Source organism: Sceloporus occidentalis, unplaced genomic scaffold, assembly GCF_023333645.1.
Source record: "Sceloporus occidentalis isolate IW3139 unplaced genomic scaffold, rSceOcc1.0.p SCAF_210, whole genome shotgun sequence".
Taxonomy (NCBI): Eukaryota; Metazoa; Chordata; class Lepidosauria; order Squamata; family Phrynosomatidae; genus Sceloporus; species Sceloporus occidentalis.
The window spans coordinates 576041-648129 of NW_028317190.1; the positions used below are offsets into that span (position 1 = coordinate 576041).

The 72089-nt window shown below is 40.6% G+C and overlaps 1 protein-coding gene across 1 annotated transcript; it reads right to left on the reverse strand.

Moving 5' to 3' along the window:
* Positions 1-34461: 34461 nt before the first annotated feature.
* LOC149277545 (TALPID3 protein-like) lies at positions 34462-55289 on the reverse strand. The gene is made up of 21 exons (XM_089502748.1): positions 55284-55289; positions 53458-53684; positions 53275-53347; positions 51939-52211; positions 50903-51071; positions 50442-50633; positions 49083-49270; positions 48356-48463; positions 45024-45104; positions 44548-44729; positions 43135-43253; positions 41684-41859; positions 41247-41394; positions 40724-40943; positions 40317-40636; positions 39381-39451; positions 37339-37473; positions 37031-37208; positions 36551-36675; positions 35608-35695; positions 34462-34553 (listed from the first exon to the last, which is right to left on the reverse strand). The coding sequence occupies exons 1-21, from the start codon at positions 55287-55289 to the stop codon at positions 34462-34464; spliced, it is 3171 nt and encodes a 1056-aa protein (XP_089358874.1).
* Positions 55290-72089: the final 16800 nt, after the last annotated feature.

A 72089-nucleotide genomic window follows, 5' to 3' on the forward strand; every position in this document is an offset into this window, starting at 1 on the left:
ATGTTTATAATGGAATCTGTGGTATTTGGGTTACACGAAAAAAGCTTTAAAAATCAACTTCTGTATTAAGTGAAAGGGCCATTTAATTTACTTTTTCATATTGAAATGCACAAAGCAACTACAAATTAGCTCCACTTTTTAATTAAAGTCCACATCCTTATATTGTATGCATGCACCTGGGGAAGCTCTGCATTTGCTGCGATTGAGGATCTTAAAATATAATAATTAAACCCAAACAGCCCTAAAAATGGTCCATGTGCATACAATGACATGTCAGGGGGTAACCTTGTCAATAAGGTCGGACTAGCGATGACGGGGCAGTCGTCTGATGATATAAGTGCAGCTGACGGCCGGAAAGGAGTGGAAGCGTGCTACGTATATTCTCACGCACCCAGTAGGCCTGATATGCCACATTGTCAGTTTGGACCTGCTTGTCACCCATATTCAAGTATGAGTGTCATCTGTGATAAGGCAGTGGAAAAAGAGTGAAAAATGAAGAAGTCATCTCCAGAATGTGACCTTTAAGGAAACCCCATTGACCTGATACACTTCTAGAACACAAGAAGAAGGCAGAACTGCACCCATTTATTGAGGTGAACCCCTATTTCCAGTTGGTTGGCTTATTCTACAGGCTGAGCAGCCATGCATGGAGCTCCATTATTATTTCTAGAGCTCTGAAGCACAATTTGTGCTACTCCAGCTTAGTAAATACACTCTACATTTTCTCAACATTCTTTCTATATTGAAGAAAACACTTTGTAGCTCCTGAATTATAAACACCCTATTACTTTTTTACTGTTCGCATTTTGCTCCAAAGCAAATCTCTCCCTTATCAAACTCTGTAAGCTCATCATTTCCTGGAGTTACTTGATTTTAGCCTTCATTCATATAATTTGGAGCGGTTACTGCTTGTTGGCCTCTCCGCAGTAAACCTTCTTTAATTGGTTTCAGCGATACATGATAAAACAGGATCAAATTAACAGGTAAATCTTGGTTCTGTATCCAGGTAATCAAAAAATACATAATACCCCCACAGTGGTTCCTCTTCAGATGGATATGGAGGATCATAGCCAGGTGTTTATATGTATACCAAATATCAAATAATTGCAAGATAAGGATAAAAGTCAAGGTGGGGTACAGGGTTAAAGGTCAAGGCTACCCTGCTCATTCAGAATAACAATCCCCTTTATCGACATTAATAGCTGCCAGGTAATGTTTTCCACACTAAACACAACCTCGGGCGCTTTGCACGGGTTCCACTTTCCTACCAAAAGCAAGGGGAAAAAAAGCCTTGAAATGTGAGATCTGCTTTTTCCTTCATTAATCACTTAAAATGAAAGACTGCAAAAATAATACGTCCCTTAACACTTACTCCAAGGTCTGTGTTTTTTTGGCCTCTACATAACTCTTGTCGGAAAATGACAAACGGCAACTAAAGTAGTTCACTCCAAGCGGAAACGGAGGCCCAAATCGAAAACCCAAAAAGCACAAAACGATTATGTTACTGCCTGAAGCTCACGTGGCTGGAAGTGGTTCCTGCGTCCCGCAGTTACATATAACCAATAAAAGTACTGAAATCTGTACTATTGGGGTCTAACGTCTCCATTCATTGCCAACATTATCAAGGTTCTCCAGCAAGGAGGGCTTCACTGACCCTGTGTAATGCATAACAAAAAGTGTAATGAGACCTTGAAGAATTTAAAAGGACAGTCTAATGTCGCCCACATGCCGTCTAAAGAAGAACGCATTCTAAAGTATTCTTTGTATATTTGCAACATCAAGAAAACCATTTTAAATAACAAATCCTTTGTGCTTTACTGAGGCGTACATATATGTATACAGATCCAAAAACGTGAAATTAGCAAGTTGGAAAAGATGACAATACCTGGGAACGTTCTTAATATGTTTACCAAATGACTCTAATACCAGTCTTCATGGACACCTTGGCTTGTCATTATTTAAAGATAAGCATTACTGAGTCACTTGAGTTCAAGCACGGATATTTACCATACCATATTGGTGGCAAATGCACTAATTGGGAGTCATCTATTATCCCAGCTAGGTAGAATAGGAAGGAGTCTGTGTGACCCCGAGAATCTGCGCCTTTACCCTGAGAAAAAAAAACCCTGAAAAACCCTAAGAACTCCAAGGTATTGCCATGACATGATAATCATTTTGGTTCATTGGTTTCCGGCATGTGCCACCACCTACCAGGTGCTAGATAGTTCTCATATTGTCAGGTGCCACGTTCACTCTAATCTTGGCATGGCAGAGCAGCACATTACTGGTAACGGGTATCGTACGGGTATCGTGCGTGTCCAGTGCCAACACCATTTCATCAGTGGCAAGAGGGTTACCTAAAGGCGACTCCTCCAACTCCTGGATACAGTGACTACAATTTGCATTATATTTCTACCCAATCTTTCAAATGTAAAACGCTTAAGTCATGGGGGCAGAAAGGCGCAAGTAACATTATTATTATGCGCATTTGTAATATAAACCCAGACGTGTCCTTAGATTCCAAGCTCTGCCTGGGGCTGACTAAGCTCAATCGGTGTAAAAAATGAAGTATTTGGTTGTAGAATTGTCTTTAGGTAATGCAGATCTGTCAAGCCCCACACACAGGTTACATAGACTAAGATTTGTAGTTCTCAACCCCCAAATCGGAGGCCATCCGAGCCTGAATGTTATCATTTTATTGTCAGCAGATAGTACTTCACACTTATGTATGCTGTGGTATTATCAGAATCTAAATTAAGCCAGTTTATCAGCTGCCTGATAAGTTAAACATACAGGGTCTACGTGACTACTTCTCTGTAAGATTGTATGTGTTCGGAGATTATAGCAAAAGCAACTTCTCTAATAAACGTTTTATTTCAAATGTCAAATCATATTTGACTTTTGCCCATGAAAAAGAAGTCCGTAAGGGCTTTATAAAACCTGCTCACTCAATGTTTACAAACACACAGAAGAAAGCCATGCGCTCAAACTCCCATCGCTCTTGGGCGGCAGCAACGGCTATAGTATTCATCAGCCCAAAATACATAGAACAAACACCAAAAAATAGTGTTGCCGCCCAAGAGTGATGGGAGTTTGAGCGCAGGGCTTTCTTCTGTGTGTTTGTATTTCAAGAAGTAGGCAGCCACTAGCTAAATCCAAAATAAAAACAATGACAAAATATTCATTTCAATTGCTTAACATATACATACATGTCTCCTTCTGAAGGGCAATATAGGGTACAAATCTGGGAAAATACATACATTATACATGCCATATATATATAGCAGTAGAAGCATTATTAAAAACTCATCTACAGACACCAGACAAGCCAGAAGGCTTGTTTTTCCCTCAGAAATCTCATGGTGCTGCCACAACCACAAGGGATTCTGGGTAGGCACATGCAAACAAGGTCAACAATGATCACCTTTTGCTTCTATATCCACTTTATACATGGACCCCTTGAAAGTAATTGCCCGCTGTACAGGACAGCCTTTAGACAAAACTCGGGAAGAGGTGCAGTAGCCAGATCACCGCTCATGGACTGCTCATCGTCCTTAATGGGACTCGTCAGCATGAGGTTGTCTGGTGTCTGTAGAAGAGTGCCTAATAATGCTTCTACTACCCCTTAATTTTAAGTGGAAGGGTTTTCCATCACCTTTAACCACCATAACTTATATAATGGTGTATATATATATATATATATATATATATATATATAAACTTTTCCAATGCCCATTGTACCTATGAGAAATAAAAACAAAACACCCCGAGGCATTTGGATGAAGCACGCTGTTTTAATTTAGACATTTGAATATAACAAAAATACATCATAAAATCAGACTGTACAAAATATAAGAAAAGGTGCTGTGATTGCACTTATCGTTTCAATGCATATATGGTTTACACAAGTTCAATTAGTAAATTTGCTATTTGCTCTGTCAAATTTTTTCTAAATTTCTTTTTCTTTTTAACCACGATTACGGGAAATATATATACAAGTTGTATATTAACAATATTCAGAACTGTCTATTTTAGTGTTTTATATGGACAAGATGACAATACAATGAAACAGTAAATGGTACTCCCTTTGTCTATGAGATACATCACCTGACCGGCTCTCTAAAAAAAAAAAAAATAGCTGTCTCATTTCGGAGTCTAAGGGTCATTAACAGACACCTAGCAATCAATAGATTTAGGCTTCCTTAACTATCACAGGGTGGTATAGGTTGTCAAAACAGTAAGGTAAGGCTGTAGAAACATTTGCTAAAGAGGAAAAGATAAGAATTGCTAACTGAAAAATATAGATGTGCCAGAAACACAATTTCTTAATCACAAGGTAGCACCACGAGCGAGGAACTCATGTAAATTAGGGTTTTTATTCTTCTTTTCAACAATGTTTTCACTTTGTATTAGCCAGATACAATGGATTGCAAGAGCATCTGTTAACATAAGGCAATCCCTTTGGTGAATACAAAAGAGAAATTAAAAAAAACATATCAAAACGTAACAAAATATTTTACAGTTGCAAACAATACAACCAATGAAAAACAAGACTATTAGAATTTAGGAATTTATTCTAGTATTAAACTGCTGTAGGTGATTCTATCAGAACGTGTCGGCTCCTGATGAATCTGACTCGGTGGCAGTTTTTATGTCCTCATTGTGGTCAGCTTCATTCATGGAGGGTACGGTTAAAGACATCTTCCTTGGAGCTTCTGCTGTGTCTAAAATAGATGATAAAGCTGGATCAAAATATGATCGTGACATTTGGAAGTCTCTAAAGAGACATTACAGGCCTGTATCCATACATGAGAAATTTCCTTTTCCCCCTACAGTGATCCTGGCAGATCATGGAAGATCCAGGTCACGACATTTCAAGTATTAGAGAGGTTCACCCAGGTTACACATATTTACAGAGAAGTGCATAGGTTTCATACCAGTCACCATAGTGTTTCCAAAAAGTACTTGTTTACCTCTAGAAAACACTTTCTAGAAAACAAGAATTAATATTTGCCCTGAAGGAGCAAAAGAATATACAGTACTATGATTTATGGTATGGTTTAAGAAATATTTGTTTTAAAAAGGGGACTAATATTACCATATGGAAGCCAAGGTCGGAGGCCACAAATCGCAGACCTAGCATATCAATTCCATGATATGCTTGGAGACGCTTTAAATATTAACCCTGTAATGGTCCATCACCAGATTCTATGTAGCGATTTTCTGAATGTGTTAAACACTTGAGGAACATGCATTCAAACAACAGCATGAAATGCTGGGAACAAAAGCCCTAATTAGGAGTCTAAGATATTATCAGATCGATATACATTATGAATGAGTTGGCTCTGGACTGCAGAATTTGCCCCTTCACCATGAGACCTGAGATCGGAGCAAAACCCTCCAAGACTTAAGGTCAGATAATCACCAAAATATTGAATGCTGGAACTTAATATGGCTGCTCCCATGATATAAAGTGGGTTTCTAACATATATATATACACATACATACATATATATATTATATACATACATACATACATATATATATCTATATCTGTTATTCGGTGTACCAAGATTTGGGAAAATCTATTTGAATAAATGTTTGTTGTAGCTTGCTGAAATCTGCCTCCTCCTCTCCTATCTGTCGTGTGACCTTCACTCTTTTATGTTGTAACAATGTTTTAAGAAGGGGTTTGCTTCAAAGCAATAAAAGATAAATGTGGTAATATGTCAACAATTCTAACAAATACGAGATTTCAGGAGGAAACCAAAGCAAATCATTGATTGGAAAATTAGGAGAACCTTATCACGGATGTGAAGACAAACAGATAAGCTCTACTAGCAAGGAGCTGACTTCCAATAATTAAAACAAAGTGCACACATTCTGGGAGGTGGTCATCTTGCCATCACTCTTTTATCTGGAGTATATCTTGGCAGTTCAACTAAATGACCACTTAGCTTTCCTATTCATTCATTCTTGATTATAATCAGCAGATAAAGCAGAATATAGATCTTTCACAGCCAGTAACCATATCTTTTTAGTGTTTATTGAGTAAAGATGTGTATTTTTACTATTTTTGAAGGAACAGACGTTACATAAATGCAGCGTTACACACTTCTGAAGTCGGAGGAAACCAATGACAAAAACTATTGACTTATTAGGTCTGCCAACCATTGACAACGGTGTCAGCAGCCATGGAGCCAGTATTCAGATATTCTCCAGGATAATTCATAAAGGTGGCTACTGGTCCAAATTTTCTACCAATTCCATTTAGTGTTATTCTTCTCCTATCTTCTAGAAACCTATCCGCTCATCTCAGATTCAGCGTTCCTAGTTCGTCAGTCTACCCTGGCAGCAGAATAGAATTCCTGAGTCTAGCACATGCTATAAGTTGAAGCTGGAACATGGCTGGCCAGGGTCGGCTGACCAGCGAGGCTTCCGGTACATCTCTCTGCCTTATGCAGGATGCTGATGGCCAAGACAGACCATCAGACAAAGGATCAGCCGAGGACCCATAAAGCTCAGAAAGCTGTTTCAATGACAGATCTGCATTCCCCACAGTTAAGAATAAGCACCATTTACCTAACAGAAGGAAGTGTTGACCTCTGATCGCTATTTAGGTGAGCAGCAGAACATATTAACCAGTGTAAGATACAAAAAAGTTTCAATAAAAAGTTTCATGTGTTTGAGGTTCGGTTCCATTAAAATAATACTGCTGCAAATCTGAAATATGTAGAAATCTGCTTCCAAGCACGACGCGAGAACCAGAACTAATTTGACTAGCGCCACATGCAAGCATTCCTATTAAAAATGTAATCCCCGATTTGGAGTTTATGGAGGAATTTTTGTCCTTTGTCAGTTAAGTGCTCAAATTACACAGAATTCTTTCGGAACTAAACAAGAAGTGATTTCTTTTTCGAGGTGATAATGACAGTTTGCAGAATAAGGTGTCCTTAAGGGTCTGGCAAGGATCACAGCCTGTGACTCGAATACCAGACAAAGTCTGGGGGGTGCAGCTCCCCCTTGCTTATTATCAGCTGGAAAAATAAAATAAAATGAGTAATTCATTTCATTTGCTCTGAAACTTTTTAAATGTACTGTACTTCCCGTTCTGTGCATTATGTGTATAATTTTAGCTGGTCTATGCACAGCAGAGGGTCTATTAAAATTAATACCTTCCCCACAGAATCATTTTATTACAGCTCTAACGATTACTTTTCTTTTAAAAGAACAATCCGACGCAGGGTTGCTTTAGCCACATGATGCCATGAATAATTTCATAGCCGTATATGGCAAGAACAAAATATAAAAGCATTCTTGCGCTCCCTGTAAGAATCGCTAATGCCGCTTCCTAATCATAGCTCGTGGAGCTAGAATTTCCCATCTCGGTTCTGACTGACTGTAATTGCAAATCTGTACTGCAAACGGTAAGACCGTATTTCAGGGCTCATCAGAATGGGGGTGACCTCCTCGATGTCAACCTAATCAGCTATCCGATGCTTTAAACTGTCGCAGTAAAGAAAAAATAAAAACACAGTTCTAACCTACCATCTACCCAACTCTACCTACATCTACAAAGGGAAAGATGGTAACCAATGCTAGTTTGACAATTGTTTTGGTTATTTAAGTACGATGAACACTGTTACCATTGTAGATACATGGGGCTCTGAAACGGACCACAGACGGAAAATCTCATCAACCTCAGACAAATAAAGGCTGGTTGTGTGCAACGCTGATCCTGCTAGATATTCCTGAAGAAAGTGATATTGCATTTATTTATAATAAGCCAGCAGATTTTGCAGTGCTGTTACAACACGGGACAGTGGAAATACTTTAAAAAATATATAAATAAAAATAAAACAAACTTTTTAAACTTTGAGGGATATTTGGAGAAGAGGAGCCACCCTCTTGTGAGCTTACAATCTAATGAATAATAATGTGATTAAATAGCAATGGAAACAGAGGGAAAATGAGCCAAACGCATTAACACATTTCTGGGTACATATTAAATATAATGCGATTGCGATCTGATGTCTGGAGGTAATGACAGCTTATTAAATATGCATCAGCCTCTAAGCCAAACCTGTAGACACACGGGTGCCGCTGTAACAATGAAATCGACTTAATACTTGCAGCTTTTGGAACATTTTGTCCGGTACATTGCGCGCTGTAGATCGTGCCCGGTGCACATATAAGGTATAATTAATCTAAAATAGTATATAGCGGCAGAGAATATCTGACAATCATAATATTGGTCATTTCTCTGTATTTCTGCTCGTGGGACTTCGTAATAGGCCATGTATGACATCCACTCACAATAAAATAAATAGGTGGCTTAATATTTAATCAGTGAATGTGATGTTTGCATCTTTTGAAAAGCACCATCAGGATTGTGTAGTTCATGGTGGGGCAGGTTTCAGAGCTGCACAGCGCTCCTGAGCTGGGAGTCCGGTTATATAAAGTTATATAACATATATACTTATACTTTATAATAATAGTACTACGTAATAAAGGGGGAAGCCAACGCTTAGCTCCTCAACGGGTTAGTAGAACTAAAACCCCCAAGACCCTCCCATATTAAAATGCGAGAAGTTGGCCACCGAAGGACAGACTGCCAGCTACTCGAGTCCAATGAGTTGACATTGCTTGCCTGTCTGCCCCAACCATTCTAAGCCTTTGACACATGCGCAGAGTAATACAATATGCACTCACATATGTGCCAAGTGATTAACCCTCTTGGACAAGTGTAATCCAACTGCACTCTGCAGACATTTTTTCCAACGCCTAATCAATTAATTTGTAGACTAATCTATTTATATGCAGGCAGACCAGCTGGAAAGCAAGCTGCTGCATATTTTATCCTGTATTTATACCATTTACTAAAACAAGGACCATTCTAACAGCCGACTGCATTCAATAAAAAACATCTTAGCTGGTGTCTGCCGTTTACCATAATATCGTTAGCGCGAAGCGTTTAGTCGCAAAATAAAGAGTTAAGTGGCAACAGAGACAAGCCTGTAAGGCAATAAATAAAAGGAAGGGGTTTTCGGGGCTCGTCTGTATTATTATTCACCAAGGCATCTTACGCAGTTATTTGGTCTGGGAGCCTTTGCGGTTTTGTTTCTTAGATTACTCCAATCTACAAAATGCGTAGGTACTAATTATCCATTGTTGACTTTTGTTTCTTTTTCTGGGCTATTATTATTGCTGCTGTTATAACAAATTTAAGTAGAATTTAGGAGCCAGACAGTTTTACGAGCAAGGGCTAAACCCATAGAATCAAACATAAAAAGTAAGAATTATGACTAACAGGTTTGTAAACTGATTAAAAAAAACTATACTGTTTAATAAATATAGTATGGTGTTTTCCTATACATTCTGCTTAGTAAAGTGTAACACATTGGCCGCTTACGTGTAAAATATCTGGCCCGTGAAAAACAGCTATATACAAAAGTACACTAAAACCGGGGCGACTTCTGTTTCCCTCCCTGTCTCTCAGTGACGTTTCCCCAGGAAGACGGTTCCATAGTGATGGCACCATGCTGGGTACAATCATCAGGTGGACTGTTAACTTACTTATAATAATTTTATAACCCCAAAGATCCCATATTAGTTTAGCGGAGAAACAACTGGAGCTTTTCGAAAATGAAAAAAAACTCAATTAAAATGAAAATCTCATTGAACATCGACAGATGAATAAAACAAAATATTACTGAAGAGGGAGGATGGCTCATTAATGGGATATTTACATGGTGTAAATCATTTAATTTTCAAACTCACATTAATTGTGCAGCCAATTGAAGAGCTTACAAAGTGGGAGGCTTGGCACATAAGCGGCCAGATGACCGTGGGCAGCAAGTGATCAGCTACAAAATAACAAAAAACTCTGCTTGTGTGTATGTATGTATATATACCGTATTGGCTCAAATATCTCGGGGGGGGGGCAGTGGCAGCATATCTCGGGGGGGGGAGACAGAGTGGCAGCAGGTCTATAAAAAAATTTTTTTTTAAAAAAGCACCAAACTTTTAGGGTGCGGCCTATACACGGGGACGGCCTATATCCGAGCCAATACGGTATATATATATATATTTTATGTGTGTGTGTTGATCAGCAGTATTTAAAAATGTAAGGCTTAGAAGCTCTTGAAATTCTACAACTCCCATTAATGTAAAGGCAGCTGAAATGAAAGCCAACAAATGCTGAAAGTCTAACTGCTGCCACCAGACTGGGCAATCCTAACCCAATAACTATGTATTGACAACCCAATAAAGAGATATGGATACACACAACTGTAATTAAAGGGACTGTTTGTTTATCAGCTACGCTTCAGAGTGGCTCAGAGATCAAGTGAACGAACACGAACCGGTGGGTACAAAGGATCTGGACGTGTTGATGCTAAGAGACAAGGTGATAGCGTCAGTAAGTGACTGGCAACCGGGATCATAACGCTTAAAGGAAAGCTAGAGCTTCTCTTACCAACTAATAGCACTCAGGAACATTTGTAGGACAACAAAGCAATCAAGGAACAATTATAAGACTTGGAGCCACAACTCCCAGAGGCTTATAACAGCACAGTAGTAAAGACTGTAACCTGCATTTCCAGTAACACAGTTCTAAGGGTTCCGCCTGGCTGCCATTAATCTCAACTGAAAGATACCCAAGGGCAAGTGATGTTGAAAGGCTTGGAGCAATACAATGGTAACCAGTGTCCGCTAAGGCTGATGTTAGGGCAGGTTTTTAGGACACACCTTGCATGGTGATAGGAAGAGTTAATAACACAAAACACAATGAATCGACAGTCCTCAAAACATAAACTGTCATCCGCCAAGACTTAATCCTTGGAGTGCCAGGGGTCCAGACACATGAATTCTTTCTATTGGGTTGGTTCGATCTTTACAATATAATATAGATATTATGAGGTTGACGCCTATATGCAAGTTAAGCTAGTCATAGTTTGAAGCAATTTGTCACATTACAGAAACAAAGGGGAAAATCCCATTAATGTACCTGTATATACCATCTACATTATAACAAAGAAGCCAGCCTCCCGTAGTAAATGTATACTGCATATACATTATAGTTGTAGCTACATAAAAGGTAGATTAACCATGGAAAAGTGAACACACAACAATGGGTTAAATTCCATAATTACACTAAAAGAAACACACTCTAGGAAAAAACATATTTACCCAAGTATGACACCCTTTATGCTTCTGTGTGCCCCACTTTTTTTTTTTAATACAAAACCAGCTTTTCTATTAAAATATAACCTCAATCACTAAGCAAATATATCTGAGTGAATGATCTTTCACTACACAGTATGGAAAAAGGTGCTAATAGAAATACATAGTGATAAATACATCATAGGAGATTTCATGGCAACCCGCATGCCAAGTTATAGTGTGATATAATCATTGTAATCTTAATTCATTCGTCAAAGAAAAAATCATAATTAAGTGTTTGACCTATACGCCATGTGGATACATATGTATGTAGCATGTCCTAGAACGTCCCAATACACAACTTAAAAATATAATTACAGTATATCCTTGCTGTTTGTATGTAAGCTATTGTGACTAAGGGCCATAGAACGCTGCGAGACATTCATAGCCTGCAAGAAACGAGGGGCATCAAACGGGTCGGACAGGGGCTCAAGAACTCTTGGAGAGTGTGCACCTCGTCGGGTCAGTATTCAAAATAACACACGGTTCTCTAAAACAACAAAACAGTACCAAAAACAGTAAAAACGCCCAGATCTTGCGCACATGACTACAGAACAGACCCGCTTACTGGAAAACGTTTAAGAGACATTTCATAGCCACATGTATAATGGCTGCTGTTAAGTGCTTGTGAACATTTGGGAAAGCAATAAATGAACGCTCCGCTAAAGTCTTGTGTGTTCTCCTCCTATAAACCCCAACCTGATTCAGGAATTTCATTTCCTAATAACCACCGAGTTCTTCATCTAGCCTATGATGTCATTGTTTCAACAGCTGGTTCTAGGTTTCTTGGATAAGAATATATTCGTCCTGTGGGTTTTCAATAACCTTTGTTTCGTTGCCAGGCGTTTGAAGTTCTGGGGCCAAAAAGCGGTCCTGCTAGCCTCTCCCAAACATGAGAAGTAATGTGTTTCGCAGGCTGCGCTATCTAGTATGCTCCAAACGGGTAAATGGAAAGCGCTGGGGTAATTCTACAGGCCTCGTCAACAGAAAAGGATAGAAATTAGATTAACATTTTCAACAGAGTACTGACTTCCTTGATAGTCACATAAAATTACATTTACATAAATTGAAAATAACCTCAGGCCGCTGTTAAGCTTAACAGGAGCAAGCATTATACGGGTCCATCAGTATCGAGGTAGCTGTAGCCGACGTCTCCTCATACATTTAATGGGCTGATCTTCTTGCCAAAATATAACCCCTAGAAAGGATTTACATAGAAATACAGAACCATTCCGCCCATCTAGTCTGCCCACTTTTCCTGATGTAAAGACTCAGACCTTAAACAGTCATTAATCAGCTTTATGCGTATCCAAAGCATGTTTAAATTCCTACGGTCTTAGCCTCTGCCACTTTTGATGGGCGGCTGTTCCATTTATCTACCACCCTCTCTCAGGTTCTCAAAAATACGTTGGAATACGCTTTGTTGCCTTTACTTGGGGTCTTTTCTTGGGGACGTTACCGCTGAGCAGATCTAGATTCTACATTTTCTTTCCCAGTCATGTAACAAACAGGCTTTGTAGAATGAAATGTATTGGATGGCCATCTCTCCCCTAAGAGGTTAGTGCGCTCAGCCAGCACAAGCCGTAGAACCTGCGTTGTGTTCCAGATATTGGCTGTAACATAGCCTTCTAGGTGTGTCAGACGCCAGGCTTGAATGGGCCGATAACAATTAACACCCGGCTTGTATTACATTCTCTTTTATATATCCCAAGGCAACTCCCAGGAATTAACCCACAAAAAAGATAAGAGGCAAGCAGGAGAGCACCTGCCCTTAAGTGCACTCCAGCCATCACACGCACTTTAATGCATATAATAGAAGAGGGGTACCGTTACTACATCATGCAGAACCCCCCCACAGCTATAGGAGAGGTGTTCGTACAAATATTTAGCCATGATAAACCTACCTCCAGACCGGTTATTTCCATTAATTCGAGTTCCTTCTTGCCGCTGCTACAATGAGTGCCAAGAATCATTGGTATACAGAGGAGGACAGATACAGCTACACAGCTGCAGCTTCTATTGTGGGCAGGTGTACCTTAATATGCATTATCCTTTGGTGGGGCTGTTAGGGGCAGTCAACTGCTCCTGATTACTTTACATTAAATGACTCTACCTATTTATAAAACGAATGAAGGTGAAGTAGGTGAATTCATAGAAGTTGTGACACTCACTGAGCTTAACTGGAATATACAGAAAGAAAAACACCTCAAACAGGCCTCCTATGTTCTACGACGCAGAGCTAATATTTGTGGTTATGCTGCAGGATGGAGGCAGATAGCACTCTGCAATTTCAATACTCTTAGTCACAGCTGATGGAAATGCATTCAACCTGAAGAAGAGACTTTTGAGGTCATGAAAGCAAATAACTGATGCTTTATCCAGTATAAAGCATCAGTTTGCTCCTTGCCTGATATGGTTATACACATTTTGCAGACTGAATATTCAACCGACTCAGACTCCTTTTCCCCTTAACGTATATCCAGTGACTACATAATGATGTTTGCGTAACTTAATAACAAAACAAATGAAAGTATAACACATGAGTCTATTTTGCAAACAGTGATAATGATTAGATACAAACACACAACAGGGGGACGAGCTTTTGGAAAAAGCATTCCCATGATCCTCTGCCAGTTGGCGACCATGACAGCTGGAAGGTGATATACATGTGATATACACACTTTAAAGTGCTTTCCAAATTGTGATTTTCAACAATCTCCCAGGCCAACAATATGCCGCAACTTTACAAGTGGATGAATGATTGTTCTCCAACCTTTGTAATGCTGTCCTCGTTTTACATCAGCTAAAAGTACAGTAATTCACACATGCATCATTGCTTCCATTTTAGCCCAGGCCTTGTGATAACTGCACGCTATTCCAATAAAGTATACTACATATCCCTCGCGTTAAATGGTATTGAATTAAGATTGTAGACATCATTAGAATCAGATCTCAGGTCATGAACGTAAATCCCATTTATATAATTGAAAATGTATATTTTTCCAGCACCAAGTACCCAATGGTATCTCATGGTGGACTGAGAAGAAGTAGTCGGGGGGGCACATTCAGAGACCCCCTGGCATGCCACAGCTGGAGATCTTTCTCTGCATTCCATACGGCACCTGCAGACTTAATTTCACTTTTTTCCCCCCATAAACCTCCGCAAAAGGGAAACACACGCTTTCATTTATTCTGAGTTGCGCTCTATGATTTTTAGTCCCGAAGCCTCAACTTTTTGTTTTTAACAAAAACCAGATGTAAGGCTCTCTTTGTAAAATGCACTCTGGGGTAAGGTGTTATGATTTATCACCATTCAGAAAAATAGAGAGAGGTGGGGGCGCACGGTCCTTTCTTCGTCAGAGTCTACACCAGGCCCGGAAATGTTATGAAGAATATATAGGTGTTAAAATAAATTACATATAAAACTTAATAAGGCATAATCGTAGTAAAAGGAGCTTTCGTTATAAAGCCTCAAGCACTACATTTATGAATAAGCCCTGATTTATTAAACACGAATAAGCCCAGTGATGCTTACGGCACTATACAGGAAGTCATTATTAGGTTTTATTCAATACATTTCTTGGCCGTTTTCCTCCCTGGTATCGATTGTGTTTGGCCAAAAAAGAAAAAAAAAATGTAAAAAAAGTAGCGTACGTCTATACCATGGAAGCAGCCATCAGAACTCTGCGAGATTTTATGCCCCAAATAAAGTTATCACTCGTGATGTTGCTGACTTGTGTTGAAGCCTTTAAAACCAAATTTGGTTATAAGAAATTTATTTAATGGGAAATACACAGCGTAGGGCAGGGGTGTCCAACCTGCGGCCCTCCAGCTGCTGCAGGACTACATCTCCCATAATGCTCTTTCAGCAAAGGGGCTGGCTGAGGAGTATGGGAGATGTAGTCCTGCAGCAGCTGGAGGGCCACAGGTAAGACACCCCTGGCCGTCCTGCAGCAGCTGGAGGGCCACAGGTTGGACACCCCTGGCCTACGGCTTTGGTCCAGCAGAGCAACATGGGGTAGGCCCCCTTAGGCACAGAGTAGGCTCTGCGTGAGGATGGCAGACGCGAGGGTGCTGCCCCAGATCAGATCTAGGCCCGAGCACAAGGTAAATACAGTCTATGAATTGTGAAGGGGACAGTCCCTTATAAAATGTATTATATCCCGCCTGGGGCCTATTACAGCGAGGATATGCCTGCCTGAATAGTAACGTCCTGCGTAGTTTTCTTTACAAAGCAATACTTAAGTCTGATGAGCACAAACAACAAACTAATTTACCTGATGAATAAAAAATGATGCTAGATCCTTATTAGTTCAGAGTGAGATGACGGCGAGGATGATGCTATCAATATCCAGTAATTACTGTGCCACTCAACACCATGTAAAGACTCTTTAAGAGTTAAACTCCATCCAGCCTCACCCTACAGGACCGATGTGTTTTTTCTTAGAAGAGGAACAATGCCAGACAGACATTGTTACCGTATTATCACTCCAAAAGCTGGAAATTAATTGGTTATTACATGAAACGTCTCGTCGAACTAATGAGATTCTTACCGGAGAGCTGCGAGTCGAGATACGCACCGGGTTCAACTAGCGTTCGGTCCAAATCCTCCTGGGCTTCTATAATAAATCAGCAAGCGATAATTGTATTAGGAAATGTTATGCGTTTCATTTTACAAGAACAGATAACCTAAAGAAGAAAAGAGCATTTCTTAAATATAATAATACCATATTTGCTCGATTATAAGACGACCCCCAAAATCTGAACATTAATTTATGAAAAAAAGAAAAAGCCTGAATATAAGACGACCCTATGGGAGAAAAGTTTTACCAGTAAACAGTGGCGACTCTAGAAAAAATATATAGGGGGGGCACACAAGATATCACATTCAAACTGGGGGGGCATTCATAATTTCCAAAAATAATGTGCTATGGAATTATACTTTTGTTATTGGGCTAAAATAATACTTGATCATTCAACATGGGAAGCCTGAAGCCACAATTGAGTGCAACTAATCCTTGAAATAAATATTATAACACAATAAATAACTTTTCCACTAAATTATTTCAGGGCCTTGAACGTTTTGTCCCCTGAAGTCACTACAACTTCAGGAGGGCATTTTATCTCTGGATAAATATAAATTAAATAATTCCTACTGTAACTTAAGTGCCAGGAACAGATGACCAAACACACACCAACACAGGCTCTGTCACACCGACAACCAGACACACACACCAGGACAGGCTCTGTCACACCAACACCCAGACACACACACCAGGACAGGCTCTGCCACACCGACACCCAGACACACACACCAGGACAGGCTCTGTCACACCAACACCCAGACACACACACCAGGACAGGCTCTGCCACACCGACAACCAAAAACACACACACACACACACACACACACACATCAGGACAGGCTCTGCCACACCCACATCCAAACACACACACACACCAGGACAGGCTCTGACACACTGACACCCAGACACACACACCAACACAGGCTCTGTCACACCAACACTCAGACACACACACCAACACAGGCTCTGTCACACCAACACTCAGACACACACATACCAGGACAGGCTCTGCGACACCGACAACCAAACATACACACACACACCAGGACAGGCTCTGCCACACAGACACCCACACACATCAGGACAGGCTCTGCCACACCCACATCCAAAAACACACACACACACCAGGACAGGCTCTGCCACACAGACACCCACACACATCAGGACAGGCTTTGCCACATCCAAACACACACACACACACCAGGACAGGCTCTGCCACACTGACAACTGAACACACACATCAGGGCAGGCTCTTCCACACCCACATCCAAACACACACACACACACAGACAGGCTCTGACACACTGACACCCAAACACACACCCTAGGACAGGCTCTGCCACACTGACAACTAAACACACACCAGGACAGGCTCTGCCACACCAACACCTATACACACACACACCCGAGGACAGGCTCTGCTACACTGATAACCAAAAACACACAAACAGCAGGACACAATCCACGTCACAGACGTCTGCATCAGGATGGATTTTTCACACTGCATTGTCGTTTATACCCCCCTTAGTGTTTTTGCCCCTGCTGCCCATATATATTAATATTAGCCCCAGTTGCCGATAGCAGGTATAGATCAACACATTAACACACAAACCAAGCTTTGCATGGATAGATCAACTGAAATTCACCTGTGATCTCAGCACTGAAGATATATATCAAATAAACAGAATCAGACATACAAATCCTGTATTTGCAGGTATACAATAATAATATATGAAACGTAGCATCGCAGGTATAGATCAAATAAATACATGGAAACAGCATTGCAGGTATTAATCAACTGAATAAGACATACAAACACTGTATTTGCAATATATATATACAATATATAGATATGGATCTACAGAATAACGCAAAAACCCAGCTTTGCAGGTAAAGATCAATTGGAATTCACATAAAAACACGGCATTAAAAGGTATATTTAAAACCCCCTAAATTACATTCATAGATCACAGGTTGCGCACCCCAAAGCCGGCCCTGCCGTCCACACAGCAATCACACTCCTATCATACCCAGGCAACCAGTAAATGCTGGTACCTAGGCATGATGGGACTGTGCTTGCTGTGATTGCTGTTAGCAATCACACTCCTATCATGCCAGGTCAGCCAGTACATGCTGGTACAGGGTGGCTGTAAGTGATGTGCAGACCCCATACTGCTGGCAGCATCAATACACAAGGGGGGCAGCTAGCTAGGTTTTAGCATGTACTGGCTGACTTGGCATGATAGGAGTGTGATTGCTAACAGCAATCAAAGTCCCATCATGCCTAGGTTCCAGCACTTACACATCCAACCAGTAAATGCTGAAACCTGGGCATGATGGGACTGTGATTGCTGTTAGCAATCACACTCCTATCATGCCAAGTCAGCCAGTACATGCTGGTACAGGATGGCTGTAAGTGATGTGCAGACCCCATACTGCTGGCAGCATCCATAGACAAGGGGGGCAGCTAGCTAGGTTTCAGCATGTACTGGCTGACTTGGCATGATAGGAGTGTGATTGCTAACAACAATCACAGTCCCATCATGCCTAGGTTCCAGCACTTACACATCCATGCTATCACACACTTCATTCACAGATTCATTCCCTCAATCATACATTCTCATTCAAACTCCCTCCCCACCCCCTTACCTGCACTGCAGCTCCTTGATGCCGCTCACAGACTTCAGCAGAGGGCGCGGCCTCCCTCTGTGTTCTCTGGTAAAGCACAGAGGAAGCGGGGCTGGAGCAGAGTCATGTGATGTCACGTGAACTCTGCTAGGTTCCGCTTCCTCTTTGCAGTACAGAAGACCCTCCCACAGGTAAGTAGCCGGGCTCGAGGTGCGGCCCGCGTAAGATCGGTTGCCTTGGCTGCCGATCTTACTCGGGCCGCACCCTCTCTCTCCTCGGCGTTTAAAAATAAATTAAAAAAAAGAAAGAAAGACGGGATCCAAATTTAGCAGGGGGGCAACAGGGGGGGCAAAGATTAACCTAGGGGGGGCAATTGCCCCCCCTTGCCCCCCTGTAGCGACGCCACTGCCAGTAAATTGTTTGTTAATAAAAGCTACGATTGAGAAAAATATTTTGTTTTTATTTCCTTTTTTTCAACCTGCCACCCCCCAGTTATGCACATCTGCCCCCAGGCTCACCACTCTGCCCCAGAAATGCCTTATACCCCATATATGCCATTGTGCCCCATGATATGCCTTTTAACCCTCTAAATGCCACTGTGCCCCATGATATGCCTTTTGACCCCTTACATGCCTCCAGAAATGCCTTATACCCCTATATGCCACTCTGGCATTTAGGGGGTTAAAAGGCATATTATGGGGCAGAGTGGCATATAGGGAGGTATAGGGCATTTCAGGAGGCAGAGTGGTGTATAGAGGGTTAAAAGGCATTTCTGGCGGCAGAGTGGCATTAAGGGGGTTAAAAGGCATTTCACAGAGCACTCTGCCTCCAGAAATGCCTTATGCCCACCATTTAACACTCCCCCCCCCCCCCCCAAACTTACCGGTGCTCCTGAGTTCCCTGGTGCTTAGTCCGGGAAGAGTGTAGAGCTCTACGCGATTCGCGTAGACAACTTCCGCTCTACGCGAATCGCTGCGGGGGATCTGGATCTAAGTCTCATAGGCAGACCTATTTGAGGTCTGATTATAAGACGACCCCGATTATAAGACGAGGGGTATTTTTCAGAGCATTTGCTCTGATAAAAACCTAGTCTTATAATCGAGCAAATACGGTAATAGGCACAGATATTTCTGTTTGCTCAATAAGCTTTACTTTAAAAGCAAATCAGGGTTATGTATAAAACAATTACTTACGTTTGAAATATGTTCCTATCACTATAGCAACCAACGATTTGGTCGTGATCAATAAGCTACTAGCAGATTAATACAAAACAATGAATAATTTACTTTAAGTGTCTTTTTATGTCTCCATTTAAATGACCACTGTGCCAATGAGGAGGATGCACACAGGTATTGATCATTACTGATAGAGTTCACAGGTGGGCTACTAAAATTGCAAATGGTCTGCAGAATAAGAAGTATCAGGAAAGACTAAATGATCTCAATATGTATACATTAGAGAAGAGAATAGAGAGGGGCTGTGAAGGAGACATTCAAACACTTAAGGGGATTTAACGTACTAAAGAAGTTTATTACAAAGGAGGAAACATGTTCGAACAAGAGGACATAATCTAAAACAAGAGTGAAAGAGGTTTACAAGGAACTTAAGGGAGTTTTACGTCACAGAGAGGGTGGTAGATTAGTGGAACTGCCGTCTAGCAAAAGAGGTAGAGACTAATTGAGGGAATTCATTGAAACATGAATGATTCTTATCTCCTGTCAGATTCTATTATGGGTACCTTAACTGTATCTTTACATCATCTAGTAACATGACTAGGACAACGCACGGATCAAAAACCTAGGTCAGGTTTCCTTTTCTTCGGCTTTTCTATAGCAAAATTTTATATATATATAAAAAAATATATATCAAAGGCTTAACCGCCAACGTAAGGCATGTCGCAATGCACTATATATAGGCGAGAGCAACGTGTGAGATAACGTATTGACTAGACCCAAGCGTCAAGCTGGAATTATTAGCCCAATAACATGATATGAAAGCTGTACTCTCTGATATAAAGACCCTCTCCGAAGCGCAAGAGATACGGGACAGGCTGTGGTCCGGTAAGGCATGGGATTGCCATTGCTGAATTTATCTTGCTGAAGACAGAAAGTGACAGCAGGAAGGATTAACACCTCCTGCAAAAAGCCCGGACCCTCGAGTCCCAAGCACTAGACAGGAAAGATTACGCGTTCCCAGCCTTGTACTAATCCTGCTATAAAGAGGCAGCTATTTGTATTTTGCTGTCAGAACTTGTGTGTTTATTCTATTGTGGCGAGTAGCATTGGCCTACAATTTCCAAAAAACAAAGCATGTTCCTTAAAGACCATAACAGATTTTTGAGAGTGAAATAGATGATGTTCAGCTGCTCGGCGTGCGCAGAATAGAGGTACGGATTTATGAACCCTACCAAAAGAATGTCCTGCTGGTGACAAGCGAAAATAAAGACCTTTTAAACAACTGGAGTCATGTCCATCAAAGACACATCTAATTAATAGAAGGCATTTGAAACCAAAACCTGGGGGGGCAGCATTCTGACACTGACTGACCCAAAAATCTTGCACTTTCCACACTCAGTATAGCTTTTAAGGCTAAGATGGGTATGATGGGGTAAATTGCTATTCCTATACCCAACAGTTTTAAATAAAGAGTGCTCTAGGAATAACTGCATGTGCTCCTAACGTAACTTTCAACATACTTATGGCTTCTAACAGCTTAAACAACCCTGCATGTGCCCCACGCCCTGCACAACAAGAGGGGCCATTTTGTTTTGGGGGGGTTACAGCCATTCCCATTGAGAGGAATTCACCAAGAATTCCCGTATGACACACGTTATTTACTTGCAGCTAGCGAAATAAAATACCCGTGTCAATATGGCAGAGCCGACCCTTACATGGGTGCTAGTGTGTGTGTGTGTTGAGTGTCCAGTTGTATTGGTGTCAGTGTGTGTAAATGCGTCTGGTTGTGGCTGTGTGAGTGTCGGTGTGTCTGAGAAGGTTAGTGTGTGTGTCTGCTTATATGTGTGTATGGGTACACTAATGTGTGTGAATGTGTGTCTGTTTTTATGTTTGTGTGTGCATGTTAATGTGTGTCTGGCTGTGTGTGTGCATTAGTGTCCATGTGGGTGTCACATAATGGATATAGGTGTGGTTGGGTTGGGGGAGGAATTTCATTCTTGGACCCAGGCAGCACAATTTCTTGGGCCAGGCCCTGCAATATGGGCATTTCTGAGAACAATCCTACTCTGAATTGAAAAACATGCAAATGTTACATCACATTCCTATAATTTCTACACACATTATAGTGACTTTCAAGGCTGCAGAACACTGTGATACACTCAAACCAACCACACAGTCTGAGCTCCTGGAACAGTGGAACACCGGTGGTGGAAATGTTGGACCCAAATGAGTGACACTTGGGAGGTATGTGTCACCCATGGATGGGTGACCAGTTCGTGACGCCATCCTCAAGTGTCCCAGGAGAGGAATATACAAGTGCTGGTAGGTATTACAACCTACAGTGCTGTTAAAAAGCTTTGTCACATTTAAGTGTTTCAGATCAACCAACTAATTTTGATATAAGAGATACAGTAAGTAAGCAAAAACCGCAGCTTTTAAACGATCATTTCATTTATTGAAAGTAAAGAGTTAATCAAAGCCTATATCATCCATGTGAAAAAATTATTGCCCCACCAAATCCTAATAACTCATTGTTATGTGTAACAACTGCATTTAAAAGTTTGCGATAAATGGCAATGGGTCTTTTACATCGCTGTGGAGGAATATTGGCTACCCTTCTTAGCAGAATTGTTTCAATTCAGCCTCATAAATAGGATTTCATGCATAAACTGCGCTTTTTAGGCCATGCCACATCATCTCATCAATTCGGGACATTTTTTTGTTTCTATTCAGCCATTCAGAGGTGGACTGCTGCTGCTGCCTTACCCAACTGGGCTTGAGTTTTGGGTCACCAACTAATGGCGGGATATTCCTCCCTCAGGATTTTGTGGTAGAGAGAATTCACGGTTCCATCAATTATGGCAAATCGCCCAGGTCCTGAAGAAGCAAAGCAACCCCAGAACACATTACCACCACCATGTTTGACTGTTGGTATGATGTTCTTATTGTGGAATGCAGTGTTAGCTTTCCACCATGTGTTCCAAAAAGTTCCACTTTTGACTCATCAGTCCACAGAATATTATCCCAGTCATGGGGGACATCAAGATGTTTTTTGGAAAATGTGAGACAAGCCTTTGTGTTCTTGTTCAGCAGTGGTTTCCGTCTTGCATCCCAAGGATGCCATTGTTGCTCAGTCTCTTTCTTATTGAGGAATCAAAAACACCATAACTGAGGCGAGTGAGGCCAGCAGTTCTTCACATGTTCTTTTGTGTACTGAAGAGTGAGTTGTTGATGCGGTCTTGGAGGAATCTTGGTAAGCTGGACACACCTGGGAAGGTTCTCCGCTGTTTCAGTATTTCTCCATTTGTAGACAACGGCTCTCATCATGGTTTCGCTGGAGTCCAGAGCCTTAATAATTGCTTTTTAACCCTTTCAAGACTGATAAAGGTTAATGACATCTGGTCTGTCCTGGAATGTCTTTAGATCCCTCCATCATGTGCTGCTTTTGGTTGCACGACAGGGTCTATTTAATTGATGTTTAGATTCAACAGGACTGGCAGTAATCATGCCTGGGTGAGTATAGTGAATTTCAACCCAATTATCAATTACATATAATTAATTGGTTGATTTAGTAACTAAGGGGGCTATTACAAAACACAGGGAGAGTTGGATAGCTTTATTCTTTCAGTACATGATATAATTAAAGTGCTGGATTTAGTGTTAACTAGGGTTATCTTGGTCTAATAAAATTTATTTAATAATTTGAGTGTGACAAATATGAAAAAATAGAAGAAATCGGGAAAGGGCAAATATTTTTACACAGCACAGTAAGTTACTGGTCCCTTGGAGTGCTGCAGTTTATATTTTGAATAAGTACATTAAAGGGGGATACAGTTGCTCACATAAGTATTGCATGGCATCTTGCACTTAATATGGTGGACTATGATGTGGTCTTTGGTGGTATGGAATGCGATGACTAATTCTGGAATCTCTGCCAAGTTAAATGTTGACATCTTGTAGAATTTTATTTTTACATTACACGGGCAAAGTGCCAGACTGGAGAAGTGTGAAATAACTTGCACACAAACAGACCAAGATGTTGACGATATCAAAAGGGGAGCCCAGAGTGTGCGATAAGCAGCCCACCCCGGCAGTTGAGAAGCGTGATGATGTCATAATATCATATTTATTGCATATTTCCTCTTCTAGTTACAATAGGACACACAGAGGTTTCTTCACTAAACTCATTAGCACAACAGGACACTGTACAACGAGCAATAGATTTCCACCATTCCAATACTTCAAAAGAGTAGCATAAGCATAGACTAGTATTGAGCAAGCTCAAGAGTGGGTGGGGAATACTGGAAAGGGGCAGGTAAAGTAAATATTAAGCCACTCCCTCTTGTTATAATAAATAAAAAAAATTGTTTAGTTCATGGGAAATTCTTACCTGTGCTTTATGTTTAATACAGGAATTCTAGTCAAATGCCCATTTCTCAACAGGAGATAACAGAACATACATAAAGTTTACATACAAAACATGTAGAAGTAGTAGTATTAATAACAATCAAAAAAGAAAACACTGAATCTATAATAAATGCGCACATATCGTGTGTGTGTATGTATATATTATATATATATATATATATATATATATATATATATATATATATATATATATATATATATATATATATATAGTTCAAGTTCTAAGTTATTATTTGTCGTGTAATAGCTTCAAGCTGTACGAAGCAGCTGTATAGGCCAGACGCACATGCTATCACAGTAATGCTTTGATAGCATGGGGCCCTCGAGTGTCAGGATACAGAAAAGGCAGCAGTTGTTGGCTGTGAAAACAGTCTGATACAAACCAGATGGGGGAAACTTACTTGACGGGCAACGCAAAGGATAACAATTGGCTCATTCAACAAAGTCAGACCGCTACCCCAGAGAATTAACAGAAGACAATAATTCAGACAGAGCCGATGCAAACAAGAAACAGCCATGTGGCACTGCCTGAAAAATGGACGTGTCCTCGCACTAAGGTATTAAAACAATGTTTTTCAATGTGATTCTTATTAAGGAATTTCGTCTCAACAATCACTTTAAATGTTAACGCTCGGGAACATTGTTTAAACAATGTGCCTGCTTGTGGTCTACAGTCGCAGCCTCTAGAGTAGATATGGAGATGCAGATATTGGAGCCCTTTGCTTCTTGTTCACACCAACATTTATACAACTGGGTGTTGGGGTTGCATGAGAACTAAAAGGACCTTCCTTACATCCCCGAATATAGGAAACTAAGATAATAGACCAGAGAGGAGTAGTAGATATAGGGTACAGAGATTTCAGTAAGGAATTTGACACTGTCCCCTATGTAAGAAACGTATAAATAAATTGTAGTCTTTGGGTTTGGATGTTAATATAGTTGAATGCATAAGGCAACGATTGAGTGAGAGGAGGCAGAAGGTTGTAGTTAATGGTGTTAAGGTGGTAGTTAACGGAAGGACTTGTTACACTAATGGGGTACTTTAGGGATCATCATTAGGATCCATAATATATAATACTTTAATTAGTAATGGTACAGAAGGTCATAATGGTACATGATGGACCTTCTGGGTGGATAAAGTCAAATGGCAAATATATTAAGTAAATCAGAAGAATGGTTGAGAAACAGCTGCAGTTTAATGTTGATAAAGGTAAAATAATGCACTTGAGACATAACAATCCCAAGGCAGAATATCGCAGGGTGCTGGGCTGTATAGCGAGAGGCATTAGTAGCAGGAATAATGGGTTTTGCCACATTACAGATCTCTGGTCAGGCCTCACCTACAGTATTGTGTACAGTTCTGGAGACCTCTTTTTCAGAAGGACATTGACACAACAAGGAATAAATATCATCAGATCAAGGGATCATAATATGTATAGCTTGGGGAAAAGATTTAAGAGGGAACTTAAAACTGTGCTGATTCTTTACGGCAATGCGTTCATTCCTCCATAGATTTGAATAAAACAGAGTGTCTAGATGGGTGATTAAGTCTGAGATATTCTATAACCCAGGCAGTATAAGAAGCCAGGGTGTTTTGTCTAGTAGATTGGGTGAAGATAACAGAGCTGTAAACTTGAGAGACCTAATGTATCAGTTTAGTCTGTCAATTCTGGTTCTACCAGGCCCATTTTAATCTACGTATTGTGAGATGCACTGCGTAACTTTGCGCTATATAAATAAAAGAGAACAGAAAACATACAAATGGCTATTATGCATCTGTCCGAAAACCCTTTATTAGGTAGAAATAGAATTGGTTAAAGGAGGAAAATATTAAGATATTTGTGAAAATGTGTTTTGTAAACTGATACTAGTATTAAAAACCAAAAAACGTTGGGAGTCCCCCTTTAATTCCTTACTCATTCTCACATCCGTTTTAATGGTGAGTTGGCAAAGGCATTTTTTGGGTCTGTCATTAGCGCTTGTTTATGTGTAACAGTCCTACCTCTATAGGGAACATCCTGTTGGACCTTATGGGAAATCCAGCCCTCAATCTTTACCTTAAACGAGGCCAAATCATAAACGTCTTCCCAGAAGAGACGACTAATACACTACGGCTGTATAATATGGAGATTAATCACAACTCCTTTGTATACAGCAAGCGGCTGGATGCCAAGTAAAGATTGGTGTCGATGACATATGTTTAATAGTGTTTATTTACGAAGGGCTGCTAATATTTCATAATATTGATTGTATAAATGCTCTTCCAAGCCTCCGCACAGCTACGTTCTCTCGATATCAAGCCGCCTAAACCAGACAGAAGGCGTTACCATAATTATCTTGGATAAGGAAGAGGCGAGAGGCCTTACAATCTATAGGAGCGCTCAAGGATATCACAACCCAGAGGGTAACTCCATTTAAAAGGGAATCACACCTCCCCATGGCTCACGCCTAACGTAGAGAACAAAGCCGACCATTTGTTAGCTTGACAAAGAACCCCTGGATGAGGCTATAGGTGGAAAACATAAATAATGTGTCCGACACACTGACGACGATTTACTTCTGCCATGTTTTAGATAATACATAGTCAATACAAGCGCTTCCAAATGTAACAGAAAACCAAAGACCAGGTGTTTCCAACCAAACCAGGCTTTTAGCATTAGTCTAGTCTTACATCCATGCGATAATTAAATTAAACTGCACACATACAAGCGCTTTAGAGCAAATGGAGGCTGACGGAAATTAGTATAAGCAAGATGCACAGAATCTATAGAAAGTAGTCCTTTCCCAGAGAACCTGGTGGGAAATAATGGTTATAAACTGTTTTAAAGTATTGTGGGGCTATGATGCATTTAAAAGGGAAGTCCCATAATGTAGGCGGTGCATGGCCATGACTTAATTTATATACTTTTCTTTCTTTTGGGACTGTATGTTTTTTAGCTGCTACTCCCATCAAACTCTGCGAGACCCCCTGGCTGAGGATGTTGTGAGTTGGAGGTGAATTATACCGCAGGAGTCGCAGGCTGACCATTGTCTCTCTTGGTGTGCATTAAAAGATGAAGGAAAAATGCTTCAAAACCAGTCTGCTTTAAGAGTGAAAATAAACATAGAAACGTAGAATTTGATGGCAGATATGAACTATTCAGCCCATCTAGTCTGCCGTAAAGACTCAAACTTTAATTGATCTCACCTTATATTAGGAACATGGCTATTCTGATCTAATGCATGATAAATTCCCTCACTACCACATCTGCTGGGGGACTGTTACGGTCAGCAACCACCCTCTTAATAAAGTAAAGCATCCTTGCATTACATTTAAGCCTCTTTAGAATACATAGAAGTGGAAAACAAGGTGTATTTCACATGTAGATGGTAATTTAACTTCCCCCTGCAATCGTAGAAAAGAAAACAACTTTGCTCTGGTCCGAGTCCACATGCTCCAGGCAAATCCTACCGCGTTCAAGGAGGAAATGAATCAGATTATACCCTTCCTTCTCAAAACAAAAGCAGCACAATTATGATTTGTTTACGCAGAGCCTGCAACACACGTAACACTTGTTAAAGTACACATGGTTTGATAACTCAAATTGCCAAAGATTAAATCAACACTTTCGGCAAAGAGGCTGCAAGTATAATTGCCGAAAACTGGAGTATAAATGATGTACAGAATGTAGCAAGAGAACTGTTTTATATATAACAATAGCCACCATCAAAAAAAAAAAGATCAAAGGAGTGGCTCTCCTAAACCCACTGTGGCTGTTCGATTCTCGGACGCACTGCTTAAGAAATAATAAATAAATCTTAATTGTTGACACTAATAAAATCCAATCTCTTGGCATTTTTGTTTGCTCGCTTAAAGGGGCACATCAGCTATCATATGTACTTTAATATACATAGTTGAGAGTGCCATTTTGATTTACATAGCATGCCCTTTGCAAATGTATGGGGGGGATTCTGCAGAACCCCTCATATGCATCTGCTTCTTCCCTGGTCCTCATCTATTTCCCCAAAAGAAAAAGGGGGTCGGCAGAACACATCGTCCTGCAGGTGATATACTTATCGCGAGTCACAACCAGCGCTGGTTCGGCAGAAGCTGCCAACTGGGGGTTTATTCAGACCCTCATGCGCATGCTTGGAAAGTTCTTCCATTGATTATGATTCAAGCAGCCAATCAGCGGTGTGGAATGTCAGGACACAGAGAGGGTGAGGAGCTGCAGCTGCCCTTTATCCCTAAGGTACTTAAGTACATTTATTCCTGGTTTTTTTTCCACAGTTTGCACAATTTATATGAAAGTACCTACACTGTTTAGGGGCTCCCTGGGATACTGGATTGTGTCCGTCAATCATTTGCCCGGTTTCTGATAATCTACTGCACCACATTCAGGAAGATTTGTCCACCGACTGCACTTACCTCCCCAAAATGGTAACAGTAGCTGTAATGCTTTTGCTACTCCTTCTGGACTTTCTATTTCAGGGTACAGCGAGATGATATCCCTGTATTATAGACAAGGGGAGCTCTGTGATTTCGGAGAAAAATATTTAGAACAAGTTGAGCTATTGCAATAACACCGGACAGGAAGATCGCAGATTTCAACAAAGACACAGCTAAAGACACAGCGCTGGCTCAATGTGTAGTTTAGTTTCCTTTGAGATCCACAGACACCGAAATTAGATTAAGCCGGCTCTACTGGTCATTGTTAGTGAAAATTATTTGGTTGTGTTACGGCAATGTTTAAAAAAAAAAAAAAAAAAAAAAGGAAAACAAATCCAGAAGCACGCTAATTTAATATCGCTCTGTAGCCTAGGATGAAAATCTCCTTTATTAAAGACAGACAACTGTCACTTAGCAAGAGGCTTTGGAATAAATTACATTTTGTGCTCCAGCTTTAAGTGTTATTACTTAGTCTTTGGAATGAAATTGGGCTGAAAAAGTAAAATGAGAACAAAAATAATTGAATTATGTCGAGATATCAGATCCCTGGGGCAAAGGGTGCAAGTCCTCCCAGGCTGCTCTGATTTGAACATCGTGGGCCACATTCAGAAGTTTTCTGTTTGAGGTTTTCTTGCCACATGTAGCCACAGATGTTAGCCAATGTTCATATATTTGGTCAGAGCTTCTCCAGAGATACAGCGGTGAGCATTTAGCATTAAAAAGCCCTAAAAAACAAACATCTGGGCACACACACTTAGCTCTAAGTATGGTCTGTGGGCTCAAAGTTGCCATCTTTCCTCTGCCTGGCCATTTTGTGCTGAAGAAATATGGCAGATTTTTTGATACAGAGAAAATCTGCATCACTTTAAATTTGTATTTCATGTCCAGGGGTTTGCTACTAAGAGGTGAGCTAAAGATTATTACTGTTAAAGGTATTATTGTTCTTTGCAATGTAAAGCCATCATATTATAAAATAAAAAAATTTAAAAACATAGAAAATCATGCCTTAGAGATCTATAAAAGCAAACGGGTTTAGAAACTTAAAGTGCACACATATGTCTAATTAAAATGTGTTTTTTAAAGGTTTAATGTGTTTTTAACACACCATATAGACATTTTAATTGATTATCGGTTAATGAAAAAATGTTTTGTGGTTCTTTTTGTTTGTGGTACAGGAAAATTTGTGAATCTGACCATTCCTCAATAAACGACAAATAATTATATTCTATTATGTATTCGGAAGCAAAGAGGAACTGTAGTCCAGAATACAAGCTCAGCATTAATAGAGTAAAGTTGGTGTTCTGTGTTCAGAAGTTTGGGGAACGTGGGATAAACCATACAAGGGGGTGGACAGGATATGCTTTCAAGTCTCTGATGTTCCACAGCTGCACATCAACAGTGCTGCAGACAGGGCTGGTGCCTGGAACAGGCTGAGCTATAGTTACATACCCTTAGAGTGTTTATATTTGGAGCTCCTCAAAGTGTTTAGTTGTGCCGTATGTAAATGTAATAAATGCCATTTTGGGCACAGAATGCCTAAAACCTTCTTGTTGGTTCACAAGAAATACATTAAACACAACTTCCATTATTAAAAGGACCAGCACTTTTTTGGAGCCCTCTCCACTTTCCGCTCTGCATCATCATCTCCAAACATCACGGTCACACATCATGTCCACTGATGCCTCTCAACCTGACTATTTACTACACCCCATTATAATACAATCAGTATCACCTCCTCTTCCTCCATTGCACACCAACAGAGCAATTAGTGGGGCTAGCTATCACTCAGTCATTACACAATGAAGGATTGGGAAATGGGTGGACAGTAGGCTGGATTAGACAGAACCTGGGTGGAGAATGGGTGGACAGTAGGCTGGATTAGACAGAACCTGGGTGGAGAATGGGTGGACAGTAGGCTGGATTAGACAGAACCTGGGTGGAGAATGGGTGGGACAGTAGGCTGGATTAGACAGAACCTGGGTGGGACAGTAGGCTGGATTAGATAGAACCTGGGTGGGAATTGGGTGGACAGTAGGCTGGGTTAGATTAATCCATATTAAGGATAAGATTAAGGATATGAATCCAGAACCACAAGAAAGCAGCTCTTCAAACAGGAGACTCAAAGTATGCTCAAAAATGTCATCTGAAAATAAAGAGGAACCTTTACCTGAAAGACGTGTCTTTTGCTTCTAGATGAAATTATTTTCAAGAATGAACAGACTGTTTGTCTTAGTCAGTCAATTCTATTTTTGACATACCCTTTGAATCTATGGAGTTATAAGAAGCGGTGCATAAGATTGTTGGTGCTATATATATAAAATATATCACGATAAAAGCATTGCAATACCTCTGTAAAAGAGCTAAACAAACAGATAATGAAAGGTTATATATTAACATCTTATAAATAACATTGCTTTTACTAAGCTGCGTCCTTCAAATGTCCCATTGTTGCCAAACTAATCCCAGTTTTGACTCCTGCAAATCCCTCACTGTTTACTTATTGCCTTAACTTTGAAACCAATAAACCAATGGGTCCTGAGGACTGTGTAGTAACCATTCCTTTCTCAAAGTAATAATATTACTCTGTAAAATAGAGATCCTAAACCATCGTCTTAGTAACACGGGGTCTACAACAAAATATTACATCTCAAAACCTGCTTGAATATATTCTTGGAGCTATAAGCAAAATTTAAGTTATAGTATTGGCTTCAGCATTGAGAATGTACCAGAACAATGTATGAAAAGAAAGCGATTACTTAGGAGATAGAGGATGCCCATAAACCGCAAACATTTAAAATGGTCAGACGGAGACATTTTGCTTAAGGGAATAAGGATAGAGGTGTGGAGAGCAGAGACCTCTTTTAATGCAACGTATGCATCGCTCAATAAGGAACGTAGAAGAAGAAGAAAAAAAATTGGGAAATGCCCATACAGCTTAATGCGACTATTCATTAATCATCTATTAGAACCAATAATAGTCACAGGAGTTTTCAGCTCGGCTTTCTCATGGAGTAAATTCATGGTTCCTCTCCACACCAAGACCTCTACAAGCCGCTCAGAGTATTCCTGAAGGAAAAAAAAAAAAGACTTCCGCCATTCAGTAATCCGTATTTTGTATCTTAAAGACAAAACAGAAGTTGTGCTGAAGATTCCTCTGTGATGAGGTAAAAAGAAGCCTTATGGGGAGAGATTTGCCACGAGGGCCAACAACATGTTATTTTACTTGATTAAATTGGAACGAATGCAAAATGATAACGGAAATCAGTCCCTAAATTGCGTCGTTGCCATCTGCTTCCATTCAGATTCCTATGGGAACTGAGCCAGCTTAACCCACATTCTAATACTTCCCACAAGCAAATTAGCCAGAAGAACACACATCCTAATCAGGCCGCGGATACATTTCTTCACATGCAAAGTATTTACTGGAAAGATTTTTACATGGTTTCAGCCCAGTACACCCTGTGAGCAGCGTATGGCTTAGAAAAGAAAATCGCATAGTAAAGCCTTAGTATTAGTAAATAAAAAACACACCAGGAACCGCTCTTATTGAGCTAGATGCTAGATGAAAAATCCGACCATACTGCGGACAGGGTGAGAATTCCTCCGTATCAAAAATCTCTTTCTATCCAACATTTGGGGTATAAAATGTTTTGCTTGAGGGTACCAAGTGACCCCGAGTGAGAGTATGAAGAATTTTCACCTTTACTGTCTTACCAGCTGTACTCCCCCCCCCCCCAAAAAAAATGGCATCCAATTGTTCCGGACTAAATACAGCTCGGGACAAATATATTCCAACCTTGACTCGTCGTATGACATTGTTTTGCTAGTTTTTTCTGAGAAACCATTATCATTGCACCAACTTTCAAACATAATTTATGAGGAGGCATGTCTGAATGTGTCAATGTACTTAAAAATTCCTCTGGAAAATCTGCTTTTTCCTGATTATCAGTCAAGATGGCATCCGTGCTATGGTAAACAACAGCGTCGCCTTCTAGCCTATTAAGAGGTTTATCTGTTAGCAAATCATCATTTTCTGGGGCAAAGTACTGCACGGTCCAAGAACAGCAGCGCATCTTCAGCCCAAAGGAGGTGCCAAATATTTCAATAGTCCCTCCGAAAGACTCGGCATCAAAAAGTTCCCCAATACCTAGTTTTTATAACCAAGCTGCTAAAGCCTTTTCTGCACCAGTTCTCATGTCCTCAGTTCATTTTATTTGTTGGAAGCGGCCCCCAAGCTTTACTGCATTTCAAACTATTTTCAACCGTTGAAATTTTGTTTTGTTTTGCTGTTAAGCTGCGGTAGCTTTAAGAAAACGTAAATTAGCCGTTCCGTTTGAGAACAATTCAATGACATTATGCGTTACTCACTTAGTTACACAAGTCTATCTTATTATAGAGATGCCCCAAACAACCTTCAGTGTTACACAAGTTCTACATCAACGGCAGCTCGTCATACACTTTGTAGAATCCCTCTTAGGCTCAGATTCTGCAGTATACACACACACACATATTATATATATATATATATATATATATATATATATATATATATATATATATATACACACACATATACACACACACACACACTTACATATATACATACATACACAGACACGCTCGAGCACTGCCTAAGTTGCCTTCACAGCATACATTTTTTCCAATACTCTGAGCAGCTTGTGGAAGATAACGCAGTATTCACAAACAAGAAGAACTCAATCTCCATACGCACACCTGGGGATAAAAAGGTTAACTATGGCGCATCATTAGGTATTTACTGATAAGCACAGAACAAAACTATTTAGACAAAGTGTTTTGTTGGTTAAATTATGTCTACAAAAAACAGCTTTTGTTTGGCCATTTGTGTGTCTAATACCAGAAGTAATACGGCTTTTACAACCACATGGAAAAGTTACCTGGCCTAGCAGGCAGGTAAAGGGGGCACCTGGCCTAGCAGACAGGTAAAGGGGCACCTGGCCTAGCAGACAGGTAAAGGGGCACCTGGCCTGGCAGGCAGGTAAAGGGGGCACCTGGCCTAGCAGGCAGGTAAAGGGGCACCTGGCCTGGCAGGCAGGTAAAGGGGGCACCTGGCCTAGCAGGCAGGTAAAGGGGCACCTGGCCTAGCAGCCATAGAGACTCAGTTCAAGGTTGAATTGTGATATTTCTGAAGAGAATCAGTATGTTTCTCCACATGATATCACGTAGGAATTTACTAAGTGGACACACAGAGCCGCCTGGCCTCATCAGCCCAAGAGAAGAATGGCTTATTTCATCCCCTTTGCCCACAGTTAAAATACACAGACCGTATAATGCAGAGCATTCTCCCGGCAGCAGGGGAGGAATTAAAAGGTGTACTCAATGCTCTGCCAATGCAGACTAACTACAGACATTGCTCATTATTTCAGTATGCATTTGGCCCTTTAAACAAAAAACAGAACCCCAAGGCCTAATGTATATTAACCCTCCGGCAGCATGCCGTTTCTCCTGGTTCAGTGTTCTCCTACGCCCGCTGATTATTTATTATTGCTTACTTTGGAGATCACAAAGTACTTTAACATGCAGAATGGGTACTATGTATCCCTTTAATCAGATTATAATAAAATATATTTGGTGATTTTTAGATCCCACTTACAAACGGAAGAAAAAAAGGGGATTTTTTTTTTTTTCTTTTAAAGGAAATTTAATTTTAAATTCATTGGTTATTAAATATGTGTTCATGAAAAGGCAACTATAGGTTATAATGTTAAGGTTAATTGCACAGTAGATAATGCTCTGCAAAGGTCTGCATTTTAGACTGCCTGGCTTTGGAAACTGGGATTCATTATATCATATCCACCTCATCAATCACATGAAAAAATGTTAAAGAGTATGTCTGCATAAAGAGCTCAAATAAATGAAAAATATTCCACTAGCTCCCAAAAAATGAGAAAAAAAATCATAATGGAAATAAGTCTCTCTGGGTTTGCAGCTACATAAATAATAGGACATTAAATCACCAAAAACAGCTGTATAAACTGCGGAAAGATTCATGGGTGCCATGAAGTCCATAATTAGACATAAATTTTACCAAAGTCTCCACGTTGTCTGCAGAAGAAACATTAAATAAACTTGCAATTTTAGAAAAATTGTATATAAATAGTTGGATTTAATAAATAGTAAAGTATGCAGGAAAGTATGGAACCTTAATGGCTGGATATGTCATGCTTCCGTTAATGTACCTCTACCATACAGCAACAGCCTGCCATGCAGTAAGTACCCATGAGGTGTCCAAGACTGGCCCTCCTGCAGTTTGACCACAGTGATTGGGAGGCCAAGAGCAGCACACAGTTATATTCCAACACCAATTGGCATTCCCTGGGGCACAACAGCCAGAAACCGGGTTCACTTCTACATCAGTACCGCTGATGCCGCCCCCCCCAACTCACAATTATTGGAATTATTATAGGAATAATCCAAAAACAGCTGGAAAGACAACACTAAACAGTCCTGGTCCACACATAAAATCTAGAAATATCCTAACGTAACCCATATGCTTCCTCCTGGATGTACTGTAATGTTTGCACAGAGCTGTGGATTTCGAGAGGTTGGTAAAGGCTGTTTGTATATTAGTGAGATGCAAAGTCACAAGCAACACTCCAGGATAGAGGGCTTTTGTTTGCCGCACACAGAACCTTATTGACTTCGCAAAGATAGTAAAATCATGCCATCATTATAGTTTGCCTTTAAATGAATACTACACATTAGCTGCAGTTGTCATTAGGATCTTAAAAGGAAAAATAAAAGGTGTTTCTCCAAGATTAATGGGAAATGCCACTTTGCCAAGCTTTAATGTTTTCTGAAGCTTCAAGCCACAAAGTGAAATTCTGGGTAAGATTCTGCAAACCACAGGCATCCCTCCGTCTAACAAACAGCGAAAAACACTTTCTATGATCTCAGCATCCAACACCCTTTAAAAGGCTCCAGTATTCATGAAGCCTCAGTGCTGCCATCTGGTGGCTGAATGTGATGCTTGCAGCTGTCTTTCTGCTGCAAAGAGTCCAACACCTACTAGAAGGATGCACCTCAGCTCCAGAACATCTAAAACGTCCGCAGCACATCAGTCACACCACTTACAGATGACATGGAGGCAAATGCTTACCTTGGTGTGGATCATCTCCAGACTTTACCCCAACTTGGATGAATCGAGTACGGGCTGGCTGATGCTCCTTAATAGGCAACAAAGGAACCTGTAACAATAAACAGTAAATTTAGCTAACGCACGTTTTAGGAGACACTAGAAACCGGTAATATTAGCTTTGGCTCTCAGGAATTTACCAATACCTGGACAAATGCAATTACAATGAACATGGGCTTTCCCGTGTTTAACGGCTAGCCACTTGAGATACTTCCCTCTTGTTTTGAGGCTAGAGGTAAAGAGTACTTACTAAGTACTTTAATATGCATCCACGTTTGGTGAAGCTGTTTCACATTTAGCGGTCCCTTTAAGTAGTAGTACTCAATCATAAAGTAGGTTTAAGGATGAACGCATACTCAAGGATCTGCTTTTTCAGGCAGATAATCATATGTTTAAACCAAAGCAGGGGCTAACTATAATATTGTTTGGCATGAAAAAGTAGTACTTGACGGGGTAGCCGAGAAAAAGCCATTACATTTCCCAACAAAAGCAAGATTGCACCGCTTTAAATCCTGGTTCACTTCATAAAATAGGTAAACTTTGTCATTTTTTAAAAAAAAATTTGACATTGGCTTTCTGAACACACATAAAAAGGAACAAAACAATCCCACTTTCATAAGCACACCGAATGTTATGTGTGTTTGTTTTCAGATTACACAAGTTGAATAGTAACCTAAGATTCTTTTTTAGATTTGGCTAAACCTATAAAAATGTAGAGAATGTCAGTGAAATTCTCATATTTGTTCTAGAAGTGGAAATGTAAAACACATGGTATTTTCCAAACACTTAATGGAGAACAAGAAAAAAACCCAAACATTCAAAACGCAATAATTTATATATATATTTTTTTAGCTTAGAAAAGCGTGTCTGTATACAAAATGCTCTAAACCGGAATGATGCATTTTACCTGTACGGTACCGTTCTCCTCTGATGGCCTGTGGACCGGACGACGCGCGGACGCCAAACGGGACTCTAATTCCCCAATGCTCATTGGACCGGAACTAATATTATCAAAACCTCCATTGGTTGGCTCTTTATTAAGAAAAAAAAGCGGGGTACATAAATAGCATAAAATTATAAACATTCGCCAACAATAATGTGAACTGAAAGTCTTCTGCCTTAGGACTGATGCACTGAATGCTTGCTTATACCGCTGCAGGTTGGAGTAACAGAAAATGAACCCGAATTAAGTGCTACTCATCAAATTGTGTATGCGACACAAAGGATGTTTTAAGCTGTAAGTAAGATTTTGCCACTGAAGGGTAAGCCGCCATATTGGACTTTAGTGTGATATATATAGCTTTCTGTATCATTCTCAAAGAAATAAGTTTCATAAAAGAAACATTGCAAAGGTAAACTGAACACACATGGGCAGCATGTCACTTACCCGCTTCTGTCTCGTACGGCCCTGACGGACGCTTGTTAACAAGACCAGCAGTTTGGCCAGCATTAGTTTGTCTTCTCATCAGCGCAGAATGTCCAACAAGGACTTGCTCTGCTGCTGAGGTTAAACGGGGTCTCTGACCTTCACTAATCTCCCCCATGCTGTTTTCTTCTTCAGAGCTCTGGTCATAGTACAGAAAAGGGAAAAATCTAAATGAAATCCAATGCATTCTACCACAGTCAGCGTTTACCTTTTTTTTGGGATTTAAGGTTAAAAACTATTTTTTTTACGTCCGACAGAAGAGTGTATACCTCGTGGTGGTAAAAGGCTTCGTGTGGTATAACAGGGTCTTGGTTTAACTGGGCTAAGAGTGTTAACATAGGATCTCTGTGAGCTCCTCTGGTGGACCCGCGGATTACTTGCCCTTCGCTGGGGGGATCGTATTCCTAAAAGAAAACACAACCGTTCAATGAACAATGAGAATACATTCCAGGTAAACCATGTGCGACAAGGACTTAAAGCGGTATTTATATTTAGAGACGCCGCACAAAGTAAAAATGTCTTTGGTTGAATAAGGAATTGACAGTATATGGGCAAACAGGCCATTGTCTACAGTATTCATCAAACCAAAATGGGAAATTTGTGGATGGATTGAGCATCCAAGCAACATTATAGTTCTCACTGGACTGACACACACAGAATTATTATATGTGCTGTTACAGGGGAAGACGCTAAGTCCCGGGGACACGGAGTTCCAACAGCAAACTCCTCGTACACACCTGTAAAGCAGGAGAATGTTACAAAATTAAAAAGAAAGCTTTAAAAGGCAGAATGGAATTACATTTTTTTAGAGGAAAAAAAGAGGGCCTTCCAATAAAATGTCTGCTTCCCTAAAACATTGGTTGAAACTTGAGTTCTGTGTTAATAACGTGCAAGTGAAAAAAACTAATAGGACTGACAGTGTGGGAAAGCTTCCAAACACACACACACACACATATATATATATATATATATATATATATATATAATATAGATTATATACCAGTATATATGTATGTATGTATGTATATATATATATATATATACATACATATATACTGGTATATAATCTATATTATATATATATATATATATATATATATATATATATATATATATATATATATATATATATATATATATATATTATATACCAGTATATATGTATGTATGTATGTATGTATGTATATATATATATATATATATATATATATATATATATATATACACATACATACATACATACATATATACTGGTATATAATCTATATTATATATATATATATATATATAATATAGATTATATACCAGTATATATATATATGTTTGTATGTATATATATATATATATATATATATATATATATATATATATATATATATATGTATGTATGTATGTATATATATACACATATATATATATATATATATATATACATACATATATACTGGTATATAATCTATATTATATATATATATATATATATATATATATATATATATATATATATATATATATATATACACACATACATACATACATACACACACCCCGATATAACGGGATATATAGATCTATATTACAAAGCCCTTACACAGCAGTAAGGTTGAGAGAAACGCACTTCTATTTCACCCCACTTCTTATTTCCTTCCATTCTGTTTTAATTTCCTTCGTATTCAATTTAATTTAGTCCCAACCAGCCCAAATATTAAAACATAAAACATTTCCCTTTATTTTAATAGCAGTTGCCCTTAATGGCTTTCCTGCTACCACTTTAAACATCCCCGCAGGGCCCTGCTGCTGTAGGCAGAATCCCTGGGGTGGGAAATGTTGTGGACGTCATGTCTAAAAGCCAGCATTACAAATTAAAATCTTAATTGTGATAAATACCGCTTGACCTCTGAATCCAATTTGTACCATGCATTTTTTTTATATATATATATATATATATATATTTATTTATTTATTTTTTACAGGCAAAGGCAAACTTGCATTACTTTTGGAGTAACTGGAGTCATTTTTAATGTATTACTACTGATTGCTCCACAATTACAACCTTTTGACAAACATGCTCGTCATGGTTTTAGAAAAATGTCCAGTCCATACCTGCCCAATTACCTCTACGGTCTAAGTGAAAGCAATCCCTTTTATGACGAGGATCGAAAACCAAATGATGCCGGCTGCCCCAAGGAGCAGCACGTTTCTCCACTATGCCATCTCCGAGTGACAAACCTCTTCCTTTAATTACGGACGCAGACAAAAAAGTCATTTTAAAGTTTTAATCCAGAAATGGTTTTAGGATGTATTCACTCACCATATCCTGGGCATCCTTAAGAGTGCTTGACAGGCTCTCTGCGAGGTTAAGGCAACCTCCCTCCGCCAGCGCTGAAAAAGATACGCACCAAAGATTTAAAGGAACGGTTACTTTCCAAATCACCTCTGATCTTTACCAAGATTAAGTATAAATGGTTGTTGCTGATGTGTTTCACTGAATGGTTACCTAATTATCTAGATACATAGATGATCAGGAATATAACCAGAAAAGCTATATTCCCCGTAAAGCTGCCGAAGGATTGTCAGCCAAACCACAAAAAAGTTTTTTCATGAATTTTAGTAAAATATTTTATATGTTTATGTATTTTTTTTGGGATGTTAACTCTGCATGTAATCTGAAAAATGAATGTGGCATCCAACCCCCCCCCCCCCAAAAAAAAACAACAAACGGGTGAAGAATGATCATAGCGAGGCTAACAAGATCTTTCTGCTAGTGACCTAATGATTTGACCTTTAACTGGAAAATGTTTACTAAGAAATGATTGCTAAATTGGTCCCAGACATGTTTTTCAGGTAGCAAAGCAAGCTCAGCATATTAATTGGATGGTTTAGTCTCCCTGAAACTAGAAGAAAGTGTATGAAAGTACTCTGAGTAGTTTAATAAGCATTCTTCAAAAATGGAAAAGAAGCACAATTATCAAAAAGGTAGAAGCTGCAGCCATTCAATGACAGGAAATCGCCCCCATTAAAATCAATGGGAGCCCTTTCTGCGCATGCAGATGGAGTCTGACCAAAGCCCCCCACTGTGGGACTCACTTAGCTATCACATGCATGAAAGAGTTAACAGACTGCATAAACAAGATCTCAGCTATAATTATCCAATGTTTCTGCAAGTATGATCAACAACTAATGGGACTCTTACTCTTCAGTATACGCAGAATAATGCCATGTGATTATGTTTACAAAAGTACTGTACCTCTTGCAGCAACTATCTGCCCGTAACTAAACAAAATCTCCCCTTCCGAGATGGGTCTGTCAGAGTTGTTGGCATCTGTGACAGTGGTGCTGCTTTCTTCTGATGATGGAGCCGAGCTTGGGGAAGACACAGGCGAAGGGACAGGCGAAGGGACAGGCGAAGGGACAGGCGAAGGGACAGGCGAAGGGACAGGCGAAGGGACAGGCGAAGGGACTCTTGAGAGGGATCCAGGAGGGGGAGATAATGAAGAGCGGTCAAGGTCAGGAGACGCTGGAGAAATCAAACTCTGTGGCTCTTCATCTCTCTCCACCGTCATCACACTAAGTAAGCAGAAGTAATATTACTTCAAACATTCTGTAACTCTGACAACCAAGACATCTGCAATATGCCAGTGGGAATATACTTACACAGCATCCTTCAACCGAGTGTCCTCCTTCAAAGAATGTGGGTTCTCCTCCTCCAAAGGCAGCTCGGAGCTGCTCCATGGATGGGGGTGCATGGTGCTGCGTGCATCCGCTTGGTTTTCAATTTCTTCAGATATAGGAGGGCTTGGAGTTGCCACCCTGGGGGGCGATGCCACCGGTGTAATAGAGGGTGCTCTGACTGGACTTGTTGGGACTTGCGGCCCTGTGAATTTAGGTTATAGAAAATCCCAAATTTAGTCCAATGCGATGGATTGCATTGTGCGAATTGGTCAAACTAAAGCACTATTTTTCTTCTATGCCTTGGGATTGCACTATTTAATATGTGTACATAGTATTAAACATCCAAAACAGTAATGCTTATGGCAGAAACATAACATTTGACATCAGATAAGGACTGTTCGGTCTGTTCAGTGCGTCCATTTGTATATGTTGTGTGTGTCTTCTTGTCTGCACACATGTACACACACACACACACACACACGAAGCTGCCACTGCTCTCACCCACCTTCATCTACAGGGGATTCGGGGTGAGATTCGGGCTCTGCTACCGAAGTCTGTGGAGACGGGTCTGGGGTCTTCAATATAGACGTATCTTCTGCAGGAGGTGGTGGAGATGATGGAGGTGCGCACGGAGGAGTAGGAACACGCGGGATCTCAGCAGGAACCGGAAACAAGGGATTAAAACTCACTATTCATTTAAACACGATACACCATACATGTGTGTGTGCGTATGCACAAAATCCATGCTTGGCTTCTTCCCGGCAGAAAGATGTACACCACTGGAATTCTGCATTGTAAACTCTATAGAGAGCATAAATACCAAGTATTCTACATATGTAACAGGGGCACAGTATGTGACAAAAAGGGGGAAACTGTAAGTGCAGGGCTATAATGTCTCTTGGAAACAAGCAGTTTAACCTACATATAGATGATAAAATTTACCTTGAAAGTAGGTTCCTCTGGGGGAAGGATGGGTTTAGGCCGCGCTTCTCTTTCCCTGAGAATATTAGCAATAATGTCTTCCAGGGCTTCTTCCACAAAGTTGCGAATTAAGCTTGAATCCACCGGCACTCCAGCGTCAACAAACAGCTGCAAGCCTTCCCCTCCAGCAGTTTCAACTAAAAGACAAATAGGAAGCATCACCGCCACGCAATGCCTGCATCGATAGCAAGCCGGCGGACATAAGCGCCAAAAGATAACGTCAATGTTTAATCTGCCGTTTAACAGCCTATGTTATGTGAAGCAACCCGGACACCGGGAAACCAACGATACAAGAAACATGAACAGGGAAAATAGGACAGAACAGGGAGAAAGAGGGGAAAAAAGCCAAAAATGGTTTGATTAACATTGGAATGTGCCAAACGGTTTAGTATTACCCTGTAAAGAAGGGGCACCTGAGGTCTTTAACCACTTAATGACCAGAATGTTTTTGAAATTTTGCATTTCTGCAGTGGTTGTGTTTAGCGATTAATTTTCTTCTTATATACTGTACTCACAAATTATATATTTATTTTTTTTGCAGAACAAGAAGAGTTTTCTTTTGATACCATTTTTTTAATCACATCATATAATGTATTATAAAAAAATAAAATATGGTGAAAAATTGGAGAAAAAAAAAATCTGACTTATTTGAAAAATCTTTTACTCATCTAAAATGTTAATGAAAAAACTGCTAAATAGATAATAATATTTGTCTCAAATTTAGGAATACCTAATATTTTTTATGCAATAAGTACAAGAAGCGTATTGCTATTTTATAGGGGTGTTTTTCCCTTATTATTGTACTTTAGGGCAAGAAAGGTTTTTTAATGTATATTTCTAGTGGGATGGGCACAAGAATTTGGGCACCTATTTAAATTTTTTATTTTTTACATTTTCTTGTAACTGGATAGTCCCATTATGACATCATGGTGTCATCACTGAAGTCTTTAATATTTATAAATTTTATGACATTTTTATTTATTCTTTAACTATTTTTAAACTTATAATTTAAAAAAAAAATTGCTGCTAACAGTACCTGTAATCAGCTTACAGGTGGAGCAAAGAGGTCTCAGGAGGGTCTGGACACGGTCTTTCTACTGTGATTGTTTCCGGCTAGCAGAAGGACGACGCCATGTTGGGAAAGCATGCTGCCTTTCAATATGGCGTACGTGATCACCCCGCCAGGCACGTCAATTGTCCTTAACAAGATGCTTTCCCGTGACGTGCCTGGCACGTCAATTGTCCTGAAGGGGTTTAAGCCTATGTGACTTTGCGATTTACTCAAGCACTGGTCCGTTAAAACGTATCACACCAAGAATAGGATTGCAAAGTCATGGTTCTGTTGTTTTCTCATTTACATTCATAGGGCCAGGAAGCCAGACTTAAGTTTATTTTGCTAAATTGTTTTTTACCTATATCCGTGACCACAGTTCCACTCTCTTCACTGCTGGACACGCTAACATCAGGGACAGCTTGTGCTCTCAGTGGGTGCATTTCATTGATGATTCGAGCCATTAGTTCTTGTTCAACCCTGAGAAGAAAAAAGCATAGAGTTTCATTATAAACCCTGCAAATGTATGCAAAACAATTGGCTCCTGGTGACCCCAGACTCGGCATGTCAAGCTTTGCAAGAGCTGAGCAGGACTCATCTGCAGCTCATGATGGGCAAAATCCTGAATGACAGGAGGGCTTTGATCAGACTCGTTTCATGTTTGCACTTCACTATTCAGACTTAGCTGAGCGTTAGGATCGAGGCTGGCTTCACCTGGTTATAGCAAGAGCCCAAATTCAAGGAAAAAAATATCTACGTTTGGAAACGGGTTAGTGAGACCGAATTAAACAGATTCCATTGAGAATCAGTTGTGTGAGTAGGTATGCAATAACGTTTTCCCCTCTAAACATAAAAAAGGCTGTTTCTCCGGATGAACTTTTTTTACATCTGTATTTAATGACTTCAATATTTAATTTTCTTTGTAACAATTATTGTGAAAGGGGAGAAAACGACATATGGGTTAGTCCATCTTAGTACATGTATAAACAGAAATGTTTTTCACAGCGTACTGAACACCTCTCCAAAGGGTTTATTGACTAAAGTGAGATGCTTGCACTATTTATTATAAAGGACCAACATGACATGTTTCTCCAGCAAAAGAATGCTGAGCTGGCCCTGTATAATGCACAATTAATGACCGAGGAGACTGAAGGAATCTCACTGATTTAACTATACACAGGGCTGCCATCAGAAATCTTGGGGTCCAGTACAGGCTTAACCCTACACTTACAAACATTCTTTCTACTGTCCCATCCACCAGAAAACTAACCCTAAATTCACCCCGACACAAACACACAACATATCGATAACCACCCATTAATGCTGATATAAAAAAATAAAAAAAGACACAAACATATATATATAGTATATAACAAGATGACATACATAAATACGCTCTGACATACGCTCATAAACGCTGACACCACACTCTTATGCACATACACACACTATCCAAAAACACACACTGACACTAATACTACACACACACACACACACACACACACACATAACTCCCTCCCCCTTTTGCTTGATACCAAAGCAGCTTGTATTCTATGTGCGAGCTGTTGGACTTCTCAGGGTTGCATAACGCACCTAATGTGACCCACCGATCGCATTGGCTCCTGCCCCCCCCCCAGCAGGCATTAGCGAGAGCAGGGCCGACCCCGACTATATATTATACAGAGCCAGCCAAGCTCTTCTCTCAGCAGTAGCAGACTGGAGACGGGCCCACCGAGAGCCATTACAGTGAACGAAGAGGAGAAGCTCCACTGACCAGTTGACTAATCTGTTTTCCAAGGTCTCCCTCCTGCTGATAATCTCATCTAGAATATCCGTAGTGACTTGCGGTGCAGGGGCAGGAGGTGGGAAAGGTATTCCATTATACTGAGAAACGGGTCTCGTCCAACCATTCAGCTCCAGCAGCGGTTCGGCAGATCTGTCTGCCTCGTCTTCTTCCTAGAAACGATTGTCAAAAACTTTAGCCCACTACTCCTAGAGATAAGATAACTCGCTATTGAATTGCCCTATTTTATTATACTTTAAGGAAATTGTAGGAAAGAAATACCATCTCTTGGCATATTAAAGGCAGCAGAAGCAACTTTCTACTGAAACTTACAAATTCTTACAAAATACACCTTGAGATTGGATGCATGTCCTTATGTTGAATCACTTGGGTTACGGGGAGAAATCTAGTGGGTAGTGGTTCTGCCTCGCGGCATTACACACATGGTTATGTTGGAGGACCGTTACCTGGATGATATCTGTAACCTCAACAAATGAGCTTCCGGGAAATGCGAGGACCTCTTCTTCAGATTCAACACGAGCAGGTAGCTAGAATAAATGAAAAGGTATACCTTGTGATCAGATTAGTGCAGCACTGTACTATGGGTCATTATATTTTATCCAGACAAGATCAAATAACTGCAAACATCTAGAAGACCTTTCAATAATCCCATATAAAATCACAAGGACCATATCTGACACACTACGTTTCCAGACAAGCCTGCCCTCTTCTTAGAGGGACAGTCTAATGTCCGTGACACCCTCGCTAGAGAAGAATGTGTAATAAAGTACTCAACGAGAACCTTAATGTGCATTGTTTCAGAATGAAAAAAGTGAAATCTCTTTAAAGAGGCTGCTTTCTTCCCCCCATGACTGTTCTTGTCATTGTCATAGTGAACAGACCCCCGCATGCAGCGTTCTCCCGAGCTAGCGCTGGAGGAGACTGGAGGCGAGTATATCATGTCCAGGAGAAGTGTCCGGCTGCACGGCATTTAGCCGGGGTGTGGAAAGCAGCAAATGGATTTGGGGAGGATTGTGTTGAATCCCCCCATTGCAAAACAGACCACACGAAAACATAAAGGTACTACACGAAGATTGCATGCATTAAAATTTATAGGATGGCTGGGGTTCAGGAAAGGTTTCACAAGATGTCCTACAAAATGCAGCGTTCACATCAGCAAATTCCCATTTCCATGTCGTACTGCAGGAGAGGCGAAGCTAAAGCTTTAGGGGGGGCCTGTGGGGTTAAATGAGATCAGATTTCTTTCAAACACTAAGCATTACAATCTGTCTGCCTTAATCCTGAAGGTAACTCCACAAACGAATCTGAAGGATCCGTTGGCCTGACACAGCTGTTTGGGACACCGGCCAACTTTACAATCTAGGCTTACCATACAAAAGTCATCAATTTTATAGAAATGGGTTACAGGCTATATCCGGCCGCTGCCCGACTCTATACCGCTGCCGATTATATAGCGCTATGTTCGGCCGCTGCCCGATTATATAGCGCCATGTCCAGCCGCTGCCCGATTATATAGCGCCATGTCCAGCCGCTGCCCGATTATATAGCGCCATGTCCAGCCGCTGCCCGATTATAAAGCGCTATTTACGGCCGCTGCCCGATTATAAAGCGCTATCTCCGGCCGCTGCCCGATTATAAAGCGCTACTTCCGGCCGCTGCCCGATTATATAGCGCTACTTCCGGCCGCTGCCCGATTATATAGCGCTACATCCGGCCGCTGCCCGATTATATAGCGCTACATCCGGCCGCTGCCCGATTATATAGCGCTACTTCCGGCCGCTGCCCGATTATATAGCGCTTCATCCGGCCGCAGCCCGAGTATATAGCGCTACATCCGGCCGCAGCCCGAGTATATAGCGCTACATCCGGCCGCAGCCCGAGTATATAGCGCTACATCCGGCCGCTGCCCCACTATATAGCGCTATATCCGGCCGCTGCCCCACTATATAGCGCTATATCCGTCCCCTGTCCGACTACATAGCGCTATATCCGGCCACTGCCCGACTACATAGCGCTATATCCGGCCGCTGCCAGATTATATACCGCTATATCCGGCCGCTGCCAGATTATATACTGCTATATCCGGCCTCTGCCAGATTATATACCGCTATATCCGGCCGCTGACAGATTATATACCGCTATATCCAGCCGCTGCCAGATTATATACCGCTATATCCGGCCGCTGCCAGATTATATAGCGCTACATAACCAGCTCCCTAAATGAAGCTTCAGAATTTTATAATAGGGTTTTCTTACAACAAAAATTCTTCTCTACCTTCTCAAAGAACGCAGGCATTTTTTTTTTTTGATTATCACATTCAGATCTGCCACTCAATCAAAAGACATCTTTTACTTTTAGGACAACCAAGGTCAAGCAATAACTTGCTGCAAACCAAGTTCGTTTTCTATATGTTGCTTTTTATAGGGAACATTGAACTTTACTCACCAAGCTGGGGCGCACGGACACATTTTCTGGCCGCCTCTTTGTTTTAATCAAGTTCAACCCTCGTTCTGCAATTTAATCTGTTGTCTAATGTTATGGCGACAGCCGGTTTTATCACAAGCCACACAGATGTTTTCCATAAGGTTTGATGACATAATGGAGAAGTTGCCAAAACCAAAATGAAGAATGAATACATTACCTTTGGAAGCAGGGAGCTGTCTGTTAAGTTGTACGAGTGATTGTGTTATAAATAATTCATTGGTTTATAAATGCAGTAAGAACCCCGGTGACATTAACCCATTCCTGGGTAGAACCTACATAATGAGGTCCTTTGATTTCAAAAATCACTCTGCCAAATGGATAATTAGTGTTAACAAAACACAGGAAGAACTAAATGTATTTTTCAGTGGTGTCCGGGCTCAGTCCTCAGGGGCCACATAACACATTTGCTGCACAATCTCAAGCAGACAAATCTTAAACCTCCAATGTATGTCTGATGTGAATGCTGGTTCACGGTAACGATAGAGAAGGGTTACTTATCTTAAGGTACAGCAAAAAATAGCTTTAAGAAATACACTTCAATAGTTTACAAACACTATTAAAAATATAGTTTCAAAAAGCAGAATTAGGTTCCCCCCTCCTAAGTCACCCAACGCGTTTCACCCAAAGGGGCTTCTTCAGAGGTGAATGTGTGGCAGTCAGTACTAAAAGAACGCAGTCAAAGAACAGTAACCTCAGCTAAAAAGAAGCCAGCAATAGTCCCTGAAAGAGAGCAAATTTCTAGGCTGTTTGCAGATTAATGTAGTATCAGTTCAAAACTGTCTATATACCGTGATTTAAAAAAGGTGTGTTATCAGAAGATAAGCCCAGATTGAAATGGGTCGTTATTCAGCTGTAATAGTCTGGAATCACCTCCGATGAAGCAGGAAAAAGTGCTAGCTTGTACCGAGATATACTGACTGTGATTCTTGATTAACCAGGTAACCGTGTACAGTGACCGGTCTCCCAACACGCCGCTTGGACATGCTAGGACTATCAGTGGATGTGTGCTGCATTATACCATAGGGGGCACCTGTGTGTTTTGCCCTTATTCTATTAAAGGGGCAGTAACACACATTTTGTTAGGCATGAGTGAGGCAAACTTGCTGTGAGCTTCACTTATGCCCTCTTTCTGATGTACACATGTACGTAGAAAACATCACGGTTCAAGATGGAAACCCGCTTTCTATGCCTGCCAATGTAACACCTGCTGCTGAACGCAATGAGGTGAAAGAGATGTTTATATACATATAAAATAAAAATCTTAAAAGTTTTTAATGGTTGTTATGTGTGTACCTGTATATCAGGACTCGAAGGGATTGATGCTGCTTCTGCGCTTTGGAGGCTTTGGCTCGCGTCCATGCTGTCACTCACTACGCTGTCTATATCAACACAGGGCAACGTCTATGAAAGAGAACGAACAGGACGGAAAGCAGTGAGCAGGTTTTAACGAGAGCTAAACATCAGGTCACTGTGTAGGAGGAAGATTACATTCTGTAGTACTGACAAAAAGGTTAGGATTTCAGTAAGTAAGGTGGCAGAAGTTGACTGCATGGTGAAGTTTTAAGAGTCTACATAACAAACAGATGTATCTTGCACAGGTATGGAATGGTTTGCTGGGTGAGAATAACCTGAAACACTGAACTCTGGCAAATAAATCACAAATGGCACACAAAAGGCTGTGCAATTATCCTGATGGGCAAAACTCTTCCTAACGTGTTCTTACTGCAGTGAGATCAGATATTTTACCTTTAACTCCCTGTTCAACAGCAAGGGCTCAAGACTAGGAGCCTACAAGTGCGAGTTGTTGGTTGTGGTAGCATATTTTTTTCGTAAAGTAACTATGCTTTATGAAGAGTGGGCCACTGGCTGCTACATAAGGAGCCAAATGCACTCTCCAGGTTAATAATATTGACACAACTCACTGTTTATAGAATAAGCACAATAGGCAAGGAAGCAGATTATAACTGCAAATACATATAGGTATAAAATAGCGGGGGGGCTGGTTAAGTCTGCTTCATACCTGAACAGTAAGCTGTGGGGGATCCTTCTTTTCTGATCTAATCTCCACCACCGCTATGTTTGGTTTCACCGATTTCGGCCGTGGTTTGGGTGAGGACGGTGGAACGGATACATTTACCGTTACTGGTTGAGGCTCGGTAATGATTACAGACAAGGGCATTGGTACGGTCACGCTTGATTGTGTTCTCCCTGTATCAGGAATAAATTACGTTGAGTAATGGTCACAATGCCCATTTTCTTTACATCGTCTTAGCTAAATACACAAATAATTAGTCTTATAATATAGAAGTTAAGGTGGATAAGAAGTTAAATAGACACACCATTATTCTGCTTTACACATTATGGGCATATGACAAACAAATGAGAACACAGCATTTGGACAGTTGGAAGGATGACCAAGAAGGTAGATTTGCTTCTGTCGGTGATGCGTGAAACGTGTGTCTTGCATAAAGCTAATCTAAAGCTTGAATCTAACACAAGTTTAAGGACTTATTAACCCCTTACATCAGAAAAGGGGCACACTAGACAGGACGAATGGAACAACAACATTTGTTGAATTACTATTATATTTGGTTAAAATGGCCACAAATGTGGGAGCCTAGTAACACTAACACTTTCTGCATTGTGCAGAAGCAAAACAATATTATAGACTCGAGGGGCTGTTGAGCCATACAAACAGACTGGGTGAAGCATTTGGAATAATTTAATAAAACTTTGATATAGCACATGACCTCTAGCAAATACCACAAGGATTTAGTATTAAATCCATTCTTAGACTGGCAACTCTATTGTACAATTTGCAGAACTCATTCATCACCTGTTTTATATATCAACCAGTTTGATGAATAATATTAAACTACATGGAAGCCCATTATATACTTAGCCTGCATATAAAAACACCCCAATAACATATATTTAAGATTGTTCTCTGCTAGCTGCTTGAATGCTTCTTTGTATTTTAGCAACTGCCCAAACAGGGTCATAAGAGGTGATATTTACATTAGCATTTACATTACATGCTGAGATAGCAGCTATTCTGACACCTAGTGGCCAAGAGAAAAACTGCAGGTACTCAAATCAGTGTACCACAGCAGACTAATTTACTTTAGCAGAAAGTGGACCGACATGGCTGAAGCACGCAAAGAAATAGTAAGTCCAACCACTTATGCTACATGGATACCTTAAGGTAAGATCAACCAACCACAGGCTCTTTGGGACTGCCTTACATTCAGCCAGGTCACTTAACCACATCTCTTCCAAATTAGTGAATAAAGCCTTATCTTGGTCTACATTAGAGGATCAGGAGAAATTTACAGCCATGGATTTCAGTTATTCTGCTATAGTGCATGTTTGCCCATACCTAGAGGAATAGCCATGGGGAAGAGATGTCCTTCAAGTGGATCAGCCGTCCTGGTCGTCTCACTTGCAGGGATGAACACATATTGAGGCTCTATATCCTTTGGTGCAAACAATTCCCGTGCTTTTGGCTTGGTTACATCCATCTTATACTCAGTTCTGCTTGTCTGGACTTTTGCGGACTTCACCTTCACTCCTGGAGAACAAGCAATCAATTAATACACATCAAATCAATTACTCCAAGAATATGAGTGAAGGTGGATAAAGTTGCACCCTAAAAGAGGACCTTAAAACATCAGATACATAATACATATAGTAGTTTTTGGATAAAATATAATTATAATATTTGTGTAAAAGGGTCAACCATTTCATTGTTCACACTTTGCTATGATCCCCTAAGAAGGAGAGGTATAGAAGAAAAACAAAAAAAAAAGAACAGAGTAGACTAAATACATTTTCACTGACCCTTTACAATCTCCAGGATTTTGGGCCTTTGGGGTTTGGATTTGGGGGAAGGGGAGCTGAATCGAAGGTAGGGTGCTTTCTTCAAAGTTCTGCGGTGCCCTTGGTAAATGGGTCTCCCATAGATTCTGCTTATAGTATCTTCATCCAGTGGAGCAGAATCATCAGGCTCCTAAAGAACACAATAGAAAATTATGACCTGAGCTAATCAATCTTCAATAATGATAATCTACTTTGAATATCAAAATGGTTTGAAATAAACGGTTTTGCATAAAAAATTTTTTAGTTTTGAACAAGCTGCTGTGGTTTATATCTCCTTATATGCTTTACAAAGAGTGACATTTGGAAGCAGAAAGGACAGTACACTTGAAATGGTTTTTGTTGCTGCATCTGCTAAATGCGATCTTTCCCAGAAAATATATTTAATAAAATAAGACTTGGCAGCGGGTGTATTGAAAGGGAAGGGTGGCAGGCCTTGAATAAATTAAGGATCCAGGAATCAAGTGGAAGATGTCTTGGGGTCGCTATTCTTCGTGATCACCCCCTTGTGTCATCAATGTACTATTGTCTGCTTTAAACAGAGTTGGTATACCACTATATCTGATGACAAAGCCCAGTTACAGCCGTAAGGGCTGTGTGCTACATTCTAGGTAGTAGACTAAGTTATGTCCTCAATTTGTAAACCTTTTTTTCTAGCTAAACAGAATAAAAAGGTCCATCAAGTGTCAAATAAGTTCTAGGATAATAGGATTACTTTTGAACAATGAGAGACTGAAACAGATAGAATTCCTGGAATTTAAAAGGAAATTTAAAAGGAAAATGTGATATCACATAATGTTTCATCCTAGTACTGCAGATATATTACTGCAACAACATAGCTATTTTCCTTAAAAAAAAAAAAAAAAAAAAAAAAAGTTTGTTATCAAAGATGTATTGTATGAAGTAGGCCTTGGCACTGAGAAAGAAAACATGGGTCGGATGACTCCAGCCAGTTACACACACAGAAACTGTTCATTTGTGAAACCTTGGAAGGGCTGACCTTTGACCTTTCATCTTTCTTCGGCAAAGTTTGGAAAACCACTTCTTTACTCGGACTCTCTCCTGAGATCCTGTCCGTGCTTTGCTTAGAGTAAGTCTTGGCTGGAGCCCTGGATGGAAGCTTCGTACACTTTGATGTATTCTTTCCTGGAGCTTTGATGTTCCGCTCTTGAATATTCTTCATGTCATCTGCCACCACTTTTCTTTTCTGTGTCGACACACTCTCTCTCTTATCCGACATCTTTTTTCTGGAATCCTTGGCAGACAGTTCATCCTATAGAAACATTGAGATATATGTTGAGGAAATTAATGAAAAAGAAAAAAAAACACGGCAATAAGGCATTAAATGTGTTTTTGATGGATAAAATGCAGCCTAATACTACGCAGGGTTTTGATTTTCAACCATAATAATCCACCAGGCTTTAAGAGAGTTTAGCATTTGTGATGTTTGATATCATGGTTACATTACATTACATTTATTTATAAAGCGCCGGCCGATGATGTAATCGCTTGGCAAAAATGGTGGTTTACAATAATACTTAGCAGCAGAGCCTTATCAATCAAGAATCTTAAGGTAAAAGACTTTGGTATATACTTTGGAAAGCACCCATATGCAGCGAGCTAAAGGGGTCCAAAAGAGATGCCACCATCTACAAAATGCATATTTTAGTGAGATGATCTACGAACATCTATACAATAGCAGCGATGAACTCCTACCTTGATTTCTACATAGTATGAGGACAGTGTTGCAATTTACAATGGCCTGAAACTTAAACCTTTACAGATGTTTTTATTATCAATTTCACTAATCCGCACAGCCAGGGTGTCTTCTGATGTACAAGTCATCATTTACAGGAATCCCTATCAGGTCACCTGGCTAGACGGCACTCATCTGTAATCAATGTCAAGTTTTCAGGTTACATCTTTAATACATATAAGAATTTGGACATATTCACAACTGAAAGCCATGAAATGTAAACACATTCCATTCAATCTTAACAAAAGAATGAAGCAACACATGACACAAAAAGCTATTCAATGAAGGCAGAGGTATCGCATACAATGGGTTTGATAAGGTCCCCCGTTATAACAGGTTAAGAAAGTGTGATAGAACTTCCTACAAGTGATATGGTCTTCAGTGCTAGATTCAGTTTTGGTTTTATAGTAGATGCGACCGCTACTCATTAAGGTAAACAGTGGTGCAAGACTGGCGAGTCTGGAATGACTTTATATTCAGTGATGAGAAGTACGAGGCAGGATAACCTAAAAAGAACAGTGTATGAAAGACATTTGTGTTGGAAATTCTTCATGCATTTGTAGACTAAAGCCTCACTTGCCTGAATCTCTGAGCTGCTTTGTACAATCCACTCATCAACAGCCTTCCGAATGCGCATCTGCTCTGCAACATTGCTAAAAGCAAAACAAAACAAAAATGTACAGTTATGATTCTTAAACAAGAGCAAACATAATATTACCTAAAAAAAAAATGAATACTGACTTTTGTTTCTCCAGGAGATTACCTGTCTGTAGTCATAGCACTGATAAGGGAGTACACCTCAGTACCATCTTTGGCTCGGGCAATCGCTTCCAAATTCTCTTCAAAGACTTTCTCATTATTCTGCACTTCCCGTAAGATCCGTTTTGCTTCTTTAAATCTTGATCTCGGAGGTGTGGCAGCCTTTGGCAAAGATGGCTGAGGTTTCTCTGAGACTCTGGATTGGTAGGAAGAGCTAGACACTGGTCTAGGCTACAACCAGAAGACAAAGCAGACAAAAACAGTGTGACCACACACAAATATATATGAAATAGTTGAGCTCAAGTTTGTACTTTTAAGGAAAAAGACCCCAGAGACTACCAACCTAAAGCCACTTGCAAACTCTCTCTCTCCCCTCCACCCGATGCCAGCAATTTTAGTGTAAATATCAATTAGGTTAAGAGCTTCCCAATGTAAAAGGGTCGCTGCTATGCATGAGAAGTCACAGAAATCTGTAAAATGTTGACACTTAAGTCTGTGTCACAAGCTTACATGCGGGACAGTCATATTTAATTTATCAATTCAGGAAAAGTTGTGCACATTGACACAGACAAACACACACACACCCCCACCACACCACACACACACACCACACCTAATGTTCTTTACTGAATGAGCAGGCCACTGCCTCACAGAGGTCAAGGAGGCATATTCACGGGTCTATTCTAATCTAAAGGGAAAGTCTCTTTCTTCATAAAATGTTTTTATTGAGCACAACCTTAAAACGCATTTTTATTTTGATGAATGAAAGCAATGTGGTTTTGAAATGGCAAGAGAATAAATGTATAAAACTGCACTTTTTTAGAACGTCCAAGTCACTGAAGATTTCTTAATTGTAAGTATGTACCCTAATAAATAAATTGACAAAGGTGTAATGTCCTGTGCAGCTATAGGATAAACAGTGCCGCAGCTCCCACAACAGCTCATCAAATCCAATAAGGAAATGAAAAAAAATAATAATTCAAGCGCAAATAGGATAATGTGAAATTGTGAGGCTCTCATTTATTTATTTCATAGTGAGCAAAATCTACGAACACAGACGTTTCGGGGGGACAGAATCCCCCCGTTCTCAATGTGTGCAGCCCTTCTGACATTTATAAAAGGGGAGATCCTTCTCACAAAACGCCTGGGTTTGTTTTTGAATTCTTTTATTTTTTCCTTACAGAAGACTTCAGTTGAAGTGCAGCCTGAACAAGCAGAACACATTCCGTCCCTGCGATTGCAGCCATACCTTAAAGTCATCCCTGTGAGATCGCCACAATTCTGCTTCCTATAAAACAGAGTGCACAGACTTAGCACATTTCGCAGCACTACAGTACAAAGACAAATTATGCAGGGCTACAAGCAATCAGTTGTATTATATATGTATGTTCCAAGTACGGCCACAAGGGGGGGCCAAGTAAGCTGTGCCCCCTCTACAGAAGTGAGGCTCATACAAATGATTTAAATAGCTTTGCTTTACAGCCCACAATGGTATGGAGTCAACAGTGTATACAGAAACACTAAAACTATGACAGAATGGTGGCATTTGGTAAGGGTTTGCCACCCTGGTCTATGGCACGGTCTACACAGGAATGGCTGGTGTTACTTCAGTTTGCTTGGCAGACAAAATGATAAATTTGGTTGTAGAGACTATATTCTAGGAACTAGCCAGGCATAATTTCACATGGGAATGATATGATCATTTACTGACCCTTGTAATATATACCACCCCCAAAAAGGTTCTTTCAAAGGGTCCTTTTAACCTAAACACTGTACTGCAAGAAAGCCTGCATACAATGTTCCGCTATATGTCCAGCGGAGGCTCCTCACCTGCATCACGCTACGCATTTCCCTTTTCAATGCGCTCAAGTCATGTAAAACCTCATTAGCTTTTTGCGCTGCAGCATCTCGGGGTTGGTCTGCGTGGCGACAGACGCTTGTATTGGAGGCGACTGCGTCAGGTGTGACCTGGATGTAACTGTATAGCCTGGAAAATTGGGGAGAAATACCAAAGCCTTGTGGATTTTAAGGCCTAAGATCATATTTGCTTATTCAGAGCTGGCATGTTCCCAGCGATATGAAAAGCAGGTGACATGATGATCAAAGCATAAAATGTATTCGGCTGAGGAAGATGAGAAGGCGATGGGACCTTTGTCATGAGTGTGTTCCGTTACTTCATATTCCTGGCTCACAACCCTTTGCCCTGACTCAATAGTTCCTGTGAAATTACTTAACCATTGCTTTATTTAACATAATTGTCTTACTGTTGATAGCAGAATCTACTTACAGTAAGCAACCCAGACATCGATCAATATGTGTCAACAATTCAGGATTTCATTTTTATTACAGGTGTTTCGGGGGGGGGGGGGCAGATGTACATATCTTGGATATGTTTACTCAAAATAAATTGACAGTGCTAGCAGGTGTCATAGATACAATGCTTGCGTAATCGTAAACTCCATATCCAGACTTTATTTAATCAAATTATATTTCTATATACAGCACGGAAAGAAATAATTGACCACAGAGGTCAATAATTACCAATAGAATCTTAAACTCTTAAAAATATTGTGCTTACGAAATATAAATCAGCAACCTGACGCTTTTCACATTATTACAGGGCAGCTGCATTAAGTAATAGTAGAGGAACGGCAGTGAACAGATCGTATTGCAGTGGGAGGTGTAGAAATGGTAAAAAAAATAGGGAAATGTGCCATCTAGTGTTACTGGGTCTTTGCGAGGCTCAGAAGACACACGGGCAAGTTCGCTTTTAAACAAGGAACCTTGCCAAGGTCTTGCACGGCCCAAGCTCAGCTTGTGCCCCATCACGTCTGGCTAGTCCACAGGGTCAGTTAACAAATAGAAGCGATATAACAAGATAAGACATATCACAGGGTCCAAACAGCCATAGTTGATACAGGTGCCTAACTTTTCATTCTATCCTGTATTGAACTCTATGGGTACAACCTTTTTGGCTCCTAGCGTTAGTGTCTGACTCTTAACTTTAGTACGGCATAGATTTATAAGAAATATTTGTTTTCGGCGATACTATTCAATATTTTTTAATAAAGCTGCGTGCAAGAAGAGAACAAAATCCACCAAACTCCCTGCTAATAATTAGGTAGATGTTGTATTTGACGGACTAGTGACAATTGACGACAGAACCAGCAACTAACAGAGTTTACCTGTCGTTCCCACGATGCCACTGGCTTGCAGGGTTATGTCCATTACTAGGTGGTTTGGAGAATGAGGATGATTGGCCATCATTGAGGATTTGCTGTAGAAAATGTACTTGTCCTGCAAGGGAAAAAAAAATAGGATTGTTAAAAATGGAATAGAATAAATGTACAAGGTTAGGCTGGGACTGAAGAACAGAATACATATGTGTTAACTAAAAGAACTGGAGCATGAAGGTAAATGTTACCTTAGAAGTTTTATTGTTATGTACAATACACTCAAATGAGGTAGGATTGGCTACGATAATATTAGGGATATTTACAAGAAAGCAGAGCACCCACGGGACTTTTATAACGCAATTCTTTTATTCCAATAATTAAAGATGTCCAATGACAACGTTTCGGTCTCCGAAGAGGAGCCTTTTTCAAGACAAAATACACAAAGATAAGAAACTCCACGGTATATCTGCACAGACACCACCCCACTACCTAGCAGAACTCAATTCAAGTGTTCAGAATCAATGACAAATATATATATATATATATATCCGTATAGAAACACCCATATGCTTGAGGAAACTCATAAAATGAGACGCACTAATTATGTTATATCTACATGGTAATTTCTAAATTAATCTTAAAAATACAAACGTAGGGTGGAGGAAGCCCACGGGAAACCCACACCAAAGACTTAGACACAGGTGGAACCTTGCAATCACAGGGTAAGATTTCCAGTCGCATCAAAAGGAGCGGCCATCAACGTCTAGAAAGTGTATGTGCAAAGTATGAAACATGTCCACAATTAAATGGTTTTGTTGACTGGATCTCTGAATCAGTTGCTATGGTCATAACACTTCTTAAACTCTATCTTTTTTTTTTTTTAAATACATAACCCTATGTATATTTTTTTGGCTAATGTTCTGCTTAGTGCATCCCTTTATACACACTGTACTACCAACAAAACATAAGCCCCAAGTCTGTGTAGCTTTAAAATTAATAACTGGTTTGGTGCAGCAGTTTGCTAGTCTTGTCGTAACTAAAATTACCGTATTTGCTCGATTATAAGACGACCCTGATTATAAGACGACCCCCCAAAATCTGAATATTAACTTAGGAAAAAAAAGAAAAAGCCTGAATATAAGACGACCCTAAAGGAAAAAAGTTTTACCAGTAAATGTTAATTCATGTAAACTATTTTTTTTAATAAAAGCTATGATTGAGAAAAATATTTTTTTTGTTTTTATTTCTTGTATTTTCCAACCTGTCCCCCAGTTACGCACATCTGCCCCCAGGCTTGCCACTCCAATATGGCACTGTGGCCCATGATATGCCTTTTAACCCTCTATATGCCACTGTGCCCCATGGTATGCCTTTTGACCCCCTATGTGCCACTCTGCCTCCAGAAATGCCTTATACCCCTATATGCCACTCTGCCTCCAGAAATGCCTTATACCCCTATATCCCATTCTGGCATTTAGGGGGTTAAAATGCATATTATGGGGCAGAGTGGCATATAGGGAGGTATAAGGCATTTCAGGAGGCAGAGTGGCATTAAGGGAGTTAAAAGGCATTGTATAGAGCACTCTGCCTCCAGAAATGCCTTATACCCCTATATGCCACTCTGGCATTTAGGGGGTTAAAATGCATATTATGGGGCAGAGTGGCATATAGGTGTATAAGGCATTTCAGGAGGCAGAGTGCTCTATTAAATGCCCCCTTAACGCCACTCCAGAAATGCCCTATGCCCCCATTTAACTAACACACACACACACACTCTCCCCTCCCCTCCCCTCTCAGCCCTCTCTTACCGGTGCTTCCAGCCGGGGCAGCGGGTTGACGTCGCCTTCTGCTGCAGCCGGAAGGAGGTGGAGTTGGCAGCGGGGGTTTGTCTGCGTCCGTCGCGTATACTTTCCCCGGCTGTCAGAGATCAGAGTTCCCCGCACCGGTGCGGGGAACTCTGATCTCTGACAGTCGGGGAAGGTTTGAGCGACGGACGCAGACAACCCCCGCTGCTAGCCACACCTCCTTCCGGCTGCAGCGGACGTTGTCTACGCGGATCGCGTAGACGTCAACCCGCTGCCCCGGCAATACAGCAGGAAGCACCGGTAAGTGTGTGTATGATGGGGGGGGGGGGTGAGACAGGAGGATCCAGGTCCCCTGCAGCGGTGCGGGGGATCTGGATCTTAGTCTCCTAATCAGACTCTATTTGAGGTCTGATTAGAAGACGACCCCGATTAGAAGACGAGGGGTATTTTTCAGAGCATTTGCTCTGAAAAAAACCTCGTCTTATAATCGAGCAAATACGGTATACATTATACCGTATTTGCCCAAATATAGGCCGCACTTTTTTCCCCCACTTTAAGTCTTTAAAGTGGGATTGCGGCCTATATTCGGGGTCCAGCGCAGGAATGCGCAATTCGTATCACCTGACGCCTGGGACATGCAGTTCCGGGCGCTGGGCAGGCAGCAGGGTTAGGATACAGATCCCCCGCAGTGCATCCTACTCTCTGATACGCTCAGACAGCCTCCCCTGCCAGCACTTTCCACGGGGGGGGGGGTCCCCCGCCGGCCCCGCAAGACCCCGGGGAGTCTGCACTGGTAAGTCTTGGGGGGGGGGCACATCTTGGGGGCAGAGTGGCAGCATATCTGTTCCACTAAATGTTTTTTTTTACTAAGAAATTTTTTTCTTTAAAAAAAAAAAAAGCACCTAACTTTTAGGGTGCAGCCTATAACCGAGCCAATACGGTATATGATTTGCAGTATGTAAATATAGATATATTATATATCATCCTATCTAAACCATATCTCATGCAAATGAGGGCTGGTTCATCTGAACTATGCTGAACTGTCAACCATTTTTGCCTCATTTGAATGAAAGTTAAAGGAGGGCTATCAGGTTCTATCCGATTTTGATAGACTCGAAGTCAACACACAGTTGGTGATACAGTCCTCTTTCGCTGCGATCAGGAAGGGGACTGGAGGTCTTCTGCTCAGTTTTGTAAAGCTTCACAAACCTGTATTATATTACAGAGATCCAGGTAAACCCTTCCGTTACTGTAGTAGCTAAAGTGGGGCGCGCCAAGCATGTCAAGTGTTATGTAGCGACACTCACCCAAACTTGCCGGCTCTTTAGAACTCTCCACGTTTTCTTTTTCAAGAGATTTCTTCTGTGGAACCAGTGCTTCTTTGGCAATCGGCACAGGGGCACACTTGCGTGGTGCTGGAGTTTCTAATGGGGATACCTCATTGTGATTGCAAATATCTTTGGCCGGGGGCAAGTTAACACCTTTCAAAATAAGTAATATTTTTAATTGATTTTGAAAACCAAAATATCTGATGAACATGAACTCAGAAGCTATATTACCAACAAAAAGACAGCAGGCAGATACTATACAGACTGCTAAGATACAATTCAAGTGAATTCTTATTTACATACAGAACTAATAATTTTTAAATACAGTCTGAATTATGTGTATTCATGATGTTCTGTTTGATAGAAGTCACCAAACAAGAAACTTCACAATAATAAAGAATAGCTGTGCTTGAACTAATAGGCCGTATACTAATAATGAACCTTGCTCGATGAGGCTTGGAGGAGCAGGCTTCGCGGGTTGATGGAGAGGCAGATGTTCTGGAGCGGCTCTGGAAACACGGCTGGATCCGGGATTTGTAGTTTTGTGTTGGCACAAGCAGTCCTTCCAAGCAGAGCTCATAAAATGGGACTGAAATATAGAAATATAGTTTAGCGGTGTTCTGAAATCTACCCATCAGTCAGTGGAAAGCTGAGCAAATCTAATCCAAACAGATGATTTAAATGATTCCTAAACTCAACATCAGGAAATCCAAAGTAAATCAGAAAATACATTATATGAAGGCAGATCAAACAGGTTTCATGTTAATGAATAAGAAAAACATGACTGATAATACAAATAAAATTAATCACTTCTACAACTGTCCTAAACCAAAGCTTTTCAACAAGTGAGATCTGTACCCCTTGCTGACTTCTGAAGGGATCCTAGGTACTTCATTATCAGCATGATTTTAAATGTTAATTTAGTATGAAAGAGTTGGTAGGATGGATAATAACTTTTTTTTATTTTACTAGAGATACTTTGTTGAAAATAGTTGACACTTGCCGGTGTAGACTATAATTCCAACTATCCGCATTTGAATAAGGATGAGGGAAGATGCAGTCCTTAACTTATTTTGCGAATGGGCTTCCATGTCCGTGCCAAGGCATAAAACGAATATGTTTAGGAAGGAACGATGTTAGACTATTTTGGGTCACTTTAAAAGGTGCTGATGAGCAAGCAATATAGAAAAAAAGTAAAGAAAAATAATTATTGGGACAGTTGCATCTAAGTTTTTTTACAGAAGTGTCAGACAAAGTATATTAGCACAAGGGAGGCTTAGAAAAGTCCAAGTATATAAACGGGCAGTTCAAACACTGGGGTCAAATCAATAGTCAAACACAAAGAAGAAGAATGTGATGTGGTTGCCAGCTCTTGACAGCCTGAGGGTAGCTGGCAGTCGGTGAGAGGAACGTTAGCAAGCAGTGGTAATGTTTCTTCTAGGCACGAGATGACCCTAATAAAGCCTTCCATTTAGGTAACAAGAAATTGGAAGCAGGAATTTGTGTCGTCGCTTTAAAGAGCAGGTCTAATGAAAAAATACTTTGAGTATTAAAATAGTGTTGTAGTAACGTACTATAGCACTAATACGCAAAGGACATTAGCATCAAACAAGACTTTAAAAAGGGAAATACGAGAGAAAGTGTTCAATGATAGCAAACTACTAGTTTTGATCATTTTATAGGTAGCAACCCTTGGCCTTTTAGAGAAGAGTTGTGGAGAGAAATCATCACAGAGATCCTAAAAAGACACATTAAGATTATTTTAATACCCCTTCATAATTGTATTACGTGTACAGAAATGTAAAGTGCAGAATTTGGAAAACATCACATTAAGAGCGTGGGACGGAGAGGAGAATGTGAGATCACACAGCAAAGCGATACCTGCATTTCAACTTGTTGTTGCTGTAGTTTTTCCAGATGCTGGAGCCGCTGTTCTGTGAGTTTGGTCAGCTGGCTTTCTAGCTCTCTCACTCTGTCATGAGGATATAACCGTTCCAGCGGTTGACTTTGGATCGTGCTTTGCTGCTCGGTGAGCCTCTGCAGCTGCCTATCTGCCTCCTGGAGCTTCTTGAGCAGCTGGGATACAGAGTTCGCTTGGGTCTCCATATGGCTTTGAGCCTAAAACCCAAGAGAGCAAACAGATGACTTCAGACATCCCATTGTACAGCGCTATGGAATTTGATGGCGCTATATAAAACAAATAATATGAACATGCAGTCTGCCAAACTATATCAGCGTTTAATGCTAAGTAATCACCCATCGTATGTTTGAAACTGTTCAGAATTCAGTCGCATTGCATGTCATTCACTCAAGTTCTTCACACAACCTTTCTTCCCATTATCACTGCAGGCCACCCATTTCTTTGTTGTTAATTGAGTTGGTTTCATGTAATTTTAGAAATATAACATGATAAACATATGATCTCTATATGTGAAAAATACGAAAATCGAGTATGTTCATCTTAATTATACTATAATATCATAGTCATGAAGACATGTTCTGGTGCAAAGATGGTTTTATCACCATAGTAAATGGTGGAATAGTCTACACTCGCATGTAAACAGCTAGACTATTACCTTTAGCACAGGCGCGGTGGCAGCTATGGCGGCAGCAGTAGCAGCTGCAATTGTCGTGGCACAATCTACTTCGCAGCGGTTTGGTCTTGTATCCCGAGCACGTGGCGCTTTACGTGCGGCTACATCTTCAAGCAACTTTACTCGGACTTCTTTACATGAAGGGGCACTTTGTGCTCTGCATAAAACAAAATATAATTCATATTATAAACTACAACATCAAGAAAAGTAAGTATCTCACTTTATACATAATTTTCCATGTTAATAAGCATATATCTATTTTAGCAACTTGGGTAAGATAATGGAAGCAAAAAAAAGTACCTTTTGTTTAAAGCATTCAGAAAAGTTTCTTTTTGACCCGAAGGAAACTGTAAGATTTGGACATCTTTACCTAGAAGGAAAGAAGGACAGAGAGAGCGTCATATACCCTAATTTTACTAGCATCAGAATAAAAACATTGTGCCATTTTCCTTTTAAAAACACTCCTAGTTTTTGCCCAATATGTTTTCCGGCAGCTGCTTATTAGCCACTAGTATGTGATCTAGTTGTGCAACCTTAGCCCGATCGACTACACAGACACTCTGATTCTTTGCCATACCGCGTCTATAAAAACATAGAATGTCTCGGCACTAGTCAGCTAGTCAGAATCTGTGATTAAAGAAAGTCTTTCAGTTTAACAGTCATCCAAAAATAACTGACAACAACGGCAGCCTCCAGATTATCGGAACAAAATGAGATTAAACCAGGTTTCATTACTGTACACAGTACGGGATATTATGCTTAAGGAGAAAAAATATTAATTTCCAATGGAACTGCACCTTTAAGTCAGGATGACCGTGCCACAAATTCAGGCACAGGCGATGCTCCTAAATTCTCCTACAGATTAAATCCCCCTAGAAGTCCTGGGAAATTTAAAACTCATTATTATATTCAAGGCTTTGTGGAAATATATTTATATATTTTATATCACTTATATATTTCTTATTAAAGTGGGGGAAATCAGAATTTAGCAAGGATTCTTGACAAAATATATTAATTGTAATTAATAGTAATTTGTATTATTTATTGCTGAGCCCATGTGGGTCTGTATGGATTAGGACAGTATAGGAGGGAGGTTTATTTCAAAGAAGGAGAAGTGTAAGAAGCAGCATTGATAATCTAAAATCAGATTAGAGGTAATATCAGGCAGTTGTACTTTGCTGAGAGAGCGGTAGGTAAATAGAGCATCATAAGTGGTAAAGGCTCATAAAGCGAGGGAATTGAAACATGCGCGGGGCATGTATATGGCTCCCAAAGACAAGATCAAAGACCGATTTATGTCTTTGCATCAGACAACATTAAATGGGTAGAAAATATGTTGTTTGCTCTATTCTTCTATGTTTTTATGACATTGTAACAAATGCAAAGCTGAAAACAGGAGTCAGGCCTCCAGATATTTCTGTAGGAACTCGCATTACTATGAGGTTAAATGTGGCAAAGAAGCATTTGGTTTTTTTGTGAATACGTGTCAATGTAGAATTATTAAGATTTGTTTTCTTTAACAATTAAAATGGGCATAATATTCTGTTAAAAAAACCAACGCGACTGATAGACTTGTACAAAACTCTATCCTGCTGTCCATGAGGAGTAAACACATCTCCATGCGCGACAGGATGCCGTCCAGTATATTTTGACTCCAACAGTAACTGGTGCACCATAAAATGTATTCATTCCCGTGGACGGCAGAGGACTTACTCTTCCACTTGCTACCCTCTTTCACTTCTGTCGCGGCGGTGTTAACGTGCGGCTCCTTTTGAGTATGCTTTGTGACGCAAACCTTTTGGGAGAAGAAGAGAAACTATTGACATGCAAGCCGTTTATATACCAATTATTCTCACTATAACCAGTAATCAAGTTACACTACTATATATATATATATATATATATATATATATATATATATATATATATATACACATACACACACACACACACACTACTAACTGGTACAATACTTAACCTACAGCGAGTATATGAGTATATTTCTCATCCCTGTATGAGAATTGTGAACTTATTCTGACGTTTATAAGGGAAACATGAAAAACAAATATTAGCTTTATGACAGTGAAGGCTGTTACTAAAACTTTACTTGTATATATCATGCATAAAACAGAACAAGTTATAATATTAAGATGTCTAATACCTTTGGCGGTGATGATTTTCTTACGGAATTTCTCTTCGTAACAGTAACATTTTCAGCATCTAAACATATTTGTGTAAAAAAACAAAAACAAATTGAAGAAACTAAAAGACAATCCATGCTGTTTAATGACAAACAAGGGACGGTGTACGTAGCGCATCTTATTCATGGACGTATCACAAGACGGATTGTTTCTACAACACTCAGACGGGCTTTTTTTATATATTCATTCCATAAAAATCAAGTGCAGTCTGATTTTTAGACAGAGTGAGTAAAATAAAATGATATAGGAATACGTAAAGTGCTGACATACGTATAGCTGTCTGCGTAGCATAACTTAGTGTATGTTTCAACAAGCGGTTAACGTTAACGGCTATACCTTCCATGTTATAAGTGACGGCGGGATACTTGATGGCCGGTAAAGCCGGAGGAACGTAAGAAGCATCTTGTCTCCTGAATGCAAAGTCTTGGAAGGGAGCCGCCACCTCCCGCAGTCTCTTAAGCGAGATCTGGACGACGTTACCGTCGAGGCAAGAATCCTGCGGTCCTCGGGGGCTGGTATTCTCAGAGGGTCTGCGCGTTGCCATGGACACGCTAGACTGCGCCGTCTCACCTCGCAGGTGTCTTCCTACAGGCACACCTGTCTGTCTGTGCTCCTTCTGTCCACCACCCATCAGCGCTCCACCGAGCATACCCGTCCCCTGGCTCTCCCCGTCCGTGAGTCGGGTCGGTGCATCCTGCCCCCCTCCATCAGCTCCTGAACCGAAGAGTTGGCCAGGGCTGCCCGCAGCACCCTTGGACTGCGCCCCCGCTCTGTGGACGCTGGTGGAGCGGATGAGCACGTCGCTTGCTGTGGTGCTGGCCAGCGAGTCCAGGCTCCTATCTGAGGATTCTTCTTCCATTCTAGTCCCCGTTGCTGCCCCGAGTGCCTCACCCGAATCCCCGAATAATACTATATCCTGGGCTCCGCGAACCTCTGACAGAACAAATACACTCTCGTTTCCCGCCCCTGCCGGCGCGATAGCAACTACAGCAGAGGGAGGGGGAAACAAATGCAAACGGACCTGTTGTAACAGTGTGACAAGCAACAACCGTTACCATGTCCCTCTGGTACAGCGTTCCGGGCGGAAACAAGAGCTGGCTACTCTCCGTATAAGTTAAATATGTGATTCCGCTATTGGCGGTGCAGGTTGTCAGCTCGGACATTTAAACACTTAACACTTATGAATTGTACACTGTGCGGGTCATGCTGCGGCATGTAAAACACATAGCCTTCACGCACATTGAATGCAGTGTCTAAATTATACATATTGCCGGGCTGGACAGTTCATAGGGGTCAGGTTATAAGTGGCCCAGCTGGTGAAAGGGGTATAAGTGAAAAGGTGTAAGGTGTTAATAATGTATGAAGGTGTTACAAGGGGTCCATTTTGCAGCCGCAGTGGCATTATTCATTGGCAGTTTTAGCGGGTGGCGTGCGATATATATTTGCGGCTTGTGCCCCGGTTCATCTGAATAGTGGGGGACTTGATAAATCGGCACAGACATTAGTAGATATAGCATGTTAACCCCTCTACTACCAGGCATGAGCAGATTCAGAGGATTAACTCCTTTATTACCAGGCAATATACACAGTCACACAAACACAGTCACACAGACACTGTTACAAACTGACAAACACAGTCACACAAACAGACACAGCCACACAGACACTGTGACAAACAGTCACACAGACACAGTAACAGACGAACACAGTCACACAGACACTGTGACAAACACAGTCACACAGACACAGTAACAGACAAACACAGTCACATAGACACTGTGACAAACTGACAAACACAGTCACACAAACAGACAAACACAGACACAGTAACAGACAAACACAGTCACACAGACACAGTAACAGACAAACACAGTCACACAGACACTGTGACAAACACAGTCACACAGACACAGTAACAGACAAACACAGACACATTAACAGCCAAACACAGTCACACAAACAGACAAACACAGTCACACAGACACAGTAACAGACAAACACAGTCACACAGACACTGTGACAAACAGTCACACAGACACTGTGACAAACTGACAAACACAGTCACACAGACACAGTAACAGACAAACACAGTCACACAGACACTGTGAAAAACTGACAAACACAGTCACACAGACAAACACAGTCACACAGACACAGTAACAAACACAGTCACACAGACACAGTAACAGACAAACACAGTCACATAGACACTGTGACAAAAACAGTCACACAAACAGACAAACACAGTCACACAGACACAGTAACAGACAAACACAGTCACACAGACACTGTGACAAACACAGACACAGTAACAGACAAACACAGACACATTAACAGACAAACACAGTCACACAAACAGACAAACACAGTCACACAGACACAGTTACAGACAAACACAATCACACAAACAGACAAACACAGTCACACAGACACATTAACAGACAAACACAGTCACACAAACAGACAAACACAGTCACACAGACACATTAACAGACACAGTCACACAAACAGACAAACACAGTCACACAAACTGACACTGTGACAAACTGATACATCAGCAATGGGGCGCGTGAACATGTGGGAAAATAATAATAATTAAATAAATAATAACAATAAAACACAATAGTTCAATTCTAACTTAAATGGTACGTGTGTGTAAAAGTTGCACTCATCAAAAACGGCTCAAGGTGAAAAGTGGCAAAGTGACTTTAATTCTTCTTTTAAAATCTACAAGCCTGATAGAAACCCAAACTGGTGCAGTATCTTCTTATATATCTTTAATGTAAAAGCCGGAAAACTTACAAATAAGTTGGCATAACCGGTGAGTTATGTATATGCACCTGGACATAAAAGGTCCCAACCAAATCAGGATGGTGTTGAAAGTCCGATATTTTTTTCTTCACTATCTATGACAAACTGACAAACACAGTCACACAAACACAGTGAGAAACAACAAACACAGTCACACAAACAGACACTGTGACAAACACAGTCACACAGACACAGTAACAGACAAACACAGTCACACAAACAGAGTTAAACACACATACCTGTCGCTGCCTACAGCTTTACACTGAGTTGGTGTGAAGGAGGGACTCAGCCTATCAGGAGAGGCTTCTGAACTCTCAGGCAATCAGAAGAGTTGAGAAGTCGCTCCTGATTGGCTGAGACCGCCTTCACTCAGACTCATCGTTCTGGGGCAATGCATTGTCCCGGATTGAGGCTGCCCGGGACTTAAAGTCCCATTGCGGGACTGTCCTGGGCAATCCAGGACATGTGGTCACCCTAGCAGTGCCCCTTTAACAGAGGATAATGATGTGCCTGATCTTTCCTACAGGTAAGGATGAAGTATTCCTCGTGAATCGTCAAAGAACATGCGCAAAGATCTAAACCGGACTCCACATATGTAGTCAATATACAGACTTTAGACGTTGGGTCAGTGGCCAAACACAGAATCATGAGCCGATGCCCTGCGAGTGTCGCCAGGAACGTCCGACTTCTTCCGGGGGTTAAATTCATATAAGGTTTCGATCTTTGCACACATTCTTTGACGATTGGTGAGGAATACTTCATGGGAATGATTAGAAACATCGATATCCTCTGTTAAAGGGGGTTTGTGTGTCTTGTGTGACGCAGTGAAGGGGGCACTGGGCGCCTAAAAACCTAAAGCCAGCCCTGGATGTAACTTAAATGGCACCTATGATTTTCACCTCGCGACCTTTTATGCCGTACGCTCGTTGTGGAGATGCAGCAGGATTTTCACACTCTTTTTCTGACGTCGCTGGCACATATGAGAGACTTGGTGCGCTTCGCCTGCGCAGGAACATTAGTTGAGGATAAGCAGTCAGCCTGGGCAGAGCACCGCAGTGATAAAGCACAACATGCATTTCTTTTTAGGTTGAACGTCTTTGTTAACGCAAAAAATGGACATCGGTTCAGCCATATATTTCAATCCCTGTCTTTACTTCAGAGATAAGTACTCATTATTTGGTTAAAATGGGATGTCTGAAGCAGACAGACTTGGTTGCATATTTCACAGAGGTTGCTGGAAATAAAGAAATCAGAATTGTGTTCATTTCTAAATTTTTTGCAAATATTTGTGTGTGTATATCATAGTTTTTTTTTTAACTTTCCAGAGGCACTTTCCAGCACAGCTATCAATAACGTACTTGAAAATTTACCACTCCCACTTCTTCAAAGCTCCACCCTATCAACCCAACCCACATAGTTAGCATAATTTAGCTCCACCCAGATACTGATGGTTGTACCTCATAAATCCCATCATTATATATTGAGCCAAATAATGACAGTGATACACCATAACTTCCATCAGTATATAGCAAGCCAGGCACTGATGATGAGACAGCACAACTCCCATCATTAAGTAGTAAGCCAGACACTGAGGGTGGTACAGTATAACTCCCATTAATGTATACAGTACAGTTTGGTTCCTATCATGTAGTGGTCCAAACACTGCTGGTTGTATTGCACAGTTCCCATTATTATATAAAGAGCCAGACAATGACACTGGTTCAGCATAACTCCCGTCGTTACATACCAAGCCAGACACTTAAAAGGGTACAGCATAACTTCCATCAATAAATAATAAGCTATTCACTCCCATCATTATATTGTGATCTAGACACAGATTCTGGTACAGCATAACTCCTATCATTATAGAGTAAGCCACACACAAATTGCGGCACTTTCAATAAAGTAAAGCTTGTCGCTTAGGGTGACCACATCGGCCATGTTTTCCAGGACACACATAACTTTTAAATATTGCTGACCTGCCCAGATAAAATGCTGCCCTGCAGTGGGGAATGTATAGACTTATAGAAGGTAATACATCCCCTGTACTACAAGGTAGCATTTTATCTGAGCTGGACAGCAATATGTAATAATTATGTGTGCCCTGGAAATCATGGTTGATGTGGCCACCCTACCACCGCTGCTGAAGAAATTGGCTAAACGCAGCGACGAGAGACACATAACCCGGGGCATATGCGTCAAGAGAAAATTTTGCCGGGACAGTGCCTCAAATAATCGTGACTGTTGGCAAGTATGGTATGTTGTACTTTTTGTTTCCAGGTTTGTTTTCTGTCACGTTTGTGGTATTCTGGAATAAAAAAGTCTGCTGCACCGGTGGGCCGGTCAGTCGGTGGGCGCGGGCGGCCGGCCGGCAGACCAACACTCAAAAACAGCCGCTGTGAGCGCGTTTGCAATCAGCAGCTGGGCCGCCTTCTTCGGCCGCCCAATGGCCGTGCCTCAGCACTTCGTCCCACGTCTTAAAAGGGGTGGGACGAAGAGCTGCGGCACGGCCATTGGGCGGCGCATGCATGCCAGCCCCCTTTAACTTCATTAGAAGTGTATAAGGCATATCAGGGAGGCAGAGTGGCATATAGGGGGGGTACAAGCCTGGGGGCAGATGTACATAACTAGGGGGGCAGGTTGGCAAAAAACAAAAATTTCTCAATCATAGCTTTTATTAAATATGAAAAAATTACATGACTTAATAAAGAAATAAAAGTTTCTTACAAGAACATCATGAAGAATAATGTGATCGCTGTTTTGTTCCACTGAATAAAATGGAACTTTTTCATCTAAACATTTTTGCAGTAGCAAATGTTTTGATTCCATTATGTCTAATGTATTTAATTTGTTAGGGCCATTTTTAACACTTTTGCATTCTGGCATTTTAATACAAATAATGTGATAAAAAGAATGTTTTATAGTTTATATCGACTGCGAGATAAACTGTATGGGGCTGCTCTCCAAATGTTTCCAGGGCTGCTTTTCATTCCCAGTCCGGCCCTGTGTACGTTTTTTACATCACTCCATTTGCATTTTTCCCAACTCCAGAGGAACTCAGCCTGGTAGGAACCTTCGCCTACAGCATTGTTTCAGCAGGGCTGTTGACAGAACTGCATAAGCGACGCTTGGCAACCTGAAGTAAACCTAATAAGTGAGTAAGAGAGAAAATACCGTGTGATATTAATGTAAAAAACAATAGATACAGAAATGCCTAGTGACACGTAAGGGCAGCGTCACTAATGTGTTGCGGGAGAAACAGCATTTATTATTTTCTTCCCGTTTTATCTTGTTTTGCTTTATGAGAATATAGGAGTCTGACGAAAGTGCTTCTGAGAATTCAGTGCTGTGTTCGCCCCTCCCACGTGTTTCTACGGCCGGACAAGGAGACCGGAATACGATCGGACCTGTGAGTATTGAATGGAGGACGCTGGTTTTGTTATTAAACGTACAGTGGCTAGAAGGCAAGGGCGGGGAAAGGTCATATGTTTAAATAGAGTTTAAATTAATAAGCATTTTCGAAAAGCCAAAGAACACCAACTAAACAGGACATGAATGGCACAGTTACTGTGGCACAGCATGTCTTATAAAATATCACATTGTCCCCCCCCCCCCCGTTAATATATTCTTGGTTACTGGGGTACTTGAAATAACAAAGAATCATTAGAACCCTTGATGTACACCATGACATATACCATGATGTATTTTCAGGTATTTAAAAGCTTGTGTTGTTACTTTTATTACATCAATGTTGCACGTTCTATTCCTATGGATTTGTATATATATATATATATATATATATATATATATATATATATATATAGCGTGCGCATCAGTGCTGGGAAGGCATATAACGTTGACCTCAAAATGACTAATTGTGTGTGTCTCAAGGTCATAACAATACGTTTACAGAAATGTGGCTATACTACACATTGGGCATTAACATGTTAAATAGATCTACTTCATAATCATCTTCCATTATTAAATGTTATATATATATATATCTGCTTAAAATGTACATTGGTATTTACACAGTAGTAACCTACAGGTTTAGAACACTCTATAAATGAGCGAGCAGGGTGCTGCGTTGCATTGATAGAGACAGTAGTAGGACGAATGAAGTGGTTTTGCCTCTTCACAGGATCCAGCATATTTTCACGTTGGAGAGAGTTCAAAGGAGGACCAATACCAATTTCATCCTGCAAACCATTGTACAATTTGGAGGATAGGAACGAGTAAAGGGTGTGAAACATTTAAGTAGATAAAGGGATTTGACAGAGTACAGTAAATACGTTTATTGCAGGAGGAGAAATGTTAGAAGAGGTCATAATCTAAAAGCAAAGGGTCAGACTTTTAGGGATAATGTAAGTAGGTTTTACTTTACCGAGAGAGTGGTGAAGCCTTCCAGCAGTTGTGGTAGAGGATAAAACAGTGAGGGAATTTAAACATGCGTGGGATAGGCAGAATAGATGAGCCAGATAATTCTTACCTATGCTTGACTCAAACAGCAACTTTACAATAATGACGAGGCAAAGTAAATAGTAATAACCATGCAGACTCAGAGAAAAGGTTATGTATATATATATATGTAAATTTGTTTTATTGTATAGAACTGTTAGTGTAGGATTAGGAAGTGGCGGGCCTGTTTTGATATTCAGTTCATTCAGTGCCCCTGAACCTGGTGGCCTAGTGACCAGCATGTAATCTGTGGATCGGGTGGT

Coding starts and splice junctions, on each gene's coding strand:
- LOC149277545 (XM_089502748.1), bottom strand. Junction 53,348..53,457: donor AGTGCTATGACTACAGACAG/GTAATCTCCTGG, acceptor TTTTGCTTTTAG/CAATGTTGCAGAGCAGATGC. Junction 40,944..41,246: donor CGAATCCCCTGTAGATGAAG/GTGGGTGAGAGC, acceptor CTAAATTCACAG/GGCCGCAAGTCCCAACAAGT.